Raw genomic sequence first — 70,816 nt, forward strand, 5'->3', positions numbered from 1 at the left:
GGATGTACACAAGTTGGATTAGAGAAATTTTTTTAACCAATCTAAAATTGGGTTATTGAACCAAGTAACCTAAATATAATTTTCAACTCTTTTTTAAAAAATAATTAATTAATTATCTATAATATGTGTTATATTAATAACTAAAATATAACCAAATTCAAATATAAAAAATAGGTTATAACTGTGATTTATTTTTAATTTTCTTAATAATTCCAAAACTAAGATAGGGTTTATTTTTTGAGGTAGTTGAAGCAATTGGACAGAATTTTCAGTTTTTATAAAACTCAATCCAATTCAAATCGAAACAAAAACCTAACTCAACCAACTTGTATTATTTGGATGGGTTAGTTGGAGTTGGTCATGAACCGTCCCGATTATAATTGTATGGTAGGGTGATGTATTGTAGTGAAATATAAGCATCCACTGGGTTAGGCCCAATATTATGGAGGGCCCATCCAACGGAAAAGATCTGATGATGATTCCATTATATGTATGGGCCAGGCCCAGGTCAAAACTGCGATGGTTCACACAATTTGAGATATTTTGAGCATCCATTAGGACTAAAATCACACGTGTCTTCGTTTAACTGGTCCCTGCATCATTTAATCAACAGGTGTTTGAACCAGAAAAAAGACCACAAATATATCAAAATTTATTTTTTAATAAAGGTTATAAATTATTTTAGTTTTCCTACTTAGTCCATATAATTTTAAATCTTCAAATTTAATTTATTTGCTCTCAATAAATTTTCAATTTAATCTTTATTGTTAATTTATTATTGATTTTTTAAAAAAAATTAGTCTCTCTAGATTTTAAAAATATATTCACATCATTTGCTCAAAATTAAATTTAATTTTGATATAAATCTATTTAGAGATTAAACTTTTAACTTAATATAAATTATTAAAAATTAACTCGAAAACCAAATACCAATACACGTGGCAAATGATGCAATTGAATTAAGTTACCTCCAATAAATGTTTTTTTTTTTTTTTTTTTAATGGAATGATCTAAAGAAGAATAGGTTGGTTTTGAATGGATATAAATGCAAATGAAAAAGTAGTAGATTTGGATGAGTGGATAAGTTTGTATTTGTTTTGAGAGAGACATTATCAAAGTGTGGTTTTTTGTACATTAAATATTAATCTAAATCTACATAAAATGTTCTATTCGCTATAAAAGCTCTGTCCCTTCTGGGAGTTGTAGTGTAAATATAAAGAGTTGTGGTGGTCTCACCAAAAATATTATTGAGAGTTTGATTTCCAAGGGTAACATTAGCTCAACAAGTTTTCCAATTAAAATTTATACATGTGTTTTAAACTTGTATAATTTTTAATTTATACATGCTAATATATTAGAACAACCTATTATTCTATTAAAATAATGTCGTCACTACATGCATGACATGACTGTTACATGTGAAAACATTCATTTAAAATAATATTTTAAAACACATAGCTAATGAAACTAGAGTTTTTGAGATATTTTAAAGGATTCGTATATTGGAATGGGAAACATATCTTTGGCAGATTCAAAGATCTTCCAATCATTTGATAAAAGAAAATGGATAATGAATTTTGTAAGCAGCAGAATTGAATGAACCACGAGTTAAAATCCATCGTCTCTCACTGTTGGGAGGTACATAAAAGACAAACTCCAAGTGGTAAGTAGTTTAGTAGCAAATCCTATAAAAGTATTTACAAAGTTGACCAATTCCAACCCATATGGCTATCACCTCCCACTGTCTTCTAATCTAAACCAAAACCATACATTATTTCCTCCTCCCAAACACATAAAAAAGACAGAGTTCTGTACATCATCCACAAAAATGCCTTCTTTTTCTTCTTCAATCATCACAATCCACCATTATAGGCACTCATTCTCTCCTTGCCAGCTCCAAACGATGTCCTTCAATGCAGGCCTCACATCCTTCTCACAAAACTTATTGTACTCCAATGTGTCCCCTGCCGACTTCGAGAACTCGACCACCGCCAGCTCCGGCGCTACCTCGTAAACCTCCACCGTCACCGCCAGCTTCCCTTTCCTCCCCTCCTCCTTGGCCTGCAGTCTCACCTTGAACTCCCTCTGATTAGTAGCCTTGAAGTTCAGCTTCTGCGCTAGAGACTGAAGCTTGGCTATAATGGCTGAAGCAGAGCATTTTGAAGTGAAAATTGAGGCTTGTTTCTTCTTGCTTTCAAACAAACTAGTCAAGTCAAAACCAGAGGACATTGAGGAAATGAACTCGAAGGCGTTGTAGAAAGGAGGAGAAGATGACAACAACTTGGGATTTGTCAAGTCAGAGATTTCACTGTTGAGTTCGTCTTTGTCATTGAATGAAAGTGGCTTTGTGAAGCCCTTTTGAAACCAACAACTCTGCATTATCTCATCCATTGAAGCTCTCTTCTCAGGATCAACAACCAGAAGCTTTGACACCATTTCCTTAGCTTCTGAAGAAAACCAAGGAGGAAACTCAAACTCCGCCTTGAAAATCTTCCTATACAACTTCATCACATTATCAGCTTTAAATGGCAGAGACCCAGCAAGCAACACAAACAAAATCACTCCACAAGACCAAAGATCCGACTTAGCGCCCTCGTATCCCCTCTTTCTGAGCACCTCAGGCGCTACATACGCCGGTGTTCCACACCGTGTGTGAAGCAATCCGTCGATCCGGAGCTGCTCCGGCAGGGCGGAGAGGCCAAAATCAGATACCTTCAAATTCCCATTCACGTCGAGAAGGAGATTTTCAGGCTTCAAATCACGGTGAGAGACACCACGGCTGTGGCAAAAGTCCACGGCGGAGAGAAGCTGTTGAAAGTACTTTCTTCCTCCATCTTCTGTCAATTTTCCTTGTTGAGACAATTTAACAAACAGTTCGCCTCCATTAACGTATTCCATCACAAAATACACCTTGGATTTCGTGGCCATTACTTCTTTCAATTCCACTATATGGGGATGACGAACCAACCCCATGACAGAAATTTCTCGCCGGACTTGCTCAAGAAGTCCCTCTTTCTTTACCCTGTCCTTGAGGATCACTTTAATGGCGACACTGTCGTGGGTCATCAAGTTTGTTCCATGATAGACCTTCGCAAAGGTTCCTTTCCCCAATAGCCGACCCATTTCGTATTTTCCAAACAGAACATTCCTCGCCGGCGCCGCCTTACCCGCCATCTCAAATTTCTGTTCAACAAAGATTCGAATTAGAGGTTTGAATTGGAGGGGAAAAGAGGGGAAATAGAGAAGACCCAGAAGAGTAAACTTAGGATTTTGGAGGAAAACAGAAAGGGGGAGTGATTTGGGGTGTGAAAACAGAGCATTTTGGGCGGGAAATGAAGAGAAAAAGGGTGTGTTAGTGAGGTGTGGGCGAGAAGTGGGGAGAGATGGGATAATGAAAAGGAGGATTATAAAGAAAGCGGAGAAGAATAGTTGAAAGAGTGAATGGAGTATTGAAGAACACGGTTTAAGTTGGTTTGTTTGTTTTGGGGGACTCTTAAGCAGTGGGCTATCACACAAATCACAATCGCCACATACAAATATCTACATTTTTGCTATTTGAATAATTGAGAATATCTTTTCCAATTAATGTTTGACACGTGGGCCCAAAAAAATATTCTCAATAATTCAGGTTTAGATTAGACACAACCATCTCAATAATATATATATATATATATAATAAAATAATGAATTAATAAAAATATTCTCTATTTTTTTTTTTTAAGTATTTAAAAAATATCCTTAAAATTTTTACGAACTTCATTAATATCATACAAATTTGTTGAAAGGTTAAAAATACTATGGTCCAGGATTATATTTAAAAAATACTCATAAAATTTTAAAAATAACATTAATCCCTTTTTATCTTATTAAAATAAAGTTCAAATTTTTTATTACCATCAATATATGGCAGAGAACTATCTATCAAATCTTAGAGATTATAAATTTTTTAATCTTAGGAAAGTTTTAAAAAAGTTTAAAGGTATATTTTAAAAGTGTAAGGGATTTCCTTTTTTGAAAGTTTAAATATAGTTTTTCAAATAAAGTGTTAACAATTTCTATTAACGAGATGATATTTTTTAACTTTAAAGTTGTATTAAAAATTTTAAAAATTTAAGAATATTTTTAGAGGAGGTATAAAGTTTAAATGTATTTTTATTAATTTAATTTAAATGATACCTCAACCATACAGATACAAGGACAAAGTAAGAATACCTAATAAATCATATTAATACACCCTACTCATATATTATTGAAATTATTACCATGCAATTTATATTTACAATATAATTTGTTATTTACGTACCAATTCTGAAGGGGTAATATGTTATAATGTATAAAAATAATAGTTGAGGGAAACATTGGATCTTACTTTTATTTTATTAAAAATAAAAATAAAGCATGTAATTTGAATAAACTTTTTTTTATCTTTTTAGTTATTGAATTTTCCTAAGACGATATAAAATTTTATATACAAAATGTTACCAAGTATGACTTAAATAGGACCGTATAAAGTTGAAAGAGAATCTAGGCGGGAATCTCTTGAAATAAAATCTGTTAAAGATTAAGTTTGAGATTGAGAGAGAAAAGTCTAGATTCATGTTAGGAATGGAGGGAGAAATCTCACGTTCTATTAATGAAATTGGCTATTATATAGCATTACAGAATCAAATCGGACTAAAGTGTAGATTTGATTTCTTTTACCATTATTTTCATGCATTTTAAATTATAAAATATCTCCATACTCAAAATTAGGTTGTTGTAATATATTAATTAAATGACATGAAATATAAAGTATATAACTTATACTATTTATATTCTTAATATTTCGTATACAAGTTATACAACAAATATTGATTAAAAAAATTTGATATCAAAACCTAAATAAGTAACCATAGATTAAATGAATACAATTTCATATAAAAAGAAATCATTCACAAAAACAATATTCACCATAAATGAACAAAAACAAATAATACCAGAAAGAATATAACTTTTTTTTTTTCAGAAATATTTAAAAAAAATTGTATAAAAATTTATTATTATTTTTATTTAGGTTTTGGAAAAAATCCAAAGAAAACGAGAAACTTGATTTGTTAATAAGTTTAATATAATTGACATATTTTGTTCATTTTTCGAATTTAATAATTTAAAATTTCAATAAATAAAAACAATAAATAATTACCGAACACCAATAAATAAATAACAAGCAACAATTCAGATAGAAAGAGAGAGAAAAAAAAAGAATAAATAAAGAATGGAAAATGTTAATGAAATCCACATAATATGACAAATAAATTTAAAATTTGAAGCGTAAAGACAACTTTTATTTAAAAAAAAAAAGTTTATTTATGAATACATCATTTTGGCGCCAATTGTAATTTGACAAATTGGTGTAGCAAATTGTGGAAGTTGAACATTAAATGTTTTGGATTTTGTTTGTATATCTCAATCATGCTTGTCTTATTATTAATCCTTCATTATCATTATTATTATTACTTCTTTTGAATCAAATGACACCATTTTTTTTTGTAATAAAGATCTTCAAAGTCTCAATCACTTCCAAAGTTTAATTATCTAAATAATTTATCTAGGTGGGATAAGACATTAAACAAATTAATGATTCTTTTTTTTTTAATAATAATTTTCACTCGACTTTCAAATTTCACAAATAGTTGTATGCATATATTTGAAACGTTGTGTTCTCTTTACTCGATATTATTTACAAAGCCTGTTCAAGAGGAGAAATTTTTGTATATTTTTATTATAGCCTTGAATTGCTTTCTACTAAAGAGGAGAAATTTCACAAATTGTTTCACTGTATTTTTATTTTTATTTTTTTTTTTTTATCTCAACAAAGATAGAAATTGCAATAATTATTTAAGTCTAGAGTCCAATTCTTTTTAAATTAAAAAAATTTATGGTAAAAATTGATAAGAAGAAAAAAAAATTGTTTTCTCTTCTAAATTTGAATAAAGTTTTTGTTTTAAAAAATAAAGTTGAAACTCGTATCCCCTCATTCCTAAAAACTCTTGCTTCTAGCGCCCAAAGAAGAACAAAAAAAAGGAAAAAGTTTGATTTGACAAATGTGTCATTAGATATTTTGAAGCCAAATTCAGATATTTATATAATAAACCAAAGATACATTAAAAATAAAAAATAAATGAGATGAGAAAAATGTGTATTTACTCCCTAAATTAAAAAGAAGAAAAAATAAAATCTATTTCTTTTACTTTTAATAAATTTTTAAATTTATATAGGTAAATGTACATTTGTTTTCAATAATTTATAAGACACAAAATAAAAATTGGAGGGATTTAAAGTTTTAATGACTAAATAGACACGGGCATAAAGGGTAACAACACTAATCTTCTACTAAAATAGACGTAATCTCTTAATATGGAAACATTCGTTTAAAAAATATTCATAAAACAATGTCATGGAGTTGTACGTTAACATAAAGGTCGTGATAACACAAAAGAAATGTTCAATGTAATTTAAAATAAAACCAAAGAAAATACGAGACTAAAAGAATACAACTTAGATTTCATGATTTTTAATGCGATACAACTGTTAACTGTATAAAGGTGTCTTGTCGTTATTAAGATATTAAGAAATATTCCGTAAATGATTCTACTATTGAGGCCATGAATGCAAACACAGAGGGAGTAGAAGGATACAACGGGTCGGAGTTATAGGTTTATGGTCCTGGGCAACGGCAACCCAAATTGGATATAACCGGAACCCAAAAACAATTCTCAGCCCACGCACAACTGCCCGAACACAATCTCTACAAGAATCGCAGCCCAGACGGTACCACCACCACCCAACAACCTCACCCTCGCCCCACTCACACAAACCACTAACGACCCACACACGCAATCCCGCAGCGCGATCCGCGAGTACCCGAGAGAGCGACCCGACTCGGATCAGCGAACTGCGCGCGCTCTAGCCCTTATCAACGCTTGATGCGTGTCGGCTCCTTTGGCTCACTCGACTCTGTTAGCGGCTTGGTGGCTCCGCGGCTAAAATTCAAGCTATCTGGCTCGGTCTAGACAATTTGGCACGGTTCCCTATACTATAGACCCTGTTAGAGATCAATTTGACCTTATTTAAGCAATTAGGGTCTCTATAAGGCTATTTCCTTGGTTTGAATTAAATTAAATTAGAAACTTTTAGCAAATATTCTAATAGGACGAAATGTCTCGACGATAATTGGAACAATTTGGAAGGAGGAAATCAAGCATTTAAGTTTAAGGAGTCTGTCAGCTAAAGCCAACCATGTAAGATGCTATTTTAGTCATTTATTAATTTTTCTAAAACTAAAACCCAAGCAAAATATGAATTTTTCCAGCCAAAGTTGAGCCAAGCCGAGAGGGGACACGCGTCACGCACAAAATAATATTAGTGGCTATTTTAGTCATTTATTAAATTCAAAATAATATTTAAATATATTAATCCATCATTTTTCCATTTTTCCAAATGTACAAATAAAATAAATTCGGTCACTCATCCAAGGCTAAGCATCAGAAGATATGGGCCAATTGGGCTCTCATTCATTGAGTGGGCCGATCAATGGGCCTAGAAATGGGCTTACCTTTTTGCTAATTATTGAACATTGGGTTTTTCTCAAGATGGTTGTTTCAACAAATTATTTGATTAAAAGTGTCCCACCTCCCTCAAATTTGCAGTTATATGTATGCTCAACTAACAAATTAGAAGCTGGTTAAAACATCGAGCATGGGAGTCCTCGAGTGTCTTGGCAGTTCAATAAATTTTACCATTTTTTTTTATTTTTTATTTTTTAAAGTGTAATACGATAGTATTTCAGTTTGATATTAAGTTATTTTCTCACCCAAATAACTTAATTATTGAAAGGTTAGATAATACACAAATTCCATTATCTAAGAGGAGAATTCGACCAATTAAACTAGACTATGCAAGCGAGTTGGTCTTGTTCCTGCTTGAAAATGACTCAAATAATTATTTAAATTATTGATAATAGTTTTGAGAAGGTGGCTGTATCCAACTCGAATGGGTAGGCCTGCAGCCATACCCTTTGGATCCAAAAGTCTCTCTCAATAGTCTATTTTTTTAATTTAATTGAATATAATTATTTAAATAACCAAAATCCAGCAACACCCAGTTGGAAATAAGTGCAAATTGATTGGACCACCACCCAATTATTTATTAATATTAAAAAAAGAAATGTTTAATTTATTTGTCTTGTTTGGTGGTGGTCAAGGCCATGGTCAAGATTTTTGAACGGTACGACGCCGTCCTCTCCAATTCAATTCCCTTTTACGTACCTTACCTTTCCTTACCTGGGTCTCCTCCGCCCACCTTCCCGTTTGACTTTTCTCTATCCTGTCCCTGTCGGATTCTTCCAACTTCCACGCATCACCTTTTCTTCTTTTTTTCAAATTAATTTATTAAATTTAGATTCATTTATTTATTATTATTATTAACATGAAAGTCTCACGTCTGCTAATTTAGGAAATGATCATAAGTTTATAATCAATGAATACTCTCTGTATTGGTACAAGGTTTTTTTTAGAGAAGTCCAAAGCAAAATTATGAGAAATTACATTTAATATCATGCAATTGTGGAAACATACACGTATTTAATGCATTTGCTACCCACAAGTACGTTTCAAATAAAGACCATATAAAATGTGGTTTAAGATTTTTTTTTTATTATTATTAAAAAAGATGTATGGGAATCCAAATAAGGTACGGAATTGAATGATTTATTAGAATGTCTTTTGATGTGTGGTTTGTTTGTTTAAGACAAAAGGCATCATTATGTGGACTTGAAGGAATATAAAAGGCATCTTTTGAGGTCCAAAACACTTATTATAAAATGTCAAAATCTTGGATCATCTTTGGAAATGTCAATAAGGGTAGAATGATGCTGACTTTTTCTTATTAATCTTTGTTATCAATCTTTTACTTTGTTTTCCACCAATCAAAAAGCTTTCTACTTGGCTGGATCACTCATCCAAAGTTAGATCATCTTTGTAACGTAGGCTCTTGTGATATAATTGACAACTTTGTATCGTTGAATTTAGGAGAGAGAATTAGAGTTCCAATCACACGCACACATTCCCTGCTTCGACGTCTAGCTTTGCTATGATATAAAATATCATCCACCTTGTACTCTAGAATATTCTAGAGGACAAGATGCATTGTACAATGTTTTTGGGTAAGGTGGTAATGCCAAAGTCAAGATGACTTCATTTATGTTAATTAGAATAGTTTTGTAGAAAAATTGTTCTTCTAGAAGCACTCTAACACGTTGACCAGTTACCAAATTTAAGTTCTTCTACTGTACTTTGATTTTTCTAAATAATTAATTCTAATTTGACTTCCGCCTATTTTAACCGTTGGTAAATCATTTCAATTTTAACTCTTACTTTTAATGGATTTTAATTGCACCCTTAATTAAGTTTGTACGTTGGTACTTATTTATTACTCTTTTTTTTTTCTAATAAAAAAATAAAAGCCATTTCAAATTAAGATAGACCATCATAAAAAAAAAAAATTAATGAACTCTTAGGTTTCTCTGGCCTTTGGTACGATTAGTAGTAACAAAAAGTGTGAAGAAGATTCAAAAAAATGATGTTTAAAACTTTCGCAAAACATTGGCAGGTGACAAAATTGAGTTGAGTTAAAATATTACGATAATATCCCGTGGTTAAAAGTAATAAAGGAATATATATATAGAGAGAGAGAGTTTAGGGATGAGTCAAAAGTCACAAGCCATTTGAGAGTTGAAGAAGAAGATTTAAGGGGATGTCGGAGATGGAGGAGAAACACCCACCCGCTCGAAAGAAAAATAAACAAAGAACAAGTCATAATAAACGTTATCGACCCATTGATGGTCTTTGAAAGTTGAAGATGACACCAATACTAGAGATAATGAGACAAAGATTTCGACATTGATGATTTCGGAAGCCCTTCATCCATTGTGTTAGACAAATTGAGTTCGAGACCAATAAAAAATAAAAAATAACATCAAACTAATATTGCAATCTAAGTCAATAACGAAGATACTCTATTGATTTTTTTTTTCTTTACCAAAACTTGATAAAATTGATAGAATAATACCTTGAAATCGTTAATAGAAATAACAACATAATTATAGGAGACGAGAAATTAAAAAAAAAATATCTATCCTAAAATTGAAAATACTCTAATGAGCAAATTTATTTAGAAATAGTTATATATTATATAGCAATCACATGCTTTAGAAACCTTTCTAATTTGAAGTCAAAGTGGTGAGATTGAATTTCTTTTTATCAAAATATAAAGTTTAAATAATAAAATTGAAGTTTGGAGTTAAAAGTTTTTTTTTTTTCTTTTTTTCTTTTTTTCATTTTTATTAAAAGAAAAGGAAAGAAAGGAAAGGAAGTGGAAAGAATTATTAAGCAAGTGACGTGGCATCGAAACAGTCCAGTTGGGTGAACACGTAATATAATGCGTATGGATATGGATGAATGTTGTGATTCCAAACGTGGAAGACTTTTTTTTAATTATTTTTTAAAATAATAATTATTATCTCATGCATGACATCATTACGTGGTGCTTTGTTTTGACTGGTAAATCGATTATTTTAAATTATAAGTCTCCTGGGTCCCCTCAACTCAATCCCACGTGTTTCACTTCCCTTCCATTTCCACCCAATCGCATCATTCCACGTATACATTTCTCTTATTATTATTATTTCTAAGATGCATAAATAGTTTATGAGCTTTATGATTTTCATCCCATTTCAACTCTTTTTATTTTTTTGTAATTAAAGAAATAATGCAAAGAAAAAAAAAAGTGAGAAAGGGTTCAATGGACTTACTTCTCAAAGTAAAAATTGTGGGCGTCACCGATTAATTGCATTTGGTCAATTTCTCTAATTTTTCAGTCTTTGGAGAAGTTCTTCCCGCGTTTCTACATTTTCCACTTTCCTAATCTAACAAACCCATGTTCTTTTTGTAATAAAAAAAAATTCATACCAATTTTGTCACGAGACTCTAAATTTTTAATTTTATATTTAGTAGAGCGTTGAATAAAATATTACTGTATGTAAATTTAAAAAAAATTTAAGTTTAAAATATATTTGATAAATAAAATAAAGTGATATTTATTAATAATTAATTTCAAGGATGGAAAAAAGTGGTAATCAAAATCAAGTGGGTAGATGCTTTAAAGTGTTAGAATAGTATAATAAATAAATAAATAAATAATTTTGACGGTGATGGAAATGGAAAATTAGGGCTTGTGAGTCAAAGTCAAGTCCTCCCTTTCCTTCTTACCGTATCAACCTCGCCATTTTCCACTCACACCACCTTAGGGCTATTATCGTCCTTTAACACTTATTCCATTTTTTTAAAGTCTCTCATTAACTTCCTACAATCATATTCAATAACTAAAGCTTGTAAAGGTGAGATTTCATTAGTGATTATCAGTCTCCATGAATCTAATTTTTTAAGTTCGTAGAGTATCGTCTCATCTAGGTAAAAGTTATGAGTTCAAGCTCTATCAGTCTCCATGAATCTAATTTTTTTTTTTCAAATAACATACGAAAGAAATGAGTAAAATATTTTTTTATGTTTTATAATATTTTATTTAATCTTTTAAAAAAGTTTTAAAATAAAAATTGTTAAAAAGTTTTAAAAAAAAGTCCACATTGGTAGACGGGTAGTTTCGCCTACCCTCTCTTCTCTCTTCACTTTCAAAATTTTGTTTGTTTGCGGTGATTATTAGTATTAAATACTTAATTAAGATGTATTTAATAAAATAATTTGAATATTAATAAAAGTCAATTTTGTTTCTTAAAAAACAAATTTAAGAAAGGAAAGAGATTTATAGAGGACAAATAAGCATTTAAAAAACTTATTTTAAATGAAATTACTTCAGTTTTTTTCAAAATTACAAAAAAAAAAAAAAAAATTATATGGTTTTCTCTCCCTCTCTTTCTCTTTTAATTTTTTTTAATTACAATTATATGGTTTTCTTCCATTAAAACATGGTAATAAAATTATTGTTTTGATTTATCTATATCCAAATTAACAATATTTATGTTTAAGTCTCGTGTTAAATGCGATTGCAGATGTGGATGTCAAAATAAAATAAAATAAAAGTATATGGTGAGGTGGCGATACCTTGTGCCCTAAAGCCGTGTGGAGATGTGTATTTTTATAAAGAAAAATATATGGATTTTATTTTTAGGAAAAGAATTTTTAATTGGCGAATTTTGTTTTGTTTTTTTGTAGAATTAAAAAAATGGATAAAATAATGAGGCGTGGAAAATGTTTGTAAAACGTGAGAAAGAGGATAAAGGCTCCACCACCAGACCAGACAACAGCTGGGAACGGAGTATCTGGTCAACAGACCTCTCCTTAATTTCTTTTTTTTTATTTTTCTCAATTTTTTTTTTCTTTCTCCAATTATTATTCTAATCCTTTTCCATGCGGTAAACCATATATATATATATATATATATATATATATATATATATATATATATATATATATTATTAGTTAATTAAGTAATATTAAAGTTTTGTTTTTTTTTTCTTTAAAATATTTATTTAAGATAATAAAATATTAACCCACTTTCTAGATTTGTTATCTCAATTGATTGTTTGTACTAATATACAAATTCCGTTTAAGTTTATGTTTTCTCGAGTGATTCTATGATATTGACAATCTTATTAGAGTAAATTCTAGTATGATAAAAAGAGTAATTCAAGAATAAATGGTAGTGGGACTTAATTTCATCCTTACAAAGATCAAAATACCAGCAACTAATTATCCAAAATATATTTTTTAAAAAACTATATATTTATGGTCAATTTTCTAGACATAAAAAGCACACAAAAGCAAATACAACAAAAGTAAAATTGATTAAGAGTGATTTTAAAAACTAAAATTGGATCTTTTTGTATGTCAATTTTAAAAAAATACTTAAAAATTTAGTTGTTTGAACCCATTGTAACATTGACCATATTATTAGTCAACTTCAAATGATTTGGAAAAAAAAAACAAAAAACAAATGTCAACCTTTAAAATATATGAAATCGAAGGCATCCTACTTGACCGACGACTCAATTTCATCGTAATTTCTAACTTTATCGCAAATATGTAACAAAAATCTCTTTATATTGAAGTTAAATTCAGAGAAAAACATCTCTAATTATTTTATTTACAAAAAAAAAAAAAAAACATTTTCAAGCAAGTTTCAACAATACAATTGTGATGGTTATAGATGTACAGGGTTGGGTAATTTTTTTGATCCTCTGGTGCTTGTGGATTCAAAAGTCCAAGAAGAAGGACACCATTTGCTCAAACCGCAGTAAGAAATGCTATTTGGGCTGTAGCCGATCAAAGTATGCAACGAGTCCAAGTCATGATAAAGGGCGAAATTAAAATTTGAAATTCTTTTGTTTCTTTCCAATTTTCTTACCACACTTTTCAAATTTTTAAAAAAAAAAAAAAAAAAAACTACTTTTTTTACTTTAAAACTTGACTTGGGTCTTTGGAAATACAAGTACAAAGAAAATAACAAAACATAAAAACCTACGGGAAAGAGTATAGTTTATAAATTTATGTTTTTAAAAAAATTATTAAACTAGAGTGAGTACTTGTTTGTTACTTTTCAAAAATTTGACTTGAGAAATGTGAAAACAATCTTAGAAAAGCAAACAAATCCATAAAGAAGTTGAATACAATCATTCACAGTCGATTACATGACCGAAGTAGAAATTGTAAAAATTAAATGGTTATAAAAGGAGGTTTTAAAAACCTATTAGACTTTGGTAGAATTTGTTGAAGATTGTTGGAATGGAGTGATACGTGAGCTAATTCAAAGAAAGATCGAAAGATGGATAAAGATTTTCTCCTCAAAATACCTGTAAAGGGCCCATTCTATCTTTATTACTAATTAGATTGAACAATGAAGCACGAGTTGTTGATTGACTTTGAATCCGACCGACATGGCCCTCTTTCCCCTTCCTTCCCTCCTTCCTTCCTTCCATTCATTCATTCATTCATTCAAATATGCCAAAATCCGCACACCAAACCAGAACCTCTTCTCTCAAATTCCCACTCCCACTTCTTATATATCCTCTCCCAACCCCATCTGGGTCTTCCCAAAATCCTACCTTTTCTTCTTTTAAACTTCCCCCCTCATGGCCGCTTATTCTTCTTGGTTGGATTCTGTTGACACTTCTCTAGATCTCAACCTTCAACCGCTCAGATTCTCCGGCGACGCTCCGGTGAGTGGAGAGCCCTCAATCTCTGTTCCTTTGCTTCTCTGTTTCTCTCGGACTGTTCTTGAGGGGTTTTGTTTTTCTTTTTGTTTCTGCAGAAGGAGAGGAATTACATGGAGGTTGAGAGGAAGGTTTCTGTGAAAGAAGAGGTGGGTGTGTTTGATTCATTTCAAATCCTGGGTTCCCAAACAGAGAGTTTGTGTTGTTTTTAATGATGGAGTTGTTTCTGTTTTTGAATTTCAGACTGGAGCTTTAATGGAGGAATTGAAGAGGGTGAATGCAGAGAACAAGAAATTGACTGAAATGTTGTCTGTTGTGTGTGAAAATTACAACACTTTGAGAGGGCATTTGATGGAACAGATGAACAAAAGTGGAGAAAAGGAGATTTGTTGTTCTTCAAAGAAGAGGAAATCTGAGAGTTCTGAGAGTAGCTCAACTGATGAAGACTCTTTCAAGGAACCAAAACAGGAAACCATTAACAAATCTGCTAAAATCACGACAGTTCAAGTCAAAATTGGAGCTTCTGATTCAAATCTGGTGAGTTCTTACCCCCAAAAAACAAACCCACTTTTCAAAATGGGAGATGAACTTACCTATGTTCTTGATTTGAATTTGGAGGTCGTTAAAGATGGATATCAATGGAGGAAATATGGCCAAAAGGTCACTAGAGATAATCCTTGTCCTAGAGCTTATTTCAAATGCTCTTTTGCCCCAACCTGCCCTGTCAAGAAGAAGGTAAATTTAACAATATTACTTAAAATCTTTGAGTTTTGTTTGAAATTTTGGACATGGTTTGATTATGAAATTTGAATTTGCAGGTTCAAAGAAGTGTAGAAGATCAATCAGTTCTGGTGGCCACATATGAAGGCGAACATAACCATCCACAAGCATCTCAGATCGACCCCACTTCCGCCCGTTCTGTCAGCATAGCTCCGGCGCCGCTCACGGCAGCTCCGAGATCCTTGTCTGCGCCGCCCAAACCGACGACAGAAGCTAAAACGATTTCCAACCCAAGATTTGAGTCGCCGGAAGTGCAAAAGTTTCTCGTCGAACAGATGGCTTCTTCGTTGACAAAAGATCCCAATTTTACGGCGGCGCTAGCGGCGGCGATATCGGGAAAGATTTTCCAACATTAATTAATCTGGATTGGAGTATTGGGGTTTAAGAATGGGGCGAATTCTCCATGAGATTAATCTGTAAATACACACAGAAGAAGAGAAGATTTGACCGATTTTTGGAGATGGGAAGATAGTACTGAGATTTTTGAAAAAGAAAGAAACACAAAAAATTCTCCCACCAAATTCTTGTTTCAATTTGTAATGCCCAAATTCTTCAATCAATTCAATGAATTTGAATATGTATTCTCTGTGATCCAACCTCACAAACTATATCTTCTATCTTTAAAAATAAAACACACATTTAAATCTACTAACTTATTTGTTCAACTCAAAAATAAATAAATAAGTTTTCCAATTTGTATTAATTTTTTTTTTCCAATTTCTTATATTATAATTCATTTTTTTCGGAAATAAAAAGTTATTAGAATGGAATAATTTGCTTGTATCTAGATTCGAACTTTGGCCCAGACCTCTATAAGTCAATTTCTTTTAGTAAGTTTCTGATAATAGAAAGTTATTAAAATGGAATAATTTGCTTGAATCTAGATTTGAATTGAAAGTTATTAAAATGGAACAATTTGCTTGAAATCTAGATTTGAACTTTGGCGGAGACCTCTATAAGTCAATTTCTTTTAGTAAATTTCTATGTATTTGAATGTGACGTGTGATTGAAAAGAGAACCTATTGTTTTATCTTAGACTAAAGCTAGCCGACGTATTCTCAATTATTTTTAGTTGATTACATTATGAATAGAAGAGATGAAAGAATACTTTTTGTTTAATAATAGATGTCTTAACCTGCTTAAATTGACAAACTGTAAGTCTAATTGAATCTTGGAAGTTTTTTTTTGAATAACTTGATTGTGATTTTTAAACTTTAATTACCACTTTTTTTTTTTTTTTTTTCTTAGAATAGCTTTAAAATGGTTCTAAATAAGTTTCCAAATTTTAAAATTTAAAATTTTAACATCAATTACCAAAAAACAAATTAAAAAAATCTGAAAAGACTTTGTAAAGTGATCAAATTTATAATATTGTTTATGGAACTAAAACTAAAAAAATGTGAAAAGAAGCTACAACTAATGAACCATCCCAAAAGCATCCAAACTGGGCTGAGACAAACATCCAACATAGTCAACAAAACCAACATCAACAGAAAAAAAGTTGTCCAACCAAAGGAAGACCCAAATCTTAGCCACAATCTTTGAACAACCAACCATTTATTGAGCTTAGATCTCCCCTCCCTCAGTTGTCTTTGTTTTGATAAAATCAAACCAAAACTTTAAAGGAAAAGTCTCATGGCTTACCTTTTAATGATCAGACTGTAATCTTGGGAAATTATAACAATACCTCTCTCATTCCCATCTACTAAATACCATACCAAGCAGTGCAGTTATAAAATCTAACAATAATTTTGACATTTGAATGTCAGAGACAAATCTTCAAGATCTTGAATTGAAGAACATGACGTGTCTTTCTGTCAATGAGTAAGAATCCACTAGCGTTCAACTGTATATATGTTATGGCCTTGAAAATATATACTAGGATTCCTTTTAGCCCTTTCAGAATCCACAGGATTTCATTTCAGATTCACAATCCACAGGATTTCAAAAGGTTGACAAGAATAAAGTTCCTGCTTGGCTTTTAACGATCTCAACAACTAAGCTGTTAAAGTGAATTACAAGTAAAGAAAGTATACTCATTTTCTAGATTTCAAGTTTCCAGAAGACTTGAACAAGAGCTGGCATCATAATGAAGAGAACCCAAAATTTCAAGAGTTTTTTCCTTTTTTTTTTTTTTTTTTTTTTTTTTTCTTTTCAGGAAAAAAGGTGGCAAAGCTCTTACTCCTGGTAGTTCTTCAAATTATTAGCAAAATAATAGCTCAAACCGAGATAACATTGAAATTTTCAAGAGTTTTGATCTTGGGGTCATTACCAGGCTAATGGATACTCGAAGCAGCCCACACTGTCCTCATATTGATTCATTGTTTGGATCTTCCAAGATTACTTTCTCACAAATTTAACTTTGAGGCCTTGCCCTTGTTGCAGGATCTTCCTTGTATTCAATGTGCATTCTAAAATTGAATCCCCATGTCCAGAACAGAGTCTATTGTAAGGAGCCCAAGAATGACAAGCAAAAAGGCTCGAAATGCTTCCTACATACTGATGAAAGTAGTCTCTTGTTTTCTGTGTTTCATTGGCAGTGTTGGAAACAGGAAAGTGTTCCAAAAGAAAGGTTGGGTGCAAATGGATCCTGGGAGAACAGATAATGTTACCCTTATACTTTCTTTGAGGCTGTCCTAAAACTAAATAAGATCTTAATCTTTTGTTTGTTTACCTAATTACATAGTTTTTCTTTGTGAACTCTATAAACTTTTGATCAGGCTGGTCTCCACCAAGTGCTTCACTCCGATAGTTGCATTTTGGTACAACGCAACCATTCATTCTTTCAAAAAGAAGAAAACTCAACTAAAGCTCCAAAGATTGCCAAGGGTTCCAACATTAGAACGGGTTGAATTTGGAAGGGTAAAATGTAGTTTCTACAATTTTTCATTGTTTTTGGCTAAAAAATCAAAAGTGATCATGAAAATTCTATAAGAAAACTTTCACTTCAAATGCATTTTACTTTCGTTAAACTGCTCAAAAGCCATCCCAAACTAACAATTATCTCCACACTGCAAATATCTCCCAATCCAATAAGTTTAAGCTATTAAGGGAACTTTAATCATTAAATTCATTCTAAAAATACGCACGCACAGGTACACAAACATAGTTGTAAATTACAAAACGCCCAAATTTAACTTCCTCGAGATTTAACAGCGTAGAACACTGTGATATGGCTTAGCAAGCAAAATGCACCAATAAATTGCTACATTCGAAGCAGACTAGCACATCAGAGAGAGAGGGAGAGAAGGAGATACCTGAAGTTCAAGAACTTTCGGAAGGTGATGAGAGGCCAGAAGCAACTTGAGAAGTAGGAGACGTGGAAGATGGAGAGGAGGTGAAGCAACTTGCAGAACGCCATGAATCGGTAGCCATTTCCAATTTTTGTCGAAATACCCATTCTCATAGTTTTCTCGCCGAATATTCTCTCCACTTTCTCGGGAAAATGATCCCAGGAAGAAGAAGATGCAGAGTAGCCCCTTTGACTGGTACGGGCCATGGGCCCAAGTGGTGGGAGTCGGGTTTAAAGTTATTGGGCCATAATTGGGTTATGGCCCATAAAGAGTGCGTTGGGCCACAATTAGATGTATCCATTAAAAAAGATTATGAATTTAAAACCAAGATTTGGATATCAACTTAGTGCCACATGATCATTAAACCATCACACTTCACAAAATGTTTAGATAATTATTTATGTAACCAAAAATAAATAAATAAATAAATAAATAACTAAGACTCAGCGGTGGGGAACCCAGCTGTAGCTTTCGGCAGTTGACAAAATAAAACGACTTTCAACATTTTTTAAACATTTATTTAATATAAAAAAAATGAATAAAAATCTCCAAAGCATCGCCTTTTCTATTAATTATGATTTACAAACTTTAAGGAGGCTTTAATTACTTGACACATGCTCCTCCACACATTTATGGTGCTATTTTTTTAAAACAAAAATTAAATCAAACTTGGACATATTTTTATTTAAATATTGGATTAAAAGATATAATTAAAACGGGGATTAATTTAGGAATTTTCTATTTAGATTAATGACTTTAATGTGCTACAAAATATATATATATATACTTTTTTTAATCCAAACACTCAATATTCTATATTACTTTCTCACTTAATAAAATCCAAATTTAGTCGTTTATATATTAGAGTAAATGAAATTAATGAATTATGATATAATTTATTTTATTAATATCTACTTATATTTAATTGTGAATATTCCAAGAGGTAGATATGGAAAAGAAGAAGGAAAAAAAGTGATGTCCCTTTTAAGTTTATAATGGGAATTAAAAGAAAAAAAAGTATTATTTTATAATATATATATATATATATATATATATTTTAGCAATAAATGATAAGAAAGAATAAGGGTAGCCAAGTTGATTGTAAGCTTGATGTCTATCTCGAATGTGGAATGTGCTGCCATTAACTTTTGGCATCCAAAGTTGATTATGTCCTCATTGCTACAATTCCCACTATAATTTATTAATTCCCATTATAATTTATTATTTCTTATGACTATTAAGTATGTAGTTGGAATTCGAACACTCAATGAGATGGTAAGATTGACTACATGAACCAAATTCAAGAAGACATGTTACGTGCTTGTATGTTAGATTTTGCAGATAGTTAGGACATGCATTTGCATCTCTTGAAGTTCTCCTGTAATAAATGCTATCAAACAAGGAATGTCATGACACTTCTTGTGGTCGTGTATAAGAAAATGGACTAATCTCCTATGAGTTGAATGAGGTTGGACAACACAAATTATGAAGTTCCAATTATTCTAAGTTATGAATGAACCCATTCAAAAGAGGTTTGGAGCAAAATACTTTTGGTTTTTAAATCTGTTAAATAGGTATACATGTGATTGATATATGATTGGTTATACATCATGTATTGTTAAATTATTGTAAGACCTATGTTTAACATGATTTGATTGCATGTGATATATTGATTTTGTGGTAATTAGACAGTGTGGGATTGGGTATTAGCCACCAAGGTCAGCGTACGGGTGAGCCTATATTTTTATTTTTTGTTTCGAAAGGGGACCAGAATTTTGATTTTAACCGCTTGATATTGATTGATGATTTTTGAAAACTAATCATATGTGTACAGGATGGTTGATTAGAATCTTTATGTATTAGAGAGGGTGGAGCTATCCGATCTTAATTTAAGTAGGTCAGGAGTGAATTGAATTTTTTAAGAAGAGAGAGAGGCAGAATTGAATTTCTAAATTTGTAATTATGGATGGAGGGTACATGGGCCTAAGGACTATGTTTTAATATTGAATCCACCACTACTTTAGCCGTGGATCTAATTATTTGGAGTTCAAATTAAATTTCTCTATGCTACAAATATAAAGTTTACGCCAAAAACAATTAATGGCCTACCAATTATATACTTTAAATAATCATTCATTTACTGGCCGAGATTACTGGAAGGATTCCGATTGGATAATAGGTACTGTAACTGGTATTCCTGTGATCGGTTTAGTTCATATTCTGCATTAAGTTTATCTCTGTAACAATCGGAAGAACTGAGTTGTAGACATGAAAGCGTAAGCACTCAACAGGTAAATCCACTCCTTCACCCTCAACAATTCACTTTGACCTATTTTATACATATTATTATTTACTTCATTTGTAATTACCATTATCATCCTAAAATTATACTATTTTTTTTTGTTTAGGTTTCATTCTATTTTCCATACTTCCTAAAATGTTTTCATACTTATCCACCTTTTTTTTTAAAATATATATATATATATATACAAATCATCACACATCAAAGTTCTCAGGCACATTTCTAAAAGTAGAATTATCCCGAAATTTTCTAGACAAGATCCTTTAAAACTTTTCAAAACAAATAAAATTATTCCTCAACCCAAATTGATAAGATTCTTTAACTTCGTACAAATCCTTTCATATCAAAATTTTAAAAAACAGTTATGAAAGTAGAGCTATCTCGAACCTTAAAAGAAGAATATATACCATAGCTAGTCAACATTATTGTTTGTAAAATATATAAATCTTTGTAGTCGAATATTTAACATGTCATCTTAAAGAAAAAGACGTAAGCCAAAGAATAATATCCCGTAGAATTAAATTATTTAAAAGGAAAGAAAAATAAAAAATAAAAAAAATAATAAGGTGATTAGTATATGATGTCACCCCTCTTTAATTAATTTTGTTTTTTCATGGATATCCAATCAGAATGTGTATTTATTTTTAAATATTGAAAATTAGGAAAGATATATCGAACATTCTAAGATGAAATATAATATATGTGCCAAAAGTGGTGTGTGAACAAGAATATATAAATCTAATTAATTAAATTTAATTTTTTAAAACTTTATGCAAGAGAATAATGTATATGAAATATTTAAAATTAAAGGTGGGAGATATTCATATACAGATACAACCAATTCAGTTCTTTTTGAGATTAAAATAATATAAGTCTATAATGTTGGTGACGGCTCTACTTTTGATTCATTATATTTATTTTATGTTCTTTAATCAACCATATCAACCCTAGCTAGGTGGCTAACTTTTCCAAAGAAAAAGAAAAAAAAAAAAAAAAAAAAAAATTAAAGCCCTAGCCTAAGCTAGGAGAATTCTCACTAGTGGCTCGGCATATTTATCCATTTAAATACCTCTCGAGATTAGGGTTGATTAGGTAAAGAATGGAACGCAGGTAGCTATCAAATCCTTAATGTAGATTGAAATTCTCATTCTCATTGCATTCATTCTTTTTCCCGTTAAATTAATAAAGCCAAAGAGAATTTCGTGAGAGAATATATATATATTTAATCAAATTAGTACCTTTAACATATATTAAAGAATTCCCGCTCTATCAAAGAGTGATCTAGTAAGATAGTTTTTTTAATCAAAGAATTCTCAGTATCCATTATGCAAGAGAAGGTTATAATAGATATGGCTAGAAATCACTCATAAAACAAAATTAAGCAAGAGTTGTTACGAGAGAACGGAACGAAATATTCCTTACAAGAGTGTAAAAACATCTCCCTAGTAGATGAGTTTTAAAAACGTGAGATGATATGTAACGAGTCAAAGTGGACAACATCTACTAGTAGTGGCTGTGGACTTGTCAATAGCTTTACGTAAAAAAAAAGTGGACAAATCGACTATTGGTGACCCATAATTGATGTGAAACTTTATTCATATTCTAACGTATTCTTGGGTTGATTTGATTTGACTTCACAACAAACATTTGTTTTGTGTGTTAGAAGTTTAGATAATGCCAATATATTCACATTTATCTGAACATCCCCTTCTCCAAATTTTGCTTTCAGGTTTCTTATATTAACCATGTTTTGTTTCTCTGTCTTTGAAGACATGTCTGTGAAACAAAGTTGGTGACACAGACCCGAATCCACCAAAATTTCAAATCAAATTCTCTTTTCCCCTAAAAAGAAATGTTTTTCACAACTCGTCATCCTATGCACCGCCTTAATTTCCACGAACTTATCTCAACGCCATAAATCTAGTTGTTTTAGTTGAGAGGGAGTCCCACATCGGCCAATTAAGAGATTGATCATAATACACATTCACTGTGGAGACCCATGATTCATTCCTTCGACACGATTGCCGAATGAAACAGCACCTGGACGAGATTGAGCGGATCATAATTGGCATCACCATGGGCATCATGAAGGTCTCATCATAGCCACCAAGTGGGGTTAAAATATATAAATGCGAGGGGCTTTTCGAAGTATCTCTCTGTTTTATAACCTTATATTCTTGTTGAATATAAAGGAGGTAATGAAACAATAATTGAAGAAATAATTAAATGATTCATAGTCATTAGGAGAACATGATTAATGAATTCAATCCATCTTAAAACGTGGATTAAGGTGAGACCCACTTAATTAAAGTTTCTAAAATGGTGTATAAATAAGGGAAATGGTGGGGTTGAAGCTCCAAGCACAATCCCCTAAAACTAGAGCTTTCCTCCTCTGTCAAACAAAGCTATGGTGCAGAAGATAGCTGATGAATATAGGCTACAAATCATTACAGAGCAAAATAGTAATAATTTGATTGTAGTGAGAGCATACTGTGAAGAGAGTGATAAGGTGGCGGTGGAGAAGCTGGAGAGGCAGTGTGATGTCGGACAGAAAGGGAAGGCTTCTATTTTCACCGATCTTCTGGGTGATCCTATTTGCCGCATTCGCCACTTCCCTTTGCACCTCATGCTGGTAAATGCTCATTTATTTGTATGTGTATTTTAAGTGGTACCTTTTAAATAGGAAGCTTTTTTGGGAATTGTCTCACAGGTTGCAGAGTATGGAGAAGCAAGAGATATCGTTGGTGTTATAAGAGGATGTATCAAACATGTCACAACAGGCCATTCTCATCATCCCCTGAACCTCGCTTATATTTTGGGCTTAAGGGTCTCTACTACTCACAGGTTTGTCGATGTTTCTTACTATTTGGAATCACAAATCTCTACAATGGTATGATATTGTTAAACGTTATGCTATGTTATGCAATGCAGGAGGCTAGGAGTTGGCACAAAACTAGTTGAACATCTAGAGAAATGGTGCAAGCAAAAGGGTGCAGACTATGCATATATAGCAACAGAATGCGCTAACCAGCCCTGCATCAACATGTTTACACACAAGTTTTCATACACAAAATTCAGATCCCCCACAGTGTTGGTTCAGCCTGTCCATGCTCACTACAAGCCAATAAGCTCAGGGGTTGCCATTGTGCGCATTCCCCCGCACGTTGGAGTTAAAATTTATCGCCAACTCTTTGCAAATGCGGAGCTCTTCCCCATGGACATTGACGCCATTTTGTCCAACAAGCTTAGCTTGGGCACTTTCATGGCAGTTCCTAAGAAGCTGCTTCCTAATTGGAACCCTGAAACTGGGATTCTTCCTCAGAGCTTTGCAGTGTTGAGTGTGTGGAACACTAAAGAAGTTTTCAAGTTGCAGGTTAAGGGAGTGTCTAAGCTAACTTATGCATGTTGCATGGGGAGTAGAGTGTTGGATTCATGGCTACCATGGCTTAGATTACCTTCATTTCCAGACGTGTTCAGTCAATTTGGTGTGTATTTCTTGTATGGACTATCCATGAGAGGAAGTGAAGCGCCACGGCTGATGAAGTTTCTATGTAGATTCGTGCATAACATGGCTAAGGATGATGTGGGATGTGGGGCGGTGGTAGCAGAGGTAGGCCAACAGGATCCTGTGAGAGCCGCCATACCCCATTGGAGAAGATTTTCATGGAATGAAGACTTATGGTGCATCAAGAAGCTGAGAGATTTGGAAGGGGATGAGTGTAATTGGATCAAATCTCCACCTTCATCAGCAGGGATATTTGTTGATCCTAGAGACATCTAACTATATCTTTCTTTCTCCCACATCAGTACACAAAATCATAAAAGGAATGTTCATAGCTTACTCTCCTTTTCCTTTCTCTTTTCAATGCTTTGCACTCTTCGATGTCTCAACGCACACACTCGATCCAAATAAAGAAATAGGAGAAAGAAAATGAAAGGAAAAATATTAGGTATGGTTTTGTTAACAAATTTAAACACAATCTGTTAGCTGATTAATGGAAGCAGAGAGAGGCGGGGGAATTGGGAAGTGGCAATTATGGAAAGAATATGGAGCATTGACAGAATCAGAAGCTTACTAGAGGCTATAGAATAGGCTTTTTAGTTCAAACTAATTTACTGCTACGGATATGGAAATAATAGAAATCAGTGTGGGGTTGGTCCCCTTCACAAAACACTCACAAAATCAAGTTATACATATATTCTTAGGGAACGATAGCTCAGTTGGATCTATTACCATCATAATGTAAAAACTATTTTGAATGCCTCAACAAATGGACAAATAACAAAAATAGCATAGAATCCAATATCCTTTGACCAGGTTCGGTTGCATTGCCCTATTTAATTTAACATTAGAGCTGATAGGGTGAAACACATTTGTTGGTTGGAAATTGGTAGAGCTGATAGGGTGAAACACATTTGTTGGTTGGAAATTGGTAGAGCTGATAGGGTGAAACACATTTGTTGGTTGGAAATTGGTAGAATATGGGCCACAATGTATTATTTAGGGACCTGTAATTGATATAAAATTGACAAAAACAACATTGGAGGGTATACTAGAAAACCCCACTGTTGTTGTGTTGGGTGCACCCTTGAAAATCCCAAATACTCAAAGCCAACACATATCCAGGCAAGCCACCACAAAGGTGAGCAAGCCCAATACCAAAATACCAAATATCCAATATCCACAACTTCTGCAACCCCACATCTACTCAATGTCCAAGATCCACATTCCAATACCCAATATTATGTCAAAAAGGAGGATGTAAAATTTTATGCTAAAAAAGGAGCATGTGTGTTTATATGCACGATTCAATTTACATAAATTCCAGGTGATTAAATTTGTGATCTCCCTATAGAGTGCAAATAGTAGAAACGGGTAAGATTAGAACGTTAGAGTTAGTTTGTTTAGTTTATGATCTAGGATGAAATGCCTCCAGTTGTCAGAGAACCTTAGAAAACGTGAGAGAAGACTAGCGAGTCCAATTGCTAATGCTCTCGACCGAACTAGATTTAAGGAGTCCAAATAGAGAAACTTAGAGACAGAAGTCCAAGTCAGAGTCATCAAGCTACCTACGAACCTAGAGGACCACCACAACTCTAGAAGATAAAGGTAGGTCGATAGTAGCAAGTATAGTGTCTGCGAAGCATCCGCTTCCCTTTTTCACTCCGTTATGAGTATTGTCGAGCTAGACATGGGGCCGGTTAAGGATTGTGTGACTTGATACTTTTGTTGGATTACCTTGCCTGGCAGATCTGTCCTATGGGAGGGCAAAGATCACGGGGGTAGTCATTGGAACTAGTACATATAGGGGGTCGTGCTCAAAACTTTGAGTGACTATATGGTCTAGTGGGACGTGATCACTTGCTAACCTTTCATGGTTAACGAGTAAGCTAGCTCCACCAAACTGTCCCCAGTAGAGAGTGAGTTATGTGGGGTAGAGCCTCAATGTAGGACATCGATTGACCGCTGCGTACGCTAAGCTAGCTACCTAAGTAAGTTGTTCTCCTAGAGCGAAGAGTAAAGTCAGTGCTCTCTTGATTTGAGTAATTTTTTTAAAAATAGCCTCGAGTATTTTGATTTTGGAGAAAAGACTCCTCTCGAAAATGGACCATTAATACATTATATTCTTTCTTCAAGGAAGAGACACGTAATGATTTTTAAGGTTAGTAGACAGAAATGTTAAAAATGTTTCTCAAGTACGTAATTGCATAGAAAGCAAATTTAAGGTTCAAAATTTGTTTCCATCACAAACCTTATCTAGGGGCCCAAAAAATATTGTTTTGGAAAGGAGTCCTTTTCTCTAAATACAAACTTTTGTGGGGACTAAAATTTAAAATTTAAAATTTAAAAATTAACCCCCATAAAGTTGGTGTGTCAGCAGATCTCATCCATTTATTGGTAAACAATGGTCTCCCACGCTGGGTCCTTCAACAGCTGTCTCTGTCCCAACGCCATTGGATATCAACAACCAAATCCTCGCCCCCCTCTTCCACGCTAATCTAGGGCAGAAGAATTAGGGGCTCCCTCTCACAATGCCGGCCTCGCCGCAGCTCCTTGCCTTCTTCCTCCTCCTCTGCACCGCCGCCTCTGTCTTCCCTGTCTCCGCTACCGACCACATCGTCGGCGCCAACCGCGGCTGGAACCCCGGCATCAACTACACTCTCTGGGCTAACAACCACACCTTCTTCGTCGGCGATCTCATCTGTAAGTAGTAAATCCTCTCTCTCTCTCTTGTATAGATCTTTCGACATTGAAAGGGAAGTTTTAGTTTCATTTTACTTGTTTTTATGATCTTTTGAATTCAAGAAAAGTTCTAGAGTATGATTTCCGTGTTGAGGTGCGACATCCTTCTCATTAATCAAAAAGAAGGTTAAAAGTTAGAATACCTTCCCACGATTGCAATGCTGTATTCTTAGAAGAAAAAGGAGCAGCCGAGTCGGTATTTGTCCGCTCCCTTCCTTCTCTGCCTCACCCCTGTGTTAAGAGTATTAATAGGATTACATTGCACACTAAATGTCGGTGTAAATAATGAATGATTTTGAAAGAACAAGTTTAAGTCATCTCACCAATTGTGTCCTGGGTTTAGGTGACAGTGGTGCGGCCCTCGAAGGTAGTATTGTAACGTCTTTGCCCACCTCAAGTAGATATTGTCCTTTTTGGACTTTTACTTTTGGGTTTCCTCACAAGATTTTTTAAACGTGTTTGCTGGGCAGATGTTTCCATTATAATGAGAGTTTCATTCTCCTCCCCAACTAATGTGGGATCTCACAATCCACTTTCCTTCGGGGTCCAGCGTCCTCACCAGAACTCGTTCTTTTCTCCACACCTCCCTTCGGGACCCAACGTCCTTGCTGACACTCCGCCTCGTGTCCATCCCATCGGGGGGCTCAGTCTCCTCGCTGGCTCATCGCTCGGTGTCTGGCTCTGATACCATTTGTAATAGTCCAAGCCCACCGCTAGTAAATATTGTCCTATTTGGGCTTTCTCTTTCGAGCTTCCCCTCAAAAGTCTTTAATACGTATCTGTTAGGGAGAGTTCGTTCTCCTCCCCATTGATGTAAGATCTCACAAGTATCTTACTAATTACTTCAAATACAATAGAGTCAAGGGATTGTCCCTCAGTACTGCAAATTTAGGTATAATTTGTGGAAGTTAGTTCATAGTGGATTTGAGGTAGTAACTAGAAAGACATGTTTCCACTCTTTTGAAGTTGAAATATAAATTAGTATTACATTACCCCAAGTCCTAACGCTCACAAAACTTGGCAGCATTTAGGTATCAGAAGAACCAATACAATGTGTTTGAGGTTAACCAATCAGGGTATGACAACTGCACCACAGAGGGGGCCTTTGGGAATTGGAGCAGTGGCAAGGACTTCATCCCTCTCAACAAGGCCCAAAGGTACTACTTCATTTGTGGCAATGGGCAGTGTTTTAATGGCATGAAGGTGACCATTCTTGTTCATCCTCTTCCTCCTCCTCCATCTTCTCCCCTTGCCTCCAAGGATTCCTCGCCCTCCTCCGCCACACCCCGGACAGGTTCACGACAATGGCAAATTCGTGCACTGTTCGTCTCTTTGGCTTTGATTTGGTTTGGATCTGACTGGATTTAGTTGATGAGCCATGGCTGGGGTATCTATGTAGAGGTCTTTGTTGGTTACTAGTTTTAGTTTTGGAATGGTTCTTTTGAGATTTCTAAATTTGGTAGTAGAATTGTCTCCCAATTCCCAAACTTGTGAGGGGACATTTGTTTGATTGTTTTCAAATTTGTAGGCTGGTTGTGAATGCTTGCTTTGTTCTCATTTGTAACGACAATCACATTCAGGTTGTTTCAATTCCTTCCTGTTTGCTCCCAAATCGTGGGAGGATTAATTAAAGACAATTTTTATGTTTTTTGTTTTTAGTGTATCACACTTTTGAACTTAAAATTTTAAAATGCAAATATTACATTATAAATAAATCTTCATAAATATAATATTTTTATAATAAAAACCTTTTTCTAAATTTGGTACTCTTTTATCAACTTAAACTTCAAACTTAAATAAATATATCAATATAAACCCTCAATCAAGTTCACGTTTTAATTTTCATTAGAAAAGTTTGTTCGAAGCCACATGTTGTTTTATGGTATATATTTATTTGATTATAAAAGAATTGTTCAATTTTTTTCACTTATCTTCTATGATATATATATATATATATTTTTTTTTTATCAAGGGAGAGTTTTACAATTTCATGGCAAGATTTTATTGACTCTATGAGACTTTCATAGAATCATAGTGTATTTGCAACCGTTTTTGTTACTCTTATTTTCAAATCATTCATCAATATCGGTTCGTCTCATTGGTCTCAAACTCAATTTTTCCTCCAATCGCTATGGTGGGCGAAAGGTTTCCATAATTTCCCTCGTTGGAATCTTTGTCCCCTTCTTTTTTGGCATTAGTGTTGCCTTCCTCCTTGGTGAACTACAATTAGTTTTTGTATTCATGGATTTTTTTTTTTTTTTTTTTTTTGAGCTCAAACTACTCACCACCGATGTCACAAAAATCGCTATGGTTACCATCGACTTCAACAACACCGAAGGCAAGAGAGAACACGAGTTGTTTATTTTCCTGTGAGTTCTACTCTTTTAGCCAAGTTCAAACTACTCACCACCAACTTACTATACCTTCAACAAGACAGCGAGGGAGAACACAAGAGTTCGTTTGTCTTATATTATATTGGTCATACTTTTGAGAGTCATGTTTGTCTTATATTATATTGGTCATACTTTTATTGTTTTCGTGATAGTGATCACCTAATCTAAAATGATTTACACTTTTAGTTCATAATTTTCTTAAAAAATAACCAATAAAGACCCACATAGCTTTATGAAATTGAAAGTTGAAAGATAAAATTTATACAATAAGTTTGAGATTAGAGTTAGAGTGAAAATGTCCATACAATTTACATAAAATTTTATAATAATAATTGATATTTAACTTTAAACTATTTTTATAGTTTATAAATATAATAAATATATTAACATACCATCTTAAACAACGTTTAACTTGACACCCTAAAGCAATTCGAACAATTAAAAAATTTATGATCTAATTACTGAAAACATGGAATACAAATCAACTAACTAACTTCTAGTTACACAAATTTAACCAGCCAAACACTCCCATTAACAGGTGTTCTGTAACCAAAAATTTGTTAAAAGTTGTCACTGCAGAAAATAATTTCAATCTGTATCTGATTTCGTATCATTTATTAACTGACAAATATAAGATCATTCCAACAAACTAAATCACAGTAAGTAGAGAGAACAAAGGCTCCAAAACTGAGTTGGATGAATTTCTCGAGCTCAGCCAAGTTTATCCTACATCTACTTACACTTAATGTTAACATTAATTAAGAGGAAGAAAAAAAATAATTAATACAATCAATGGCATTCCGTTTGGTTACCTCCAGCAATTCTCTCTTTAGAGTGGCATCAGTCTTTTGTATCTGAAAAACCAAACAAATGCAGAAAATATGATGATTCCACTTACTCCTGTTATTAGAAGAACCCATTTGAATGCATCAGGATTCCCAAACATTGGTATTTCAAAATTCATGCCAAAAATTCCAGCTACCACCCCAAAAATGGCAACGACAAATGTTGCAGTAGTGAGTAGCAGCTCAAACTGGATCAACTGATTACGTACATTATCCTGCACATGATAAACTTTAGAGTAATTGAAGGCAAATAAAGAAAGATACGACAGTGTGATCACCAAGTTTTGAATTTTTCATAAGCAGTTTTCAACATGGGTCTGGTTAAGAACGGAAAAAAAGGCAATTTAGAAGCATTAACCAAATTGTAAATTTTCTCTTTACTCTATATGTTTTTATGCTTATGCCCACTAAATTAGCAGCCGGAAGGAACAATCGTTAAGAATCACGACACGTCACAATGGTATGATATTGTCCACTTTGAGCATAAGCTCTCGTGGCTTTGCTTTGGGCTTCCCCAAATGGCCTCATACCAATGAAGATGTATTCCTTACCTATAAACCCATGATCATTCCCTAAATTGGCCAACGTGGGACTCCCTTCCAGCCATCCTCAACACATATGACAATTTACAGATATAGCTATTTGTACAAAACAGGGAGGATATTGATCATACTCTAAAAGGTATTATGTTTTCCAAAACCCAACAGTTCAGCAGATAGAATGAAGTATGAACTGACAAAAGAAAAAAAGAGAGAACGTGCGCATACCAGCTGGATGTTGATGAAATCTTCTGTGTCATCGATGTATTCCTTCAACTAAAAGGGGGGAAATGAAATAAGAACGTCAACTTCATCACACATAGGTAAAGGAGAGAAGAAACTTATTTAGGTGCAATGCATACCGATGTCAACTTATTCAGGGTGCTATCAATGACAACAAAATATGCTTCAAGAAGCATCTCAAGCTCCTCTATATTTTCAGTTGAACTTTCTGAACTTTTCGTACTCTCATGCCGGCTCCTGGCAATGCTCAGGCTCTTCTCGAGCTTGCGAGATTCGGGTGGTGAAGATACAGGAGAAACAGGAGCAGAAAAAGATGCTCCATCAATTGATCTGTATCCAGTAACAGACTGATCGCCATAAACAAAGGATTCCATTCTCATTTTCTTCTCAGTCAGATACATTTCTGCCATATCTCCATCGTCATCCATGAGCTGCTCTATTTCATCCCTAACCTAAAAAGATGCAGCTCAAATAGAGAACAAAAACAGGAAATGTGTAGCTACCATTCACATGCCTAAATCAGGATCACTAGAGTTAATGCAGAATACCTTCTGAACCCTACGAGTCAGGGCAACAAGTCTACTTTTCAAGCGGCGGACCCGCTCCAAATTTAATGTACTGATTTTGGATGTAAGTTCATCTAGCAACGGGTATGCCTCGATTTCTAACTCTGCAGCCTTCGAGGAAATGGGCAAATTTAGATATTATCATATTAGATGAACCAATCATTAGCTAGTAAAAATATGATGATAAACAATCAAAGATGGTTTCATTGGTAGGGCATTAGTACACTTTTTCTTCATCCTCACTTCTGCCAAACTAAGAACCAAGCAAGAATGCAATACTGATATATTCATATGCATCTAAAAAATAAACATAACATTCCTAGACACCACGATTAACATGAATTAAACAAATGAAAAGAAAGAGCTCAAATTTCTATTTCTACGCACCTGGGAATCAAGAAATGTACAAGCTGCTTCCAAAGCAACTTCTAAAGCTCTGAATTCAAAGGGCAAATAATCAGGAGAGGTGTTTCCAAATACATTATCGAAAGTCCTGCTTCCTCTTCTTCGATTTAAGTCAGCTCCATGATTTGCGTCATTCTGCCAAACCTCATCAACCCCGGTGGTTTTCAATCGCCTCTGTAGCTCTACCACATACTGCAGTACATAACTATCAAGGGAATTTAATAGCAAAACTTCTTCAGCTGTTATAATGCATCGAATCTGCTCTAGATTGACCACAATAGCCTTCTCTCTACCAAGAATTGTTGAAGGGTAAACAAACAAAGGATCAAGCAAACGTAAATCACGCGCAGGTAGATCACAACGACGCATCATGGTGAACTTATCAACCTCAATAATCTGGGAGTTCCCAGAGGAATCTACTCGGATCCAAGATCTAAGTCCCTGCCCTCGCTTCTTCAGCCCTAGAACATCCACACCTTGAAAAGGCACCCTCCCAGAGGCTGATGGTCGATTATTAATTGTCTCCCTAAGATTAATAGCAGATGAAGGTTTCGGTGGAAGCAACCGCTCTTTGAGATCCGCCATTTACAGAGATATCTAAATGGAACAACATAAAAGAGTTAGGAAACAAACACATTCCCAATTAACTCCATATGCATCAGCAAAAACATATATATTATATATTGTACAGACATATAAACGCCCGCATCGATTTCCTCAATCACGCACTTCAATCTCGAACAAACAATAATCAGTAACATGATATCAAATATTTTCGCTACATTAAATGTAACAGTCATTAAATAATCCAGTCCATCCGCAGTGTTCGTGCAGTCTAGAAATGAAAGTTACCTACCAATAATTCTCAACCGCATCTATGTCCCACCGGAATAACTCCCGAATCTATAGATGTAAATGGCAACCGCAGGTATCAAAGCATGTAACGAAACACCAGAAAGCGCAAAAGAGAAAGAGAATCACCTCCAAAGGAGAACTAAGGCGGCGGTCCTCGGAGAGCGTGAAGAAATATATATAATCACTTATATCGGGCTCTGAAATGAAAGATTTCACAGACGAAAACAGATTAAATTAAGGATTGAAGAAGAAAAAGATGAACGAAAACCTAGATTGGAGAAGCTATCGAAGGAAGCAGCAGAAGGATGAGAACTCCGATTGGCTTACGTGAAAAGATTAACAGAGATTGAAAATGGGAGTAGTGATTGATGGAGGAAGAAGAACCAAGAAAAGAAGCCAAGCAGGTTCAGGAATCTCTGGCTTCACTGATGCTGACCATATCATTTCACTTAACAAATTTAATTCTCAATTATGCCAAAATAATAATAATTTCATGGATAAAATTTTATGGAATAATTTACATAATTATAATAATGAGTAACTAAATTAATTAAATATTTTTATTTTTATAATGATTAAATACATTTATTTATTTTATAGATTTTATATTTTTATATGCTGACATAAAAAATAAAATGAAAAAAAAAGGACTAAATTACCTACTCTAATGGGATTCGTTATGTGAATTAATTGAATTTTGAATAATATTATTGTAATGAAATCTCTTTACTTCCCTTCCTAATTAAATTAAATTTAAATTTGGATGATTACCAAAATATCATTTTATATTTATAATTATCTTGAACTAAAAAATGTTTTCCTAATTATTCAATTTCTTTATTATTAATAAGAATTTTAATATCTAAGTTAAACCAAACGTGGAATTTAAAAAGAAAAAAATACTCAACTAATTTGAATTTCAATTTGTTCAGTAATTTTTTTTCCAAATTAGGTAATCCCTTTAATTGATGCCTTTCTTTGAGATTATGCTATTATTGAAAGACAAAATTTACCCTTATAAATTCTATTTAATTTATTTTAAAACTATTACCCGATCTAATTCTCTATCACTCGAGTAAGTCAAAGCAACGAGATTCAAAATATTAGCATTTTTTTATTATAAAAAAGTCCCTTATCTATCATTGTGCATCATTATTGAAAGAGAGCCAAAACGAGATTATAAAAGTAACATAAAGGCAAAAATTGTCATTATTAATAAATAAAAAAAAAACTTGATTATCTTAATTATATTAGAACATTTAATTTCAAAATTAAAGTATTCGGATGAAATTAGGGCATAAGTTATGTTTTTTTTTAAAGTAATGTTATACATTTATCCGGATGAATCAAGGCACTCAAGAGCAACAACAAGAACATGTGGGTAACATGCATGATGCTCTATCTACAAGTGAAGACCTTTGAGAGGTTGTTGGCAGAAGCAACATTATGCCACGAGAGGAGGATTCTAGTGACGTTTTGCACAAATGAAGAACTAAAGCAGGCAACGTTAAAATATCACCACTAGCCTAATAGGATTTAGCTCAACCATTGTATTATTTATGTTAAGAAAATGATTTAGAGATTTTAGGAATAAATTTAGGAAAATGATTTAGGTCTTTTAGTAAAAAGGTGGATAAATTTTAGGAGTAGATTGGTTAATCTAGTATAAATACCCTCTACCCTACTTAGTTCGTCATCCCAAGCCAATACAAAGTAGTAATTTCTACAGGATGCGAGTGTTTACGACGGAGAGTTGTGTTCAACAGATGTTTACCTTGAAGATCACAGTCGAAGAAGAGATATTGAAGCATATTCGAGATGACAAGATACCAAAAGAAGTATGAGATATGTTCGTGACACTTTTCTTAAAGAACGTTACAAGGCTGCAACTTTTGAAGAACGAGCTATTATCAATCTCACAACACGTCATGACGAATGCTCCATACAACTACAGGGTCTAATATATTTTTCAGGAGATAACTGAACTAGATTCTGAGTCCACAATGGAAAATGCTTGAATGAAGAGATCGTTACCCTAAAATCCAGATTAACCTATATGAATTCATGACATCACACTAGAACTCATTATTCGATTCTATCTAAACTCCTAATATAGTTCATAATATTTTAATTTGGCTAAACAAACTCATTTCAAATACCTTCAAAAATGTGAAATCCGAGCTGATTGCTCCACCAAAACTACCGGCGCTGCCGCCAAGATGCAAGTAGGAGAGGCATGGGTCTACGCTCAAACCAAGTTGGATAAACGGGTCGTAGGTGCAGGGTTGGGTGTCTTGGGCCGATTTTATTGGGCCATGGGCTTGCGAATGCTGGTGGAATCGCGCGCTGTATTTTACGGTCATATCTATCCAAGGCGTGTTACCTGTATCTGCATGTCGGATGTCCTAGTCATGCCTGTCCAGGACATATTGTCTATGGCCGTATACCCATTTTGAACCTCATGTTAGATAGTTTTTTTTATTTCATGTTGTGTCAATACCGAGGTGTATGACCGGTCACCAAAATCAATTTCGTTGTCAATTCAGCAGTCCTACCTGTCTCAGGGATTGTAAAGAGAACTCCGATAAAAATAGGGACTTGGACAAGAATAATCAAGTTTTATGATTATCAAGATGGACGACTTTGACATTGTGTTAGGGATGAATTTCTTGCTTGAAAACAAAGTCATTTCCATACCCCTAGCGAAAAGTTTAGTAGTAGTGGGGTCTAACCCAACAATCATTCAGACAATCACCCATCAACCAAAATGGATGAAAATGATGTCGACACTACAGTTAAGAAGGGATATTACCGATGTTGAACTCACACTCGCTACCATTACCATGATTGAAGAGGAGAACTCAAGATACTCACTCCAATAGAAATCTTGCAGCCGCTACAAGAACACTACGACATAGGACCAAAAAGTCAGATAATATATTTATCTCCACCTAGGCAGATAGACTACAAGTTTGATGTTATGTTGGGGGTCAGATCACCTACCATAGATGTGTGTAATACGACTCAACCTGAGCTAGCTAAATTCTACAAACAACTAAAAGAATTGTTCACAGTCAGGTTCATTAGACCCACAAAAACTCTCGTTAGTGATTATCCAAATGCTAGAGAGACACTGAGTCAACACCTCCGTTGAAGGAGGGAGACAGAGACGAACCTCTTAAGCAACTTATATTCATGAAGAAATACCATCCAAACGAATGAAAAGAAGGGTCGGTCAAATGCATCGTCCACGAAAATTTCAAGATATTGAGTTCTGATCAAGTTGAGGTTATATCAACTTCGATTTTAAAACAACAAGAACTAGGGACTGGTGTGAAAATACTATGGACTAGTCGAAGTTATCCACAAAGTCAAGAATGCATCATATAAAACTCGATTGCTCCCATTGATGCAAACTAGCTCTACTGTCCATGTCAGTAACTTGAAACATAACTATCCCGATTAAAAAGACATCAAGCACAAAAAGGTGGTACGACGAATAATTTTTCCAGCAAAAAAAAGTAGGGGACTCTGACAGAGAAGATGGAAAGAGTTAATGAACCGAGAAGTAGTTTTTAACAGTTCCTTGCAGATTGGAAGAGACTTATTAATGTTGAGAACAATTGAAAGTGCGTCGAGAGACCTGAAGTTAGTCTCGCCCTACATGACTAAGTTCGTGAAGATTTAGTTGACAGAAACGTCAACCAATTGAATGGAGGAGGATGTCATGGTCATGGTCATGCTTATCCAAGACATGTTGCCTGTGGTTGCATGTCGGATGTCCTAGTCATTCTTGTCCAAGACATGTTGTCCATGGTCGCATGTCCGTTTCAAACCCCTTTCACTTGCTTTCATGTTAGATAGGTTTTTACTGTTTCTTATTGTATCAATATGGGGGTCATCAAAATCATGTCTACACCGCCAGGGCTAAAATGTCCTAAAATGTACGGTAAGGAATGTGACTAGTTGTCAATTCTTCCTACCTAAGTTATATGCTATCAAAATCATTGTTGTTGTTTATTCGCTTTTAACTTAACATTGATTTCTTTCAAACGTGACTCGAGGCTTGATAGAGGCTAAGGTTGTCCACAAAGTCCAACTTCCATACGACTAACTTATTCGTCAAGTTAGAACAAGTGTCGCACAATCGCTATCCACTATACAAGAGTACGATTGTGACATTGAGTTGGTCGGTGAAACAAACTTGGCTGCGGAAAGCAAACTTGGGTTGGGTCGTGACAATAGGCTTGAAAGTTGGGCTGGCCAGGTTTGGATACAGGCATGGTTGGGACGTGTAGGTAGCGTGTTTTATAGATTGCCTTTTTCCTGAGTTTTTTCTCGTTTAGCCCTATTTTCACCATTTTGTCCAATTTCAATCTGTTCTAACCCTAAAAATTCCTAAATTATGAACCAAATTTTTATATCTAATTTTCTATGATTAACAACATTTTTCTAATACTAAAAATGGAAAGAACATTTTTCTAATACTAAAAATGGAAAGAACAGCCAAGATTGGAGTAAATTAGTCAACAATTTTGATGTTATCTTTATAGTCCAAAAGATTAAATTTGATTTTGAGAGTAAAATCAACCTTCTCTAAATTAGTCAATGTGAGACTACCTTCCCCTTCGGACAAAGTACTCTCTAGAGTTTTGTTCGACACTTGAGTTACTTTTGACTACACGTTTGAGGCTCACAATTTCTTTGTTCGACGTTTAAGGATTCTATTGACATGACTAAGGTAAAAACATGACTTCAATACCATGTTGGGAATCATGAATCTCTGAATGGTACGATATTGTCTACTTTAAGCTCTCATGACTTTGTTTTGAGTTTCCCAAAAATGCCTCGTAACAATGGAGATGTATTCCTTTACTTATGAACTTATGATCATTCCCTAAATTAGCCTCAGACTACCTCCCAACAATTCTCGAACACTAATTCCTAAACCGTCAATCAACTATTCCAACAGTGTAGATTCCTAATAACATATGTTATTGTCAGTCAACTATTCCAACCGTGTAGATTCTTAATAATATATGTTATTGTCGGTTGATCGGTGTCCGAGTCTTCAATCGACATCTAAATTCTTTGGAATTTTGTGAGTGTTCCCTTCTTCGTCTCCAGATTATATTTCTATAGATGTTCAACTTTTTTAAATTTTAGACTTAATCTATTTATTTGGCATATTTTTTTACCATTCTTATATAATAACTAAAATCAATATTTATTGTTAAATTTTTTTTTCTTATTTCATATAGAAGTGTAATGTATAGATTAATATATATGTTAGGTATGCCTTATGAAAAAAAAAAAATAATAATAATTAAATGGTCAATTTTGATTGTAAATGTATTTTCATGTTCTAGTATAAGTCGTTATTGATCGAGTACACACGAATATGACTGATTGATTGACAATAAACTTCGAAATTAAAATATATGGATAAAACAACGAAGATGAAACACAAATGCCCCACCACAACTATGATAGGGCATCTTGAGAGCCTTTCCACATTATTAAAAGCCGAAGGCCCACTATTGACCTTATGTACAAAAACATTTGAAAACAGGGAAGAGATTTTCCCGTCTTCCATGGCCCTTTCCCATTACAATGGCCGATGTTGACAGATTTAACGACGGTTCTTCTATTCAGAAATGCTACCTAATTTTCTTCTAAATGTAGGGATTGATATGCGAGGAATAATCCCGAATTCCTGCTCCTTCCCATCCCATCCATTCTTCCCATAACTCCCAATCAGGATCATCCATTCCTCTCATCTCTTCATCCACCCCTTCCTCACACGATTCACGTGTCTCTATTGGTGTCGATATACCTCTCAAGTTGTTCATCACAATCTGCTTCACCAGAAACTTAATTTGGTTAATTGTTACATCCATTTCACTATTGTAAAAAAGACGGCTAAATTGTACATTAAAAAAAATGGAACAAACACTCTATTTCACATGCTGTAAGGTCAAATAAAAGAACCGCGAAAAAATAGTCAAATTCTTCATTCAATTTAATTAGTTATTGTGTTTGGAAAAAAAATCAATAACTTCCTCTACAAACGTAATGAATTCCAATAATTGATCCTAATCATAGTATATAAGGAAGAAAACGTAATGAATCAGGAATATGAACACGTACATCGTAAGCTTCATTGATTTGATGAAACTGCACGCCACAATTACTTCCTCTACAAACGTCAGGATGATACTGAAAAACCGGCGAAATTGAAACAATCAGAAAACAGAGTGAGGAAGAAACGATGAAATGGAAGGAAGGAAGGAAGGAAGGAATGGAACCTGAAGAGCGAGGCGTCGAAAAGCCTTTTTGACCTCAGATTCAGAGGCGCCAGGTTGAATCCGAAGAGTCTGATAAGGATCCAGCAGAGAAGAAGAACAAGTAACCCTAACTCGATTCCTAGAACTCCTATCCTTGTTGGAACGATTTCTATGGCGGATCCAGAACGAAGACGAAGAGGACGAAGAACCAGTCCGGGCGATGGAGATTCCAGCAGTAGCAACGGACGCCATTAACAAGAAGAAGGAACAAGAAACCGATGGGAGAGGGAGAGGGAGAGTGAAAGTGGAAGGGGGGAACGAGGAAGGGTGGGAATAAATAGAAAATGAATATTGGGAGGGTGTGGAGGGCCGAGATCGGCGGTTCTTATCCAGTGGGCCCAATTTAGAGACAGATGACGTGTCCCCTCGAGGTGGCCTAAAAAAGGACACAAACTTCCGTTCTTATCCAACTTCTTTTTTTCCTTTGACCTTTTTACCTTTTTACCTTTTTACCTTTTTACCGGGGTCTGGTGGCAATTAAATTCTATTTTCTTTCTTTAAAAAAAAAAAAAATAATTAATTAATTTGTGGTTGAATTTCATAATGACATAAAATGAACCAATATTCTTTTTGGTTAAAGGGTTGATCTTGCAAATTTAGTATACAAACATTGTTCTCTTAATTTCATAGTTCTTTATAAATATAAAATAAATAAATAATCCTTACAAGAGAAACAAGGATGAGTGGTTATTAATATTTAAAAATTGTCTAATGCTTTCTATAACATTGAGGAACTACAAAATTTGAAAACCGACTATAAAAGTTGAGTCGAGGTCGACTCTCCCCACTAGTACACAAGTTGAGATCTAAAATCTCACTGAACCATCCCTTCTAACCTTATCTTTTAATTTTTTTTATAGAAATTTTCTCTATTTCTTTTTATAATTTTGTCTCATACCATCTGTCCATCTAAAATTTTGAGTTACTTTTTTTTTCACACATTTACTAGCACCCTTTTTTATTCCGAGATTCTAATGTAGATTTGATTTTATTCTTTTTTTTTTTATTTAATTATTATTATTTTTTCTTCTGATCTCAAAATAACTGATTTTACTTTTTTCTCTAATCTCAAAATAGTTGATTCTAATATCGGTTTGATTTAATCCTCTTTTTTTCTCTAATCTCAAAATGGCTGTAATCTTTTAATCTCATAATGGCTTATTTGAATGTCTGTTTGATTTTTTTTTTCCTCTAATCTCAAAATAGCTAATTGGTTTAATTTTATTTATTTATTTTTTTCTCTAATCTCAAAATAGCTGTTTGGTTTGATTTTATTCTTCTTTTTTCATCTAATCTCAAAATGGCTATTATAATGTCGTTTGATTTTATTTTTTCATTTTTCTCTAATCTCAAAATGATTAATTCTAATGTTAGTTTGATTTTTTTTTCTCTGATTCTAATGTTCTAATCTCAAAATAGCTAAATCATAATGATTTGATGTCTGATTTTATTTTTTTTTCCTCTAATTTGCTGTTTAATTTTATCTTTTTTTTTTTCCTCTAACTTCCTGTTTTTTTTTTCCTAATTCTAATGATTTGATGTCTGATATTATTTTTTTTCCTCTAATTTGCTGTTTAATTTTATCTTTTTTTTTTCCTCTAATTTCCTGTTTTTTTTTTCCTCTAATCTCAAAATATGATTCTAATTTAGTTTGATTTTATCTATTTTTTTGTTTCTCCAATCTCAAAATGACTGATTATAATGTCGGTTTGATTTTATTTTATTTTTTTCTCTAATCTCAAAATGGCTATTATAATGTCCGATTTTATCCTTTTTTTTTTCTCCAATGGCTAATGTCAGTTTGATTTTATCTTTTTTTTTTCTCTAATCTTAAAATGACTGATTATAATGCCGGTTTGATTTTATCCTTTTTTTTTTTACTAATTTCAAAATGGATGTTTGATTTTTATCCTTTTTTATCTTTCTCCAATCTCAAAATGGCTAATTCTAATGTCGTTTGATTTTATTATTATTTTTTCTCTAATTTCAAAATAGCTGATTATAATGTCTTGTTTGATTTTATCCTTTTTTTTTTTCTCTAATCTCAAAATTATTTTAAAATGGCTAATTATAATGTCTTTGATTGGCTAATGGTTTGATTTTATTATTATTTTTTTTCCTCCAATCTTAAAATGGCTAATTCTAATATCCGTAGAACGGGATTATGAACAACTTTGGTGGCACAAAAGTAGGTTACATAGAACGGGATTCGGGATTATGAACAACTTTGGTGGCACAAAAGTAGGTTACATAGAACGGGATTCGCTCAACTAAATAAATGTCAACCAGTCCTCAATTTTTTGTTTTTCTAAAAATTCAACCAAATCCAAACGAAAAAATCTAACGTTATTCAATTTTTATAGTTTGGATTGGATAGTCTAAATTAATTGGATTGTCGAGACACATGAAGTCCCTGCATCTATTTTCTCTAGAAATTTTGGAGGGTTTCAATTCAATTATTTTCTCTTCTATCAAATAATTTAAATGAAATAAAATTATAAATCATACTATTTTTTTCATAATCATCTTATAATAAATCTAAAGTTATATAGAGACCTCGCCCGTGAAGTAAATCATCACACCTATTGTGAGTTATTCTCAGAAGGTAATATATCGGTATGATAATATTCTAAATAACAAGTTTACTTTTGTCCTCCCAACTAAATCATACAAATTTAATATGATGTGTCAAACGCCAAAACTTTGGTTTTTCAAAATTAAAATCTACCAAACACTATTTTACTTAATTTCATAGTTATTTTCTCTATAAATATAAAATAAATAAATAATCCTTCCAAGAGAAGAGGATGGGTGGTTTATCCCATGTGAAAGAGTTGATAATATTTGAAATTTGTATTATGCTTTCTCCAACATTTACAAGCTAGAAAATTTGAAAACCCTAATGGTTGAACTACTCGACAATAAAAGTTGAGTCGGTGTTGTCTCTTCTCACTAGTGCACACAGCTCAAGACCTAAAGTCGTCATCAAAATAATCCTTCTACGCTTGTCTTTAACCTATAAAAATTGGTTTGATTTCAGTTAATAATTTGTCTGGATCAATAGCTCTAAAATTTGATCGATTTAGAAATTCTGAATGTTGTCAGTTAATTTTGTTCTTTTTAATTTGTTATTTGATCTAATTGACAGCATTAATTTTGAAATACTTTTTCAAATATCGAAAGCCTATTTTTAAGTTACTAAATTAAAATTTCTCTTTCATCCTAAAATGGCTCTCAATATTATTGACTCTTTTAGCTGAACAACTTTCACCCATGTTAAAATGATTCATTTTGGAATATTTTTTTCAATTTTTTTGAAATATTAAAGCATTATTTTAAGTTATTATTCTAGAGTTGGATAGTTAGAATTTCTTTTAAAGTTATTAGGTCACATTATATCTACTTTCTTCCTTTTAATGGTGTAATATTTAAAATTTGTATGATGCTTTTTCGAACATTCACAAGTTAGAAAATTTTGAAAACCCCAATTGTTGAGCTACTCGACTATAAAAGTTGAGTCGGGGTTGATTGTCCTCACTAGTACACACAGCTCGAGACCTAAAGTTGTCACCAAATCCTTCCTTCTAAGCTTATCTTTAACTTCTTATAGAAATTTTCTCAATTCCCTTTAAAATACTTTTGTTTCAGACTATTCCATGGATCTAACATTTTAAGTTGATTTTTTCTCACAAATTTACCAAATTCCATTTTCCATTTGGAGATACAAATGTTGGGTTTGATTTTATTCTTTTTTTCTTTGATCCCAAAATGGTTATCAATACTATTGAATCCTTTTGAGTTGACAGTTTTCAGCCATCTCATTCAAAAATGTGTTTACTTAATTCATTTTGAAATACCTCTTCAACTTTTTGAAATATCAAAGTCTATTTTTAAGTTACGATTCTATTTTTAAGTTGGATCATTAGAATTTCTCTTTCATCTATTATTAGTGTAATGTTACTCGTCATATTATATATACTTTCTTGCATTAATTTTTTTCTTAAGAATTAAAATAATTATATTTTTGTTAAATTACAAACTTAGTCTCTTTACAAACTTATTTGGTATTTGAAATTATAAAACGTGTTTACTGAATTAATGAATATTAAAAAATTTAGGTTTAATAGGCTCAATTACTTTTCTTCAATTTCTTTTAAAAAATAAAAAATATGTATAAAAAAAAAAGTTAAAAACAAAAAGAAATTAAAAAATTAAGGAGACACATCAATATTACTAAATCACTCGTAACAATCTTTACTCTATTATAGAGTAGAATTAAATGGTGACCTTATTTTTTTAGTTGATTTGATTGGCTCATTATTAATTTGTGATCTAAATTTTAGATTGGTTAAATGTTCTATCTAATTCAAATCGAAAAAGAATATAATTCAATATAATATTTATAATTTGAATTTGATAGTCTGAAGTAATGGAACGATGAACGTATGGTATTTCATTAAAACATGTTTAAAACAAAAAAAGAAAAAACAATAAAATAAAAGGGAATTTTTGTTTTCGTGTCGAAGCACCGTCAAAAAGGAGAAAAAAAAGTAACTAAATGACACGTGACGTAGGCACGTCTTTTAATGGTCTTGGATAGCCCAGCCACGTCATCACGAATTTAAATCTCGTACAAATTTATTCTAGAATAATCATTATTCAAATTTTAAAGCAATAATAAAAAATAAAAATTTGGAATCTTAGAAAACTTGAGGTCTAAAATGAAGAAAATAAATAAATAAATAAAGAGGATGTCACCGCCGGGGTTGACTCCCGTTTGCACCGAAACCGCGTATGGAACACACCGTTTTGAAGGAGTAAACGGGAGCAGCCTTGGAATGCGAGAGTCTAGATTAATGTAACCGACACGTGTACCACATGCAACTGGTAATGGTTTAAAATTTTATATCCATCTTTAATCTTTTTTAGTAATAATAAATATTTATAAAGTTTTTCAAAAGAGTTCAAAATTTAAAATGGGACAAAAACCTACCTTCAAATTTTGCCTAATTTCTTTCACTAATTTCAATACATACAAAGTAGATATTTTAACCAATTTAATTTAATATGATTATTTTTATTTAAGTCATATAATTGATTTAATAAATTAATGTATTTCTATGACCATTAAACCCAATTAATATTTTTTTAATAATTGGATTTAATTACAAATATCATACAAGTTGAATTAAAATAATGATAATAATAATAAATCTTTTAAATTCCGCTGCTTTTTTGGTTAATAAATTAATTTATTTTATTTATTTATTTATTTTTAATAAAGGGTGTTACGATCAAGAAAACTCATAGGTGTCAAAGTCAAGAAAGTCAAGTTGAGTTGGCAATTCCAAAATTAGATATTTATTACGTGGTAATGACATTTAAATTGGATATATTCAAACCTTCACGTTTTATTATTTTAATACTTCCAAAAATACATTTGAATTTTTCAGATATTTCTTCTATTGCCCTCCACACAAATCTTCATTTTTATTTTTAATTTTTATGCCATTTTAACAATTGTCATTGAAATTGGCTTAAGAAAAAAGAAAAAAGAAAATAACGACAACAATTCTCATTGAAAATTATAAGAAATGTAGGTATATTAATAGATCAAATAAATGTAAAAATAGTAAAATGTAATAATTAAAAGTTAAATGTGTTTTTTTAGCCAAATATATGTGTTAGTCTATGTAATCCATACCATTTAATAAAATTGGCCAAAATCTTTTAATATGTTCTAGGTTGATGCATTCGGCAGATGTGTGATTGTATGTGTTCTTAACATTTTGGTCTTTCTATTAGGACTGCACAACAACTCACATGATCGATGTAGATAAACACAAAAAGTTGGAGAGAGAAACCATAATAAGAAATATTGGATAAATGTTTTTAGTAATGACTTACAATAATACAAAATATAGAAATGTAAAAAATAAATTAAAAAAACTCTATATATATAGTTCTGTTTAATGTATATATAGTTTGGGGATATAACTATCTAATAACCATGTATTTACTATATATATATATATATGACATTTCATTTACTATATATAGCCACACATTATCTATGGCTATTGACTAAGTTATAAGCAAGACATCTAGAGTTCAAATATAACTTTATTATGAAGAGATAAATATCGTGTCTGCACCCGACCAATTGAGGCTTTACACAACACATTTTGTTAACATGTATGCTGGATTCTTTGACCCTTGCCCGTTCATTCAATGTTCTGTTCATTTTTCATCATTTTATATTGTCTTACCTGGGACTACTCTCATTAATCTGGTTCCCTCAACTTCACAAAATACTTTAAATTCTGACTTATCATCTCTTTCATTGTCAAACCTCAGTCATTTCATCTTCAAACTGGTATGAATTTCAACTTCAACCTTCCACACCTTTATCCCTAAAAGTGGCAAATACATCTTACGTGTGTTTCAAGAATCAAACTCATATATTCCTACTGAAATCATCAATGAAGATGAGGTAAAACTTGATCCACCAAGTGATAAACTAGATATGGTTTCAAAATGTTTGTATGGACCTTTTGCAACCACACTTTATTCGGTTCTCTAACAGCCTTTGTGAAGCTAACTCATTTCTATTTGCCCATAAAGTAGCTAGTATCTAAACTTGAATTGGAAGCTAACTCATCACAAAGACCCATATCAATTTTCAAAGCTTTATAAACTCCTTTCGCAGCTAACATCTTTATTCCTTTGGCACTTAGATGTCCAAGTTTATTGTACCATAGACTTGAATGGGAAGCACTCCCAATAATAGTAGTTACGTTTGTACACCCTGCAGTGGTGTATAAGATTTCAATTTTGTGTCACGTGATACCCACACCATAACACTCTTCACAATTTTCCTCAAACTCTTTCCAAACTTTATTGTATGACTTGTGCTGTCCAACTTATCAATAGAGATCAAATTCTTCTTGAGACTAGGAATATATATGTCATCCTTCGTTGTCCCTTGATTACCTGCTAGAGTTTGTATACAAACATTCCCTCTTCCCTTGATTACCTTATACATTTTTCGAAAATTTTCAAATTTAAAATTTCAAAACAGTTTCTTCGTTTGATTTAATTGGGTTGCCCATGTTGAGGATCATACCATCCTCATATCTTCGTTTGATTTTATAGAATGATCATTATATCCAGATCTGTGACAATGCTTCAGCTTCAATTTTGTACAATCTGTCCAGAGTGCCCATTTTCTCCACAATTCTAATATGTTACATGTAGTCTCTTTGGAGATTTTCTTCGATTATTTGATTTTGATCGGTCATGTTTATTTGGGCATTTTGATTTACTTCTTCACCTTCGATCAACACTGAGAGCACTGCCTAATGAATATTCAATTTTCTATTTGTGAATATTTTCGATTAGAACTACATCTCGAATTTCATTAAACTTCAGTTTCTCAAATCCTCCGGAACTGATGATCGCAACAACAACAATATCTCACGACTGAGGTAAATATTACATCAAAACCAATACTTTAATTTCATTTTCGAAACTAATTTCCACTAAGCTTAATTGACTTAGAAACATATCGAATTCATTTATATGATCCGCAACAAATCTATCTTCAGACATTTGTAAATTGAACAATCGTACGCATCAAATATACCTTGCTCATAGTCGACAATTTTCGTTCATATTCGACAGCGTATTCAATAGATCTGATGTTGTCTTCTCCTTGATTGTGTTGAACATTACGTTTTTGGACAACATCAATCGGATCAACCCTAGAGCCTGCCGATCTTTGAGCTTCCACTACTTTGTGGTCATGGTATCCGACATTAGCCCAAATCATGGAGATTTTTCTAGTACAACTAATCTTCAACTACATCTTCCAAAAACAGAAATCGAATCCATCAAACTTATTGATTCCAATTTTTGAGCTTTCCATATTCATGGATCGTGGTGAATATCTCATAGCTCTGAAACTAGTTGCTAGGACTATAACAACTCACACACTTATTTAGATGAACATAAATAACAAGAGAGAGAAAATGTAAGGAGAAATTATGGCTAAAGGTTTATATTAATGACTTCATGTATCTACGTTAATAGAGAATACAGAGAAATGCATAAAGTACATACTTGCCTTGATTTCAGCACTGTCTTCCACCCTCAAACAGATAGTCAAACGGAGCATTTGAATCAGATCCTAGAGGACATGCTATATGCTTGCGTACTAGACTGATGGAGTTTATTTTGTAAAACAACAGCTTCCAGGCAATCATTGAGATGACAACATTCTAGGCCTTATATGGAAAATGGTATAGATCCCCGTTATATTGGGATGAAGTGGACGATAGAGAATTGGTAGGACTCGAGCTGGTTCAAGTTACCAATGAGCAAGTGTAGAAAATTAGAGCAAGGATGTGTACGGTTCAAAGTAGACAAAAAAGCTACGCAGATGTGAGGCATAGAAGCTTAGAATTCAAGATAGGAGATATGACATTCCTGAGAGTGGCACCAATGAAGGATGTCTTGAGGTTCAGGCGTAAAGGTAAATTAAGTTCTTGATTCATTGGGTCCTTCGTAATTCTTGAGCGAATCAGACTTCATGGACAATATCAGCGTATGCTTGAGCCTTGAGTCGCATTTGGGAGAACTATTTTGGAAAATGTGAGCGAGAAAAATTAAGTAATATTATAATTTAAAAATGAATAAGCAACAATAACGACTTGCTATAACTCGGGTAGAAAGAATTGACAACTAGTCACATCCTCTAAATCCATTTTGGAGCATTTTGGCCTTGATGGACATAGACATGATTTTGGTGATCGGTCATACACACTCGAATTAACACAAAAAGGAGTAGTAAAGACCTATCTAACATGAAAGCAAGTAAAAGAAGTTTGGAACGAGTATGCGGCCATGGACAACATGTCTTGGACAAATATGATCACAACATCCAACATGCGCCCACAGGCAATATGCCTCGGACAAACATGACTGTGACACCGCACTACGTCCCTCGCCACCTAACATGTGCCCTCTCTAGTTTCACCACATCTGCCAATGCAAACGAAAATCAAGAATTCCGATGAAATTAATTTTAGGACAACGATAGGAGGAAATAAACACATCCAAAGAAGGTAAAAAATAACAAAACTTTCAATTTCTCGATGATCACCAAAAGGTCAGTCTTCCGATTTCGAATTAACTACGGTTTCCTTCATAAATCTTGTGCAAAACTTCTCCAAGAATAGCATACTAAAAAAATCAGAATCTAATTTGAAAGAAAACTCTCAAATCAGGAGGAAAACCAATACCTCATCTTCAAATTCAACGTCAATAAAATTCTCTAAATTTGAGATTTAAAAGGAAAAGTCCTTATTTAAATCATGTTAGGGCGTAGATGTTGCATACATTTTTACTTTTTATTTTAAATTTAGTTTCTATTTGCTATATATATATATACTGGACCAATTTTGTCCTTAGAACCTCAAATCTAAACCAAACTAGATAATTAATCCAATCCAAGATGCTATTCATTTCAACCCAACTCAACCCAATCGCTATGGTTCTGAATTGGGTTGATCTGGATTTTTGGGTTTAGTGTACAATAGGTTACCTACATGAGTTTTTGTTTTTTAAAAAAATGATTAAGAATATGTCCTAAAGAGAACAAACTTATATTAAACTCAAACTCCATCTTCAAACAACAAGCATAGGAATAGCTCAATTGAACGAGGAATTGATATTACTTACCATGGCCGTAACATTAAAGTCCAATTTATTCATCAATCCATAACATATCATGCCATGATCCATATGTATACATGTATAAGTGATTCATAACTAAACTTTCCTCAAACAAAACCAAAAAGATACTTATCCTTTCTTATGATTCCTTCTTAAGAACTGATATAGAAGAATAGGAAGAGACCAACAGAGTTGAGAACAAAGTAAATTATATTAAACTCAAAGAAACTCGCAGCTGCGTTCTTCGCCTTCCCCGGCCGGTGGTTGTTGGTGCCCGCCCCGGCGCTGCCTGACCTTCCCCCTTTAGCCTTTAAAACAACCGAATTCACCGCGGTCGTATTCTCTTCTCCGTCGTCCCATCCGCTCACTGACAACCAAGGAAAAGAAGGTAAGGAAAACATTTTACACGTGATCAAGGAAATACGTCGAAAACAATTTTAATGTTACCCAAAAGTTTATGATGGTGTTGAAGGGGTTGAGAGTTGAATGAGTGGTTGGAAATGGGAAGAGATCCATTGGAAAGGGAAGAAATGGAATGAGTTTGAAAGATTAATAAGAGGGAAATAAGGAGGCATGCATATACTCCCATGATATCTAATGCCCCTTTTTGTTTGCTAGGTGATAGCCATAGCCATAGCCATAGCTGTGAGAGTAGGTTATTATAGAGGAGCTTGGATATGTCAAGGTAAAGTGAAAGAAAGAGAGGAATATTTATGCTTCTATTTTAGGTTTCATAATAATTTTAAAAAATAATATATTCTCTCTCTCTATGTAATGGAACAGCTTTTGGGGTGTGAGGTGTTCGTATAAATTCCTTTCTTGCTTGTTAACAGTGGGATTAGATTGATATAAATTATATTCTGTATATATATTATATTCTTCCAATGCTTTTTTGAGTTCTATATGTTTTTGGTCTTTGGTGTAAAGCCTTCAAATCTGGTGAAAGAAGAGGGTGTCTCTTACACCTTTGTGTGATGCTAAGATTAGGGTTTAGGGGATTCAATGATTTAGTTCAAATCAAATAAACTTGAACATAGATCGAGTTCATCAAATTTATTTATTTAGATCGAGTTCTAAAAGTTTTATGTTCAAATCATTGTAATATAATTTTCAATGGGTTAAATTCAAAGTTTTTAAAGATAAGTCTATGTTTGACACTAAAAGATTCCATTTGAATTGAATAGTTGTTAAAAAGTAGGAGGACAAAAGAATTAAAAAATTTATGGGTTGAGTTATTTTTTGGATTCCCCTCAAATTAATTTAAGTTTAACGGGGTCTCTTTCGTCATGTACTTGATCCCAGTCTCAGTAAGTAGAGCAACCTTGAACTTATACTCTTAATTCTTGCCTTGAGCCTCAACTCGAAGGACCAAAAGTTGCTGTTTGGTCTGGATAATCAAGCATGGATAGGCTCCTCGAACGGATGGTGATGTACTGAGCAACGGAAGCAAAGAAAGAATCAGAATACTCCAAATTGACTAAAAACCTCTTTAATTAAGGGCTTCTAAACTTTGGTGGTAGGCAGGCTAGGTTCAACCCTTTGGACGCCCAAATTTATTGTGAATTTTAAAGTATAAATTTTTGTTTATAATACGTTATATAGACATATATTTATTTTATTTAAAATATATATTTAAATTGAATGATAAATTTTAATTAAAATTTTAAAAATAAATGAATAGATGTTGTATGAATAATCGAATTAAGTTGAGCTTATTATTTAATAAGAATTATTTAGGTTGAAAAATTTTACAAACTCAAGAATTGGGTTGGGTCGAAAAATGTCGGACTCAAAAAATGTCATAATCTGACTCGACCCAACTCACAGACACCCTACCAAAAAAAGAGAGGAGAATTCTACATGTAGATGACGAAGAGAAAGAGAGTATATTTTAATACTTTTAAAAAAATCTAAGAAATCTTTCGACATGATCTATAGTTTTCCTATTTAAAAACGGGCGAATTCATATCTATGGTCGGCACGTTTTGTACCGATTAAATATACACCACTTTTTAAGCATATGAATGAGAACACATGCAAAGAAAGTTGAATAAGACTTGAAATGAATGGAATATATATGTATAGTGTGTAATTAGAATGGTGATAAAGAGTACCATTGCTCAATGTCAAACCAGTTTTATAAATGAAGAAAGTGAAAGGTGGAATAAAGGAAAAAGATAATGTACACCAACAAGGGAGATCCAAAATGTTGTTGCCTCCCAAGAATCTGATGCCTACTTCTTCATGATCGCCCTCCCATTGTCGACGCTTATTAGGAGTCTCACATCGAATTCATATGTCGACGCTTATTAGGAGTCTCACATCGAATTCATATCTAACAATTATTTACCCTCTGAACTTTAAAGATATCAACTATAGATGAACGCTAAACATAAGTTTTTTCCATTATTTTTTTTAATGTATCTTGTTTGGTTTGGTTTCTTTTATATATTGGAGGCATCAATCCACTTTTTGAAATATACCTCACTTCTTGGTATCAACAAGTTCTTTGTTACAATTTTGAAAAGTAAAAGATCTCAATTACTTTTAAAATGTTGTTTTGAAAAATAAAAGCTCCAATTTCTTTTAAATCTAACCATCTAGACTAATTATCCTATTTTTTCTATATTAAAATATCATAATTGCTTAATTAAGTTGAGTACGATGGTAACAAGTTTAGAAATATATATTAAGGTATTTAGGAATAAAGATGCCTAGGAAAAACATTTAGGTATTTCAAGAATAAATAATTAGATATTTTAGGAATAAATTGTCTGTAAATACCCTCCACTTGTAACAAGGTTTTCATCCCAAGAAATCTGAAGGAGTCTCAAGCAAAATGGAGTGTAGTAGTTTCTAAAGTATGTCTTGTAATTTCTTCTCGATTGGTTTTAATAAAGAGTTCGAGTGTTTCCCACAAAGAATTGTGCTCAACAATCTTGTGTCAGAGCGAGGTTGGTGTAGTTTGTTTGATCTCTTGAAATTCTTAGTATATTATGTAATTGCAGCTATGTCTGATCTTCCATGTCAAAAAGGATTTCTTAAGATTATTAGTGTGTGAGTTTCTTTGGGTTGTGAGTTTTCGGTGACTCTATAAGTTTTGTATCGAAAAGGCTTGTTTGGTATTACTGTGGTGTTGCCAACATGATAGTGATTTCCAAATCATTTGAGGAATTAAGAAACTCAACCGAAGCAACTACAAAATGTGGGCAACATGCATGATGTTCTATTTACAAGAACAAGACCTTTGGGAGGTGGTTGGAGGGAGTGGAACTACTCCGCCAGAGGAGGATCGTAATGACAGTTTGCTGAAATGGAGAATCAAAGCAGACAAAATAATATTTTCCTTATAAACCACAATCGAAGAAGAGATCTTATAGCATATTTGGGATGATAAGACATTGAAAGAAACATGAGATACATTCGTGATGATTGTCTCAAAGAAGAATGATACGAGCTTACAACTTTTGGAGAACAAGTTGTTTATTAATCTCACAATGCGACATAACGATTGCTCAGTACTTCCACAAGGTTAAGTTAATTTTTTGGGAGAATGCTGAACTAGACCCGAAGTCTGTCATTAGAGAAGCTTGAATGAAAAGGATCATTATCACGGGTTGCGACCAAAATATAGAAGATTCGTTCTTGTTGTACAATGATGGCTTGCTCAACCATCACTTGTAAAGTTTGAATATTTTTTAGCCAGCCAAAAAGTCATGACTAAGAAAATGAGAGGCATCACGTTAAAGGGTGAAGAAAAAGCGCTCTACACATGTGAAAGATGAAGCAACAATAAGTTGTCTATCAAACGTGGGTACAAAAATGGGGACAAAGGAAGAAGTCACCAAGGAGTTACACAACCGGGCTCAGAAGAACGACAACAAAAGTTCTCAAAGGAGGAAATATGAAGGTAAGCTACAATTGCAGTAGAAGGAGGAGGAATGGGATGCAGAATCAATGTGTCATAGAAGAAGATGAGCTAGCACTCATCGCAATGATGAAAGACATATCGATTATGAAAATAATTGGACAATGATTTAAGATGCTCAAACTACATGACTGATGATCAGAGTAGTGCAATGGAAGTGGGGTGACCCTCATAAAAGAAGTTATTACCAGATTTCAACAACATTGAAGAAATTCTACCACAAAAGACAAGGGAACAAATTATACACATTTGGTTAAGTATTGATGGGTCTAAAGATCCAAGTGATACTGATGTTGGTGAGTAAGAAGTAACTTGATCAAGTGAACCTAGTGAAAAGAAAACGGCACCTCAACAACTTAGATGGTCAGAAAGAGTCCAAAAGTCAAATCAAAAGTAGTCAATACAGCTATTATAAAAGACGAAGTTAAAGAGCCAGAGAAGTATGAAAAAGTATCACAAAATACAACCTGATAAGTGACACCAAGTGAGAGAGATTTCAGGAACTTTGGAGCTCGTAACACGCGAAAAAACTAACTTGGAAGACACGTATCATCTATGTAAGTAACGACATGAATTTTGTGTAAGTAATACTTGTAGGGATCGCTAGGACATGATAGCATGCAATCATTCCTTACCTTAGGTGGTTAGATAATGCATGCTAAGGACTTTTGGAATAATGTTTTTAGATGAGTATGTATTTTATGTATGTTATGATAAAATTACCATTATGCCCCATAAGGTTAGATTTTCGAGGATCATGTTGTTTTATGTATTACGTAAGGCTAGAAAGAAAATATTCATGACTGGATTACGAGTTGGAAAATATGGATGAGTGTGGTATGCATGACGTAAGAAATTTAAAAAACGACCCTATGATGAGATTTGTGATGAATGATGTTTTATATACTTTTGGCCTTTTTAGAAAGGATGATGGGCTGTTTATATTTTTGCTCCTGATGATTGATAGATGTTACCTCTCGTTGAGCTTTTTTGCTTGTGTGTGTGCATGATATCATATTTGATAGCTTAAAGTGTGTTCTCCTGGTAGAGTGTGTTTATCTACATAGAGCTAGGGTATTAGAGTTAGATTGATTAAATGATTACTTAGGTCAGGATGCCTCTAGTAGACTGAGCACCATAGGATCATGAACGATAGTCAAAGGGTCTAGTCCCTAGTGCACTCAAACTAAGAAAGACTTAAGTAGTCAGAAGAGAGCAACTTGGAGCCAGAAGCTTGTGTTAAGCCACCTAGCTGCCTTAGTAACCTATTAGAGCTCCTCAGCTCCCAGATATGACCAAGACAAAGTTTAAATTATGGATTACGTGCTTAGATGATCGATAGGTATATCTCCCTAGGAAATCATACATGAGAGAACTCAATTAAGATTAAGGCGTACAACAAGTGCGCACGTTAACCTAGGTTAAAACATTTCCAATAGACCTTGCACCCAAAATCGTAAGCAACGATCAGAAGTCTAGATCTGAGTGAACCTAGAGATTTGGATTAGCCTCGAGGAGCTAACCCCGAGCGTTCTTAAAATGAGAGATGAGATTTAAACCATGTTGGATGAGGAGAGCAAGCTAGCACACACCATGTTGTTCCCACCGGAGAGAGAATTTTACGAGGTAGTGCCTCAACCTAGGACACATGTTACATATTGCTTAGGCAGAGAAAGTTACCTAAGTCTAAGAACAAAAAAAAGTAGTTCACCCTAGAGATAAGATTTATCGCTTAGGAGACCTGCAACGTTAGAAATGAGTGAACTACACCTACCATATCCAGAATGAGTTCGTGAGCAATTAAAGTAATGCTTGGAACTTCAAAACACCCTAGATACTCAGGTAGCATTAGAGATTAAACTTGAACTTCCTAGAGCCCAGAGTAAAGCCCATAGATACCTACTAGGTTAGAGATGTAATGAGAGAGTATAAGTAGGTTGTTTATGAGTATATTTATTTAATCACTCATTTCCTCTTTCTTTTGAACAACGTCCTCTTATAATTGAACTCAGTGTATTGAATTTTAGTATTGTTGATTTTTTTTTTATATTTATTGGATTTTTATCTTTTATTTTATTTACTTTTATTTTTATTTGATTTTGCCTTCGACTTTTTAGTTACGATTTGAGATTCTAAACCTCAAACATCGGGTTGTGACAATAGTAGTATCTACGAGTATATTGTGATTTCTTCTCGATTGATCATAATAATGAGTGCGAGTGTTTCCTACATTATTACATGCATGTTAATGACTATTTTGTGTGGAAAACTGTTTAAAAATAAATTATCTTAAAATTTGTCATGGACAAAAATACTCATAAACTTGCCATGGTTGAAATAACTTTTAACAACCCAAAGAAGAGTTTAAACTAGAAACTATTAAGCTAACCTAACAAAGAAAACTTAGTAATTAAAGTAATGATTTGATAGCATATAACCCGTGTAGGAAGAATAGACAACTAGCCACAATCTCCATAGTACATTTTGGGCATTTTATCCCTGGAGGTGTAAACATGAATTTGGTGAAAAATCATAAACTCTCGTATTGACATGACAAGAATAGTAAAGACCTAATTACATATAAAAGTAATAAAAAAAATGGTTTGAAACGGGCATGCAATGCAACCATGGACAACACACCCTAGACAAGCATGACCGTGACATCCTCTACTCGATACACTTCTAGCAGATTCAACATTGAGGAGTCTCTTATAATCTACTAGGAACTATTGAAAATCACTTCTCGATTTGTCGACTTTTCGTGTTTTCTTTGTCAGAATCTTTCCTACTTTCTTCGCATTGGAATTCTTCTTCGTGGCATGATATCGTACCACCATCTTGTGGCTGGTGTCTTCGTGGTTAGGATAGTAACATTTCAAGTTACTGATGTAGACACAAGATTAAATCTTATCCATGAGAGAAATTGGATCCTATATGATGTCTTCCCGACCTTCTAAATAACTTCAACTAGTCCATAGTATTTATGCACCAGTCGTTGGTTCTTGTTGTTTTGAAATTGGAGTTGATCTATCACGTCCCAATATTTAACCTCAAGTCGTGACTTACAATGACTATGACGTGTAGTGTGTATGCAAGAAATTCAAAGAAAAACATCATTTCAAAAATCAATCATTTATTTTGTAAGAAGAGCGTTTCAATACAAAGAGACTATTGGTGACTAGTTTTAGACAAAGAAAGAAAACATGAAGGACAAAGTGTACTAAAAGGTAAGATCGGACTGATGCCCCGGGAAACGCTCCCTTTGTGACAATCCACATCCCTCAACGCGCTCTCTCTTGACCCAACGTCTCACGTACCTCAAAAAAAAAAAAGAGAATATATATATATATATATATATATAAAATAAGGATGAGTATAAAAATTATACTCGATAAGCCACTTACTTGTACGCTTTTACCGTATCCTAATCTTAGCAAACTTCCACGGTCTTTTCTTTGGCTTTAGATCATATAGTTCTAGTCCTATCACCTTGGGGCTTCTTTGGTTCTTCGTTCTTTCATTTAAACCCTAAGAGTTCCCTTATACCAACCTATGTTTGACTGGTGCCCTGTAGGTAGCTACCTCGACATGGCTATGAGACTACCTGGTGTCTTACCTAGGAAGTGAGCTGCAACCCACTAGTCCCATGGTAATCCCCCTTTGTTCGGGGAGGGCTACCTCCCCCATTCCCACCTAGCTAAATGATCTGTTACGATGTGGGTCTCCTGTTTCCCATGCTAAAACGACTTTAGAGCAGTCGAGTCCTGATCAAGAACCCCCTGGTCTCCCATGAAGCTATAACACCAATCACACACAAGTAACCTAAGGGTACTCTAAAGGTGGTTCATACGCTGTGGTAGTTTCTTAGGCTCCTAGGGGAGAATTAGGTCTTCACTTAGGGACTTGTTACTCTAACCACAAAATCCTAGTCTTATCGTTAAACTAAATCATGAAAGCTAACAGAGTGTTACCATTATATCTAGCATCATCATACAACATTCATGCCACTATAAACAAACATGCCCATTATATCCATACTCTTAACAATCAAATTCCCTACATTTAATCATGGAAAACTACCACCTGAGGTAATTAAACTAGCATGCATGCATAACCAAGTGACTCCTACAAGTATTTCTTCCTAAAAGTCCTTGTGGTGACTTACTTGGATGACGCGTGCCCTTACGTTAGTGTTTCAACCCAAATTGAGTGTCCAAAAATACTGATTTTCCCCAATTAGATCCTATTTCATATAAAAGTAGGGTTAGAATTGGAATTGGAAGGAAAATAGGGAAAATAGGAGTCGAACGGGACGAAAACGAGCTTACATGCGCTAGCCACGCGCCGGGACAAGTTCACTCGCAGGTTCCACGCATGAGTGCCTCGCGCGCGTGAGTTTTTGCAGCCGCGGGTTGTTGATTCCGTTTGGGTGCAGTGGTTCGGGTGGACCGCAGGTCGCTGCGATTCTTTTCATGACGCAGTTACCAGGTCAGCTGAGGAACACGGGTCAAGTTGACGTTGCGGTGGACGCGTGTCGCTGGAAGATTGGAACTGCGTCGCTCTAGGCGGCGTTCGACGCGTGTCTGGCAGCTATCGGCACATGGAAGACCTCTCGCCGATTGACACGTGGCATGTCGTCGCCTTCTCTCTCCTCCTAACAGAAAAATGGATTTCCTATTAGTTTTTCTGACGTTCTTCTAATTTTTTTATCTCTCGATTTCTATTCCAAACCGAAATGATTTCTTCATCAAAGTTTTAGATTGTACTACAAGCTATGTGCTAGTATTTTATTTTATTTTATTTTTTTAACTTTACAAACTCTCATCGAAACTTTCGTCCCCAAAAGTTAGTATCGCTTGAAAGAGTTCGGGATAGGCTCTCCTTACATCATCTTCCTGTTCCCAGGTCGCCTCCTCATCTCGATGGTTACCCCAAGCGACCTTCACTAAGGGTAAAACTTTGTTGCGCAATCGCCTAGTGACTCGAGCCAAAATTTTACTAGGTCATTCCTCATAGGACAGATCTTCCCGAAGAGGAAGCGTTTCATGTTCGATCACATGAGTAGAGTCTGGGGTGTACTTTTGTAGCATAGAAACGTGAAACACATTGTGAACGACGGCAAAGTTTGGTGGTAGAGCAATTCTATATGCCACGGCCCCAACTCTCTCTAAAATCTCGAAAGGGCCTATAAACATTGAGCTTAACTTTCCCTTATTTCCAAACCTCATCACCCCCCCCCCCATAGGGGCTACCTTTAGGAACACATAGTCACCCACCTCGAACTCGAGGTCTCTTCTATGCAAATCTTCATATCTCTTCTGTCAGCTCTGTGCGGTGAGAATTCTTTTCTTAATTTTTTGCACCACTGCGTTGGTGACCTGAACCAACTCTGGTCTCAATAGTTGCTGCGTGCCTACTTCTTCCCAAAATATCGGTGTTCACGCCCATACAACGCCTCAAAAGGGGCCATCTGGATGGTCGCTTGATAACGCTATTATAAGAAATTTCTATCAGAGGTAGATGTTCGTCCCAGCACTCAGCGAAATCCATGATACAGGCTCGCAACATATCTTCTAAGATTTGATTCAGTCTTTCGGTTTGTCCGTCTGTCTAAGGATGGAATTTTGTACTAAACCTTAGCTGAGTTCCCACTGCTTTTTGGAGACTTTTCCAAAATTAAGAGGAGAATCTGGTGCCCGAATATGATACTATGGACACCGGTACCCCATGCAGACGTACTATCTCTCTGATATACAGTTGAGCCCACCGATCCACACGATATGTGGATTTTCCTGGGATGAATTGAGTTGCCTTGGTAATTCTGTCAACAGCTACCCAGATTACGTTGAAACTCTACTTGGTCTTGGGCAAACCCGAGATAAAATCCATACAAACTGCTTCCCATTTCCACTGAGGGACCTTCAAGGGTTGTAGCAATTCTGCTGGGCGCTGTCTCGGGGCCTTCACCTGCTGATAGGTCAAGCATCGGCTCACGAAATCTACTATGTTCTTCTTCATCCCTGGCCACCAATAACATCCCTTAAGATCCTGATACAGCTTTATGTTGGGTTTTATGTCCTAAAACTCATAGTTTGTAAACAAAAACATATTCTATTTTCAATAAAGTTATTATTGATGTTTATTTAGTAAAGATTGTTATTGAATAAAGTGAATTTTACGATTTTTAATTTAAACCCAATAAACTAAGAACACTTTGACTATAGTATGATTACTTGAACTATATGTAGAGACATAAGAGTAGATCAAGTTCAAGTATATAGTAAAAAATGATCTATAGTACAGGGATAAGGCTGAGTACCTTATCTTGGAGACACTATGGATGCGACCCACTTTTGTATATGACATAAACAATGTGATCACTAAATTGTACATGCGGAGACAAGTGAGTGGGGGCGTCCTATGCAATGAGTATTGCATAAGATCGGACCATGAAGAAAATCACTCTCACTTTATAATGTCGTTTACTGTTGAGACTGATTTTCTTTTCATTCGATGACCTAGGTAACTCGATCTTAATCCTGAGCTAACCATGAACTCTTGTTTATTCGGAATCATCCTTAGATTTGCATGGGTGAAAGTGGCTCGAGTTTGCCGACTCAATAGGCCTCCCACTTTAGGGATAAGACTAGGTGAATGGCTGGAGACGTGGGGTGCACGATGGAATTCACTCCTACCTACTTTTAGGGATAAAAGAGAGATAGTTCCCTTAAGTACTGACTCCAAGTTTTGAACAAGGGGCCCCACCCTTTCATTGGTCTGAGAGGGATTCGGTTTACTGGTTGAACCACAAACCAATTGTTCATTAGAGGATCAGTGGGACATAAGGAACAAGAAGTAACTTCAGGGGTAAAACGATAAATTGACCCAGCTCTAATTACGAACAACCTGTGAAGAATCGACTTACTAATCATGGTTATATCAAATGGATAGAAATATACCTATAGTGATGGGAGTGCAACTACTAGGCTATAATGAAGTGTTTTAGTAGTTCACGAATGTTGGTTAACAAGGTTAATGAGTTTAACCTGTTAATTTTTTATCGTTGAAGCCCATGATCTATAGGTCCATTAGGTCCCTTGGCTAGCTCATATCGGACTAAACCATAGAACAGTGTGACGAGTGAGTTCGAAGTGTTCGAATTCAAATTAGGGAATATGCACTACATATATACGATATATTTAACCATATTTTTGTTTTATTTACGAATTAAACAAAAAAAGAGAATCTGAGATATTTAAATAAGATTTAAATATTTTCATCAAATATGTGTCGGAATTGATCGGGGTTGGCATTTGAATTAATATTAAAAATTAATTAAATAAATCATTTAATATTACTTTAATTTGAAATTAATTGTTGAATTAAAATGAAGAAAGTCAAAATGTTGACTTCATTTAATGGAAAAATACATGTTTGAGTTAGTGGAATTTTGAGGTGTCAAAATTTGGTTTAACGAAACTTGCATACTTGCCAAATAAACCCCACAAATTTGAGTAGTATTTTGAGTGTCAAAATTTGGTTAACTCATACTTGCATGCTTGCCACATAGTCCCAAACATTTGAGTGGAATTTTGAGTGTCAAAATTTGGTGATCTCAAAATTGCATGAACATACAAACATGACTCTATAAATAGAGTGATCAAGGTACATGGAACTCCTTGCTTCGAAAAAACTTGAGAAAAACTCTCACAAACTCTCCCTTCATATATACTAAATCCCTCCCAAGTTTAGTCACTCACCGGATCCCACAATCCCGTTCTAAGGCTGGAGAACAGTGGAAAAGACACTAGTGGTGGTCCGAAACCGGTTCGTGAGGAAAAAAGAATTTGAACTACAAAAGGTTAGTACTCAAAGACCTTGAGCTATAATACTTATGAACATGCTAGTTATTTACTATAATTGATGTTCTAAGAGTGCCTAAGCTCCAAATTGCTTCTGCATGTGTTATATTAACTCCATCACTTTATACTTCCAGGGTGGAACATGTAAGAAGTATCGTGGGCTTCCGTCATAATATCCTTCAGAATTTTCTCGTCACGGGGAACACATAGGCAATTTTTCTATAATAGGCCCCCGTCTGAAGAGATAGAGTACCCCGCTGGTCTTTCTGTCTCTGTTTGACTCCACATTTTCCTAAGGTGTTCATCAGACTTTAGTAATCAATAATTAGTTTTCGCAGGGTAGGTTGCATGGTCATCTGTATTATCTGATCAGTACTGTTAGATAAATCCCTAGATTGAAAATCATTCCTAGTTTTTAGAGTCTGTATGCCTTGCTCCCGAGTTCGTAGCTGATGAAGACAACTTTCAGCCCCCTGGGATTAAGCTTGGTGAGGTGGGGACACGCTACCTTCATGTATGCAACGCAGCCGAACACTCGAAGATGATGTACTACTGACTTCTTGTTGTACCAGGCCTCGTGTGGCGTCTTCCCGTTGAGGCTTCGCGTTGGTGAACGATTGAGGAGGTAGACTACTGTTATTACCGCCTCTCCCTAGAATCTCCCAGGCATCCCGGCTGTCATCAGCAATGACCTCGCTGTCCCGATGATGGTTTGATTTTGGCGTTCTGCCACCCTATGCTGCTGGGGGGAGTAGGGTGCCGTTAGTTGTCGCTGCATGCCGAGCTCATCACAGTACTTACCGAAGCTCGCTGAGGTGAATTCTCCGCCCCGGTCCGTTCGCAGCACTCGCATCTTCTTCCCGCATTTAGCTTCCGCTCAGGCCTGGATGCGCTTAATCACCTCGCTGCCTCACTTTTCGCTTGCAGCAGGATTAGCCACATGAAGCGGCTTTTGTCATCGATCAGCAAGAGGAAGAGGGTCTTGCCGTCTGGGGACGCCGGCTTGATGGGCTCGCAGATATCGCCGTCTACAAGCTCTAATGGCTCATCGACGCGGTAGGATGTTCGAGACAGAAAGGGGGTGCGCCTCTGTTTGCCGATGAGGCACCCGTCGCACAGCTTGTTCACCCCTTTGATTGCCAGGAAACCGTGCACCATCTCCTCCCTACGTAATTTTTGTAGAGCAGGAAAGTTTAAGTGCCCGTACCTTACGTGCAACCTCTAAGATACCTCTTCGGTCTTGGCCGAGAGGCTGACGGGTTGCTCTATCTCCAACTCCAGGATGTAAAGATGGTTTGTCGTGTGCCGAACTTGCATGAGCAGCTGTCGTCGATCATCGCAGATTTTGAGTAGCCCGCGCTCGATGGAAATGAAGCAGCCGGCCTCATCGAGTTGACCCAGGCTCACAAGAATAGCCTTGAGCCTCAGGATGAAGTAGACGCCGGTCAACTTGCGATGCTCTCCTCCCTTGCTTATGAACAGGATGGTGTCGTGCCCTTCGATCTCGACGACGGAGCCGTCGCCGAATTTGACCGTCCCATAAATTCCCGAGTCGAGCTCGGAGAACGTAGATCTAGCCCCGGTCATATGGTTTGTTGCCCCTGTGTCGAAGACCCATCACCGGTGCTCCTGCTGCTCGTTCCTCTCGCCGATCTGAGCAAACACTCGCTCCTCCTTCAATTGAATTAACTCCCCAGCTGGTGCCTTTGCTATGCCCAGCTGGAGCTCTTCCCTGGGTTCGACGCTCACCAGTTGAGCAGTTACGCCGTGGTCGATTACCTCCACCTTCGTGGATTTGGAATCGAAAGTGGGGACGTCGGATAAGACCAATGCAATTACCATGAAGAGAGTTGGCTTGTCCTCCTCGGATTGAGCCACATGGGCCTTCCGGCCTTCTCCTTGTTCCTGAGCTTGCTCCAGCAATTCTTGCTTAGGTGACCTCTCTTCCCACAATTCGAGCACAGGATCGGCCCACCATCGGTCGACTCCTTCTTTTGATCCCCATCTTTCTCGCGCGTGCGCTCGCGAGATTTTCATGGCTTCTTACCTTCTTTGCGGCTGAAGGGCCCGTTGATCTCGCCGGTGTTGTCGTAGAGCTTTAGACGTGCAAGTCATTCCTCCTCAATGAGGAGTAGACGACCCTCCTTGTCGACAGCTGAAGCGGTATTTTTCTTTCGCTACTCGACGTTACGTAGTCTTCCGGTCACCTCTTGCATCGTTAGGTCATTCACGTCAAGCAATGTCTCGAGGTGATCGGGGACGACCGGCAGAATCTTCTTCACGATTTCTGTCTCGCTGATGCTCCCATCGAGAGTGGTGATGCTATTGGCGAGCCCCGTGATCCGTATTGAAAAATCATCGACTGATTCGCCGTCCTTAAAGCAGATCCCCGAGAGCTCCTTCCGTAGCTGTTCGATGTTGGATTCCCACACTCGCTGCACACCAACTCGACGGGATTTGATTCCCTCCCAAGCCGATTGCCAGTGTGCTTGGTGGAGAGAGACGCCAGCATCCCTGGGAGCACAGACCGTAATATGGCGGCGAACGCCAACCGATCCTCCCAGTACTCGATTGTTTCTCCTTCCTCTGGCTCGACAGCGTGCCATAACCCTTGCGCCTGTAGGTTGATGCTCCTCAACAAGGCCCACTCAATGTAGTTGGACCTTGCCAGCATCAGGTACTGAACGGTGGTGGTCATCGTCTCCCTGATCACCCGCTCAACGACAACTCGACACCCGCCATAGCGACGTCGACCTCTCTGTGGCGGTGATGGAGAAGCCGGCACTCGGTGGTGGCGTGGAGGAGTGAGCGAGCCTACTCGGGATGGACCCCATGATGTGTGTATTTTCGCACTTTGCATCTTCTACTCGAAACTTGAGACCTGTGTGTTGTTAGGTCGACCACTTGAGCTATTCAACTTGACTATTGATAAAGTTGGCTCCTCAGCAATGATATACCATTGATGGCTTCAAGCAGACTCTGATACCACTTCTGAACTTCTGGTGATTGGGAGGAAAACGTCGCAAAAAAAAACCGGCCGAAGGAAAATTTCTTCGAAGAAAAAAATAACGGAAAGTAAAAGGAGAGAGAGAGATTTGCTGAAGACTCGATGATTTGATTTTCCATTCAATTGTATACTTTAAATAACAACTCTAATCCTAAAAATGGAAAGTAGTGGGCAAAAACTTGCGCCCAAAGTGGGCCAAAATGGCCAACAAAAGTTACGCTCTTCCATTCGACGGGGAGCGTTAATTCAGATTTTTCAAAAATAAAAAACAACTAACGAAATCTAAGGAAATCATAGCTTTTGTGTAACAGACCTTTTCCTGATACGTCGCTGTACACCACTAGATTTCTTTATCCATCTGGAACTGTAAGGACTAGTGCTGTCACCAACATCTCGAGTTCCTGGAAACTCTATTCACAAGCAAATGTCCACACAAAGGGCTTGCCCTTCTTGGTTATCTGAGTTAGCGCTGAAGACAAGTGGTTGTCCACACAAAGGGCTTGATCTTCTTGGTTAACTGAGTTAGCGCCGAAGATGTTTTGGAGAAATCCTAGACAAACCTTCTGTAATATTCAGCTAGTCCCAAAAAACTCCGTACTTCAGTGACTGAGTCGGCCTTGGCCACTTCATTACTGCCTCTATCTTAGCTGAGTCCACTATGATTCGTCTGCTTGAAACCACATGACCCAAAAACACTACCTCAGATAGCCAAAACTCGCACGTAGAAAACTTGGCGTACAGTTGCTGGGTTGTTAGTACGGTCATAACTTTCCTCAAATGCTTTTCGTGCTCTACCTCTGACTTAGAGTACACCAGAACACTCGAATGAATCTTGCATTAATCTTTCTTCTTCTTTTACTGTTCAAGAATAAATAGGTTCCGGAGGTAAGAGAATGTCGTCAATAAACACTATAACAAAAGTGTCTATGAATTCCTTAAACACCTTGTTCATTAGTTCCATGAAGACGGCAGGTGCATTGGTAAGGCCAAAGGACATGACGGGAAACTCGTAATGTCCATAGCGACTTTTGAAGGCCGTTTTGGGTATATCTTCTTCTCTTATTCTCAATTGATAGTACCCTAACCTCAAGTCAATTTTGGAGAAAATCGTTGCTCCCTATAGTTGATCAAACAAGTCGTCGATTCTCGGGAGGGGTACTTATTCTTTATGGTGACCTTGTTCATCTCGCTATAGTCTATACACCAAGGACCCATCCTTCTTCTTGACAAACAGAACAAGGGCTCCTCAAGACGATACACTGGGTCGTATGAAACCCTTATCTAATAGTTCTTGTAACTGTTCCTTCAATTCCCTGAGTTCTGTAGGTGCCATTGTAGGGTGCCTTGGAGATCGGCGCAGTTCTTGGTTCTAGGTCGATCCCGAAGTCAACCTCCCTAACTGGGCAAACTTGGCAAATCCTATGGGAAAGCATCAACGAACTCCTTGACAATGTGTACTGTTGAGACTGTCTATTTGTTCTGCTGTCTAGGGCCACACTGGCTAAAAATGCGCTTGCACCACTGCGAATCATCTTCCTAGCCTTCAGTGCTATTATAACGCTTGGGGTTCTTTTGGAAGTGGCTCTCTTATATATAAAACTATCCGCTAACGGGAGTTTGAGAGTATCTATTCGAGTTTCACAATCTATTAAAGTGCGATTCTCGCCTAGCCAATCCATATCCAAAATGACATCAAAGTCCTGTATACTTAACACTATTAAAGCAGGTTCTATGATATGTCCCGACACTGTCACACTACCTCCCTTAACTCTATGAGTAGCCATCAATAGCTCGTGAGTAGGGGTGGACTCTGATAGGATGGTCTCTAAGGGTACTTTTCCTAGGTGCACTAACTCAACGAATTCATCAAATACAAACGAGTGTGTAGATCTCGAATCAAATAATACAAAAGCCAGATGACCAAAAATGGGTAGTGTACCTGTAACAACTGCGTCAGACGTGTCGGCTTACCTACTTGTAGTTGCATGGGCTACAACTTGCCCCTACTACTGTTAGGTACCCCAGCCCCTCTAATTATTTATTGCAGGTCGGTTAGTGGTATGATCTCTCCTTTGAGGACAGTTTGCTACAAAGTGTCCTATTTGGTCACAACTATAGCATACATCAGTTCCTAGTCGACATTCCCCTAGGTGAGAGGGCTGACACTTAGGACATGGATTCTTGTTCTGTAGTGAGGCTCTTCCTTGATTAATAATGCCTCCACGGGGTGGCCTGCCAGTCCTGAGAAGGTTCCGGCTTATCTTTTTCCCTTGAGCTGTGGTGTGGGGTGTTTGGGCTGATCTTGACTATAATTTATCAATACGAAGCATATCAATGAGGGTCGCCATTTTGAGGGCTTCTGTATAATCTGTGGATGATTGAGATGCCACATAACCTTTAATGTCCTCCCTTAGGTTAGCAATAAAACGTTCAGCCTTCAGCTCTTCAGTGCTGACTGTTGACTTCTGGCAATTGAGAGGAAGACGTCGACGAGTAAAAAATGGCCGAAGGAAAACTTCTTTGAAGAAGAAAATAACGGAATACAAAGGGAGAGAGAAATATTTGCGCTGAAGACCCGATGGTTTATTTCTCATTCAGTTGAATATTTAAATAACAAATTTAATCTTAATAATGGGAAGTAGTGGGCAACTTAATTAAAGGGCTTCCACTCGACGTGAACTTCCCACTCATCTAATTGTGTGGGTTTAACCGAAAAGATAGTTACCTAAAAGCTAGGAATGAATTTCAACCTATAGATTTACCTAACACTGACCAATACTGGGGAGAATCATGCATTGAATTCCAAATCATAATCCTCCACGGATTTGTCACTCTACTTGAGTTCAAGTAACGCTGCTTGTAATTTCATTTAGGATTCTTTGAACTGACACCAAGTGATACTCTCCATGCGATGCAATAATTTTTTGAGCACCCTTCCACTAGAAATGAGTCTCTCCCTTCAACATATAAGTTCCGCAATGGACTTGATATTCCAGCGGACAGTTCATGAAAAAGAAGGTTGTTTCCATAGCCTCGAGCCAAGTATCTGTTGCAACGGGATCTATTTTACCACCGTCAAAGGAATGCGGGTTATGCCTCTGGAAGTCTTTCAGATAACGAGACTCCACAGTTATAGTCTCTTAGTCTTTGATCCCTTGCAATGTTGTCTATTGCATCGTTGCCTGTTGCATTGTTATTTGTTGTATTGCCTGTTGCATTGTCGCCTAGTTAGCCACTAGTGTCTGCTTCATTTGAGTCATCTAAGCCTCATTTTCCATAGAGGTTAACATAAATGCCTGTAGCACATCCGTAGTGAGATTAGTTGTTGGTTGGCTAGATGGAACCTCTATATTATTAGTGGGCACCGGTGGAACTGCCTCGGGAAAAGCGGCGATAGATTCTACATCAGGTAAGTCTTGGGTCGTCGCTCTCCTTCGACTCATTCCAGATCTTGGTGCCCATGGTACAGGACTCTCATACCATTGGGGCATTTCACCAACCTCCTCTTAAGGTTAAGGTTCAGGTTCTTCCCCCTCAGGTGATGGAACATTAGTGTTCTGAGTGACTCTTCTTCTTCCCCTTCTGGGTCCAGGCCCGAGATACGGTCCACGTCTCCTTGGTGCCATTAGCTACCACAATAGAAAAACTGTGGTTACAATTCATTCAAAACACATCTTTAGTAAATGCGTAACTATAACATAATAAACAGTCATGATAAATTCCCTACACAATAACAACTTAGCTCTTGACTTCGCAATTCAAATTCGTGAGATTGTCTGGTCGCGAGTGACACATGATTGATGGGCGTGTCACAGAGGATTCAACTCTCTAGCCTAAATGTTTACAGGACCTATGTCCTGGTGCTCTGATACCAAATTTGTCACAACCCAATATTTAACCTCAAGTAGTGACTTACAATGACTATGACGTGTAGTGTGTATGCAAGAAATTCAAAGGAAAGCGTCATTTAAAAAATAAATCATTTGTTTCGTAAGAAGTGTGTTTCAATACAAAGAGACCATTGGTGACTAGTTTTAGACAAAGAAAGAAAACATGAAGGACAAAGTGTACTAAAAGGTAAGACCGGACTGACGTCCCAGGACACATTCTCTTTGTGACAATCCACATCCCTCAACGCGCCCTCTCTTGACCCAACGCCTCACATACCTAGAAAAAAAAGAAGAAGATATTACAAGGACGAGTATAAAAATTATACTTAGTAAGCCACCTACTTATAAGCTCTTATCGCATCCTAATCTTAACAAACTTCCACGGTCTTTTCTTTGGCTCTAGATCGTCTAGTTCTGGTCTTAGCTCCTTGGGGCTTCTTTGGTTCTTCGTCCTTTCATTTTAACCCTAAGAGTTCCCTTATGCCAACCTGTGTTTGACTGGTGCCTTGTGAGTAGCTACCTTAGCATGGCTATGAGACTACCTAATGTTTTACGTAAGAAGTGAGCTGCAACCCCAATTAGATGACGCATGCCCTTACGTTAGCATTTCAACCCAAATAGTGTGTCCAAAAATACTGATTTTTCTCAATTAGATCCTATTTCATATAAAAGTAGGGTTAGAATTGGAATCGGAAGGAAAATAGGGAAAACAGGAGTCGAATGGGACGAAAACGAGCTTACACGTGCTAGCTGTCACGGTCCTACATTCTTGACCGTACGGCGTCGTGATCTTGACACGCTCACGACTAGCCTTAAGGAGAATTAAGCCCGATATATATTTTTCGCCCCGGCTTTGTGGCTTCGTCAGACCTTAGGCGAGGTTTGTCTTCGCCAATCGAACATCGTTTGTGCGAAATCCAAGCTTGCTCAACTACACATGCCGCCTGTGCATGCAAGTTCAATCGTTTGCGACACATCCGACTTGCCTCTACGCTAGGCCAACTCATTCGGCTCGACCTTGCCTCTGCTCGGATCAAGGTCTCTCAATACAACGTCCCATCTCATCTTGCCATCTCGATCCTCATCGACAGGGTCCATACGTCTTGACGCCATCCCGAGTCTCAGAATGTCGTCGGCCATCATAACTCATTCGGTCATGCCATCGAGAATGGGCCCACGTGTCATTCATCTCATCGAGACTTCTCGAACATCCATCCATCTGGGTTCTATCGAGGCATAAGCCCTCCCGTGCCCATGCCGAGTCATTTACGGATACCGTATCGGATAGCAGGTGTATGTAGCAACCTCCAACATGCGGGCTAGGGCGCAATACCGGCACACCCGTGCCGCCCGGTACTGCCCTTCAAAAATCCATTTCAAAGGAAGTCGCCCGAGACACTCGTCTCGGCACGCTCGCCCACACTGTGACACACGTATGTGTCACAAGGTAGCTCACTTAGGCCACAGGGCCCAGGGGTGGTGGAGAGCTGACACCATGGTACCCCTACAGTACATTTTGAGCCATTTTCATTCTAGACATGATTTTGGTGAGATGTCATACGGTGTCGTGTATTGTCCGTCCAATGTCCGATTGACACCAAACTTAGTGAGCATTCATATTTCATATGGACGGACTTAACTCCCGAACCGCATGCCCAAATTCCTTCCGAAACCCCGACTTTTGAGGTTAAGGCCCGGGGCCCTACCTGACCCTTCAACAAGCCTATCTTGTCCTTCATGTCTATGCTGATGTCTCTGTTATGCTTATGTCTCAACATGTCTTCAATGCCCACTTTGCGTGGTGGTGTGTTGGATGATGCATCGTCCTCCTCGATCGCATCATGGCATCGTCCTCCTCGATCGCATCATGACATTCTTCTATGTTGGCCTGCATATGGCCGGATGGGCGTCTCTTGAGGGACGCCCCTTTGCTTGCCATGGCGTGAGGGTCACAACCTACTCTCTTCATAGTATGGTTGTGGCACTAGCCACGCGCCGGGACAAGTTCACTCCCAGGTTCCGCGCTTGAGTATCACGCACGCGTATTTTTCTGTAGCTGCGGGTCATCGATTCGGTTTGGGTGGACCGCGGGTCGCTGCGGTTTGTTTCTTCGTGCGGGTACCGAGTCGACTGAGGAACGCGGGTCGGGTTGACATTGTCGCGAATGCGTTGCTGGAAGACTGGAACTGTGTCGCTCCAGGCACCGTTCGATGCGTGTCTGGCAGCTATCAGTGCACGAAAGACCTCTCGCTGGTTTACACGTGGCACACCGTCGCCTTCTCTCTCCTCCTAACAAAAAAAAAAAGGATTTTCAATTAGTTTTCTAAAGTTTTTCTCATTTTTTTATCTCTCGATTTCTAGTCCAAACCGAAATGATTTATTCATCAAAGTTTTAGATCATACTACAAGCTATGTGCACGGTCGAGTTGAGGCGTCGGTGGCTGACTCAGATTTTTGGTTCGGGTGTAGCACACGAGTGTAGCGGATGCGATCTTCGGCTAGTGGGTTGGATCGGGTTGTCTTTTAACATCGCAAGGCGTGCCCTCGTCAGGCGTCGACGCAACTCTCCTTCTCTTGCTAAACACGTGTCCTCTTCTGAGCCTAACGCCTTGATTCGCCTCTCACCTAATGCATGTCCACTCCTCATCGCTTGCATATGAGTTTTTTTTTTCTTTCACAATTCCGATTCTTTTCCATTTTCTTTATATTTTCATAACTTATCATCCAAAACTCAAATACATCGGGTTTCTTCACTCAAATGCATACTTACTAAAGTATTTTTCTAGTAGTTTAAGAATAATTTTAAAATAAAAAATAATAATTATATTTTCTATAATATATTGAATGTTTTTTAAAAGTTAAAAAAATTAAAAGCATCTTTTTAAAATATAATATTGTTTTCCAAAATTAACAAAATACACACAAAAAAAGAAAAAAAGAAAAAAAAATCATTACCCTGGCCCTGCTTCTCAATTCTCAATCATAAGCACTCATAGTGCCATTTTCACATTTCCCATTCTGATTTCTTCCTCGGATTGGTTTATGCAAGAGGACAACCAAAGGACAACGCCCAGAACGCAAAATTCAACGATTTTGGCTCAAAATTCAAAGTCTTCCATCCTTTTCACTCATTAAATTTCAATTATACGTCTTTCTTTTTCAAACAAGGCGTTATGAAGTTCCCCGGTTTCTTCTCTAATCCCAATTACGTCACACAACTACGGACCCAGTGGCCTCCGCATGCCACACACACAAATCTCCATTAACTTCAGCGCCGGAGAAGCTTTGAGCCCCACAATCGCGATTATGATAATTGTCA

At 35.5% G+C, this 70,816-nt stretch overlaps 7 protein-coding genes and 2 long non-coding RNA genes across 13 annotated transcripts in view; 3 read left to right on the forward strand and 6 right to left on the reverse strand.

Annotated features, from left to right (window-relative positions):
- Window positions 1-1,645: 1,645 nt before the first annotated feature.
- On the reverse strand, window positions 1,646-3,485 carry LOC111441609 (CBL-interacting serine/threonine-protein kinase 25-like). Its single transcript, XM_023078661.1, has one exon. It carries the CDS (start codon window positions 3,172-3,174, stop codon window positions 1,867-1,869), a length of 1,308 nt encoding a protein of 435 aa, XP_022934429.1. The 5' UTR covers window positions 3,175-3,485; the 3' UTR covers window positions 1,646-1,866.
- Window positions 3,486-14,006: 10,521 nt separating this feature from the next.
- On the forward strand, window positions 14,007-15,639 carry LOC111441612 (probable WRKY transcription factor 40). Its single transcript, XM_023078663.1, has 5 exons — window positions 14,007-14,269; window positions 14,362-14,412; window positions 14,507-14,800; window positions 14,882-14,998; window positions 15,082-15,639. The coding sequence occupies exons 1-5, from the start codon at window positions 14,183-14,185 to the stop codon at window positions 15,397-15,399; spliced, it is 867 nt and encodes a 288-aa protein (XP_022934431.1). The 5' UTR covers window positions 14,007-14,182; the 3' UTR covers window positions 15,400-15,639.
- On the reverse strand, window positions 15,000-18,453 carry LOC111441614. The gene is made up of 2 exons (XR_002710196.1): window positions 18,301-18,453; window positions 15,000-15,457 (listed from the first exon to the last, which is right to left on the reverse strand). It is a non-coding gene; the product is annotated as an uncharacterized LOC111441614 (long non-coding RNA).
- Window positions 18,454-22,898: 4,445 nt separating this feature from the next.
- LOC111441611 (probable N-acetyltransferase HLS1) lies at window positions 22,899-24,484 on the forward strand. The gene is made up of 3 exons (XM_023078662.1): window positions 22,899-23,270; window positions 23,349-23,482; window positions 23,570-24,484. The coding sequence occupies exons 1-3, from the start codon at window positions 23,046-23,048 to the stop codon at window positions 24,417-24,419; spliced, it is 1,209 nt and encodes a 402-aa protein (XP_022934430.1). The 5' UTR covers window positions 22,899-23,045; the 3' UTR covers window positions 24,420-24,484.
- Window positions 24,485-26,548: 2,064 nt separating this feature from the next.
- On the forward strand, window positions 26,549-28,532 carry LOC111441613 (lamin-like protein). The gene is made up of 2 exons (XM_023078664.1): window positions 26,549-26,843; window positions 27,907-28,532. Exons 1-2 carry the CDS (start codon window positions 26,672-26,674, stop codon window positions 28,248-28,250), a joined length of 516 nt encoding a protein of 171 aa, XP_022934432.1. The 5' UTR covers window positions 26,549-26,671; the 3' UTR covers window positions 28,251-28,532.
- A 1,326-nt stretch (window positions 28,533-29,858) lies between these two features.
- Window positions 29,859-33,168, reverse strand: LOC111441608 (magnesium transporter MRS2-1-like). 4 transcript variants are annotated; one of them, XM_023078657.1, is made up of 7 exons: window positions 33,056-33,168; window positions 32,855-32,925; window positions 31,856-32,470; window positions 31,451-31,579; window positions 31,022-31,354; window positions 30,888-30,935; window positions 29,859-30,335 (listed from the first exon to the last, which is right to left on the reverse strand). In XM_023078657.1, the coding sequence occupies exons 3-7, from the start codon at window positions 32,456-32,458 to the stop codon at window positions 30,105-30,107; spliced, it is 1,344 nt and encodes a 447-aa protein (XP_022934425.1). In that variant the 5' UTR covers window positions 32,459-32,470; window positions 32,855-32,925; window positions 33,056-33,168; the 3' UTR covers window positions 29,859-30,104. The 4 variants fall into 4 exon arrangements, with proteins under 4 accessions (XP_022934425.1, XP_022934427.1, XP_022934428.1 ...); XM_023078659.1 differs by having other exon boundaries at window positions 31,856-32,776; XM_023078660.1 differs by adding an exon at window positions 32,730-32,776 and having other exon boundaries at window positions 32,855-33,168.
- Window positions 33,169-38,134: 4,966 nt separating this feature from the next.
- LOC111441378 (chaperone protein dnaJ 8, chloroplastic-like) lies at window positions 38,135-39,335 on the reverse strand. The gene is made up of 3 exons (XM_023078336.1): window positions 39,037-39,335; window positions 38,879-38,947; window positions 38,135-38,586 (listed from the first exon to the last, which is right to left on the reverse strand). Exons 1-3 carry the CDS (start codon window positions 39,265-39,267, stop codon window positions 38,404-38,406), a joined length of 483 nt encoding a protein of 160 aa, XP_022934104.1. The 5' UTR covers window positions 39,268-39,335; the 3' UTR covers window positions 38,135-38,403.
- Window positions 39,336-48,820: 9,485 nt separating this feature from the next.
- LOC111442106 lies at window positions 48,821-49,494 on the reverse strand. Its single transcript, XR_002710266.1, has 2 exons — window positions 49,258-49,494; window positions 48,821-49,177 (listed from the first exon to the last, which is right to left on the reverse strand). It is a non-coding gene; the product is annotated as an uncharacterized LOC111442106 (long non-coding RNA).
- Window positions 49,495-70,473: 20,979 nt separating this feature from the next.
- LOC111441958 (putative leucine-rich repeat receptor-like serine/threonine-protein kinase At2g24130) overlaps window positions 70,474-70,816 on the reverse strand; it is a 4,297-nt gene continuing 3,954 nt past the window's right edge. For both annotated transcript variants that reach the window (XM_023079167.1, XM_023079166.1), the window contains one exon: window positions 70,474-70,816. This exon is cut by the window's right edge and continues 536 nt beyond it. The gene's annotated coding sequence lies outside the window, so the exon portion shown is untranslated.

This window comes from Cucurbita moschata, unplaced genomic scaffold (genome assembly GCF_002738365.1).
Source record: "Cucurbita moschata cultivar Rifu unplaced genomic scaffold, Cmos_1.0 Cmo_Scf00004, whole genome shotgun sequence".
NCBI lineage: Eukaryota > Viridiplantae > Streptophyta > Magnoliopsida > Cucurbitales > Cucurbitaceae > Cucurbita > Cucurbita moschata.

Excerpts from the sequence above, each read along its gene's own strand:
- LOC111441609 (XM_023078661.1), bottom strand. The coding sequence starts at position 3,174 with ATGGCGGGTAAGGCGGCGCCGGCGAGGAATGTTCTGTTTGGAAAATAC.
- LOC111441612 (XM_023078663.1), top strand. The coding sequence starts at position 14,183 with ATGGCCGCTTATTCTTCTTGGTTGGATTCTGTTGACACTTCTCTAGAT. Across the intron at positions 14,801-14,881 it reads GAGCTTCTGATTCAAATCTG|GTCGTTAAAGATGGATATCA; the intron begins GTGAGTTCTTAC and ends TTGAATTTGGAG. Across the intron at positions 14,999-15,081 it reads CCTGCCCTGTCAAGAAGAAG|GTTCAAAGAAGTGTAGAAGA; the intron begins GTAAATTTAACA and ends TTGAATTTGCAG.
- LOC111441611 (XM_023078662.1), top strand. The coding sequence starts at position 23,046 with ATGGTGCAGAAGATAGCTGATGAATATAGGCTACAAATCATTACAGAG. Across the intron at positions 23,271-23,348 it reads TCCCTTTGCACCTCATGCTG|GTTGCAGAGTATGGAGAAGC; the intron begins GTAAATGCTCAT and ends ATTGTCTCACAG. Across the intron at positions 23,483-23,569 it reads AGGGTCTCTACTACTCACAG|GAGGCTAGGAGTTGGCACAA; the intron begins GTTTGTCGATGT and ends TATGCAATGCAG.
- LOC111441613 (XM_023078664.1), top strand. The coding sequence starts at position 26,672 with ATGCCGGCCTCGCCGCAGCTCCTTGCCTTCTTCCTCCTCCTCTGCACC. Across the intron at positions 26,844-27,906 it reads CTTCGTCGGCGATCTCATCT|CATTTAGGTATCAGAAGAAC; the intron begins GTAAGTAGTAAA and ends AAAACTTGGCAG.
- LOC111441608 (XM_023078657.1), bottom strand. The coding sequence starts at position 32,458 with ATGGCGGATCTCAAAGAGCGGTTGCTTCCACCGAAACCTTCATCTGCT. Across the intron at positions 31,355-31,450 it reads TGACTCGTAGGGTTCAGAAG|GTTAGGGATGAAATAGAGCA; the intron begins GTATTCTGCATT and ends GCATCTTTTTAG. Across the intron at positions 30,336-30,887 it reads ATTTCATCAACATCCAGCTG|GATAATGTACGTAATCAGTT; the intron begins GTATGCGCACGT and ends TATCATGTGCAG.
- LOC111441378 (XM_023078336.1), bottom strand. The coding sequence starts at position 39,267 with ATGGCGTCCGTTGCTACTGCTGGAATCTCCATCGCCCGGACTGGTTCT. Across the intron at positions 38,948-39,036 it reads TTCGACGCCTCGCTCTTCAG|TATCATCCTGACGTTTGTAG; the intron begins GTTCCATTCCTT and ends CCGGTTTTTCAG. Across the intron at positions 38,587-38,878 it reads AAATCAATGAAGCTTACGAT|ATTGTGATGAACAACTTGAG; the intron begins GTACGTGTTCAT and ends CTGGTGAAGCAG.